This window comes from Nicotiana sylvestris, chromosome 6, assembly GCF_000393655.2.
Source record: "Nicotiana sylvestris chromosome 6, ASM39365v2, whole genome shotgun sequence".
Lineage (NCBI taxonomy): Eukaryota > Viridiplantae > Streptophyta > Magnoliopsida > Solanales > Solanaceae > Nicotiana > Nicotiana sylvestris.
Window position 1 is genome coordinate 10,966,894 of NC_091062.1, and position 72,089 is coordinate 11,038,982.

The 72,089-nt window shown below is 37.3% G+C and overlaps 4 protein-coding genes across 6 annotated transcripts; 2 read left to right on the forward strand and 2 right to left on the reverse strand.

Moving 5' to 3' along the window:
• Positions 1–7,119: 7,119 nt before the first annotated feature.
• Positions 7,120–20,441, forward strand: LOC104216239 (zinc protease PQQL-like). 3 transcript variants are annotated; one of them, XM_009766254.2, is made up of 21 exons: positions 7,120–7,384; positions 10,167–10,413; positions 10,489–10,614; positions 11,405–11,542; positions 11,987–12,121; positions 12,220–12,477; positions 12,543–12,680; positions 12,831–12,900; positions 13,056–13,269; positions 14,464–14,569; positions 15,098–15,331; positions 16,405–16,569; positions 16,660–16,809; positions 16,890–16,981; positions 17,455–17,536; positions 17,628–17,711; positions 17,791–17,907; positions 17,981–18,091; positions 18,294–18,374; positions 19,231–19,425; positions 19,955–20,441. In XM_009766254.2, the coding sequence occupies exons 1-21, from the start codon at positions 7,173–7,175 to the stop codon at positions 20,030–20,032; spliced, it is 3,033 nt and encodes a 1,010-aa protein (XP_009764556.1). In that variant the 5' UTR covers positions 7,120–7,172; the 3' UTR covers positions 20,033–20,441. The 3 variants fall into 3 exon arrangements, with proteins under 3 accessions (XP_009764556.1, XP_009764557.1, XP_070004071.1); XM_009766255.2 differs by lacking the exons at positions 18,294–18,374; positions 19,231–19,425; positions 19,955–20,441 and having other exon boundaries at positions 17,628–17,701; positions 17,981–18,090; XM_070147970.1 differs by lacking the exons at positions 17,981–18,091; positions 18,294–18,374; positions 19,231–19,425; positions 19,955–20,441 and having other exon boundaries at positions 17,761–17,829.
• A 763-nt stretch (positions 20,442–21,204) lies between these two features.
• LOC104216240 (uncharacterized) lies at positions 21,205–23,116 on the reverse strand. Its single transcript, XM_009766257.2, has 2 exons — positions 22,159–23,116; positions 21,205–22,060 (listed from the first exon to the last, which is right to left on the reverse strand). Exons 1-2 carry the CDS (start codon positions 22,363–22,365, stop codon positions 21,302–21,304), a joined length of 966 nt encoding a protein of 321 aa, XP_009764559.1. The 5' UTR covers positions 22,366–23,116; the 3' UTR covers positions 21,205–21,301.
• A 4,636-nt stretch (positions 23,117–27,752) lies between these two features.
• On the reverse strand, positions 27,753–30,810 carry LOC104216241 (uncharacterized). The gene is made up of 4 exons (XM_009766258.2): positions 29,577–30,810; positions 28,538–29,503; positions 28,293–28,468; positions 27,753–28,210 (listed from the first exon to the last, which is right to left on the reverse strand). The coding sequence occupies exons 2-4, from the start codon at positions 29,000–29,002 to the stop codon at positions 28,186–28,188; spliced, it is 666 nt and encodes a 221-aa protein (XP_009764560.1). The 5' UTR covers positions 29,003–29,503; positions 29,577–30,810; the 3' UTR covers positions 27,753–28,185.
• Positions 30,811–68,511: 37,701 nt separating this feature from the next.
• Positions 68,512–70,738, forward strand: LOC104210734 (large ribosomal subunit protein eL31-like). The gene is made up of 3 exons (XM_009759695.2): positions 68,512–68,610; positions 68,743–68,865; positions 70,248–70,738. The coding sequence occupies exons 2-3, from the start codon at positions 68,783–68,785 to the stop codon at positions 70,525–70,527; spliced, it is 363 nt and encodes a 120-aa protein (XP_009757997.1). The 5' UTR covers positions 68,512–68,610; positions 68,743–68,782; the 3' UTR covers positions 70,528–70,738.
• Positions 70,739–72,089: the final 1,351 nt, after the last annotated feature.

Below are 72,089 nucleotides of genomic sequence, written 5' to 3' on the forward strand. Positions count from 1 at the left end.
AACCCTAAACTGAATTTTCCTTTCAGCCAGCATTAGAGTTTTAAACTCTAAACTGAGCTTTTTCATGCAATCAGCATTAGGGTTTTAAACCCTAAACTGAATTTTCCTTTCAGCCAGCATTAGAGTTTTAAACTCTAAACTGAGCTTTTCCATGCAGTCAGCATTAGGGTTTTAAACCCTAAACTGAATTTTCCTTTCAGCCAGCATTAGAGTTTTATACTCTAAACTGAGCTTTTTCATGAAATCAGCATTAGGGTTTTAAACCCTAAACTGAATTTTCCTTTTAGTCAGCATTAGGGTTTTAAACCCTAAACTGAACTTTTCCTTTTAGTCAGCATTAGGGTTTTAAACCCTAAACTGAACTTTTTCTTCCAGCCAGCATTAGGGTTTTAAACCCTAAACTGAGTTCTTCCTTTGATCGGCGTTAGGGTTTTAAACCCCAAACCGAACCTCTCCCCAGCTAGCCGGTGTTAGGACTCCAGCCCTAAACTGAGCATGCATATCCTTTTTCATCAATTTTATGAACTTCCTGGTGAATAATTAACGAAATTTTCCTAGTGAAGCTGGGGCAGAAAATTTCGTTCGTTTGTTTGTTTTTTCCCGCAGGTCTAACCTCGAGCTACACGGATCGAAATGACCCACGAGATGAGTCTCAACTCAAAATCAAAAAAAAAAAAGAGAAGACATCCAGAGATATCAGAGTGAATGGAGAGCAGATCGACTCCAACGTTTGACTAAGGTCCTAAACCCTGCCAATCGTGTCTCACTCAGTATCCCAGAGGTTGAACGAGTCGCCGCAACTCGCAAGCATCAAGATTCAGATCGGAGTCTACAAGCAGGAGCAGCTAAGACCCAAGATCAAGTCGTAAGAGAATCATAGATAGGAATCTTGTAACTAGCAGTTGACATGCATATAAGTAGTTAGTTCAGTTTCCAATTTTCGTTTGGTTGTAGTAAGGCGGTCAGTGACGTAGCAGTGACAACAGCAACAGCAGTAGCAGCAAGCATTGCCATCCCATGGTAGTCCCAGCTACCAAAACTTCCCGAACTACATTGACCTGATTCCTGTTTAGCCCAGGATATGTAGGAAATCTTTGAAGCAAGATTCGGTCAGATCTTTCAAAAATGCTTCGTACGGAGTGGTCCATAGGCAAAAATCGCTCATACACGCTCACTTTATCTTTGCACGAAAACTCTTCGTGTTTCCGAACAAAGAGGGGCAGCTGTGAGCACGTGATTTTTGTTTTCGCGAGACAATCGCTCCAAAAGAAATAAAAAAATAACAACAACTGATCCCGTTGTACAATTTTGAGATTTTTACATGGCACTTCGTTAATTGTTTATGACTTTAGCCCATTTTTTACTTTATTAAAACAAAATACAAAAAATGTACGTGTCATGCATGATCTGAACTGTAACATGATTGTTAAATAGAAAGCATGAACGGGCATCTTTGCCTTTGATTTTGTTCTGTTTAATTTTTACCTGTTTTGAGTCATTTTAATGTGTGTGCAAATAATTGTGTTAGGTGTTTATTTTAATTTGATTTTACTTAGTTTTGTATTTTTTATAATAAAAGAAAAAAAAAGAAAGGAAAAGACCCCTTCCGGACTTGGGCCAATTTGTTAAATTGACCCAACAAACTCAGCCCAAAACCTAGGCCTGCCCGATCCAGTCCAGATGATGCCCAGAGAGAGTCCAAACGACGTCGTATGGATACAGTTTGATCTGGGCCGTTAATCTCAGATTGATCAACGGCCAAGATCACATTTCCTATACCCACGAACAGAACCCGACCCGTTTCCACCCGGACCAACCCAAACCCCTTCAGGTTAAAACGACACCGTTACCCATCAGCATAAAAATCCTGGCCCTTCATCGCAGCTCATCCAACGGCCAATAATCGACCCCTCACTAACTATATAAGCCTAAGCCTTTACCCTGCCCCCCTATCCTAACCCCCAGGCCTTAGTCGTCCCCTCCACAGACCTCAGTCCTCCAAACCCTAGCCGCCCCTGTATACTTTCGCCATTAAAGCCGGCGGCATGGATGCCGTTGACCTTCCCCTAAACACCATAGAACCCCCATGCCATCCTAAACCTAAATCTACCAACCACACACTTCGAATCACCCCCAGGTCCTCGAATCTTCATTTGAAGATTCGAGTCAAAACTCGATCTACACCAACCAACCTCAGCTTCATACCAGACACTCCCCAGACCCCTCGTGACCAAACCATACTTGGTTTGGTCCGAATCTGATTAGGGAAGCCTGAATCCCAGATCTAAGTTTGAAAGTTTTGTGTCCTTCATCACTGGCCCATGCCAGTCCGAGCCAAAGAGATTAAGGTCTAAAGGACCTTAATCGAAGTGTTTCTCATCTGAGAAACACTTCGATTAAAGTCCGTTCAGCCTTAAGAGAGGTCTGTCCAAATTCGAGTTCAAATTTTTAACTTTGCAAGCTTTAAGGTGAGTTTGTTTGCTTTCCTTTATTTGTTTTAGTCCGTGTGTTTTGTTTTAAAATATCTGGTCATGTTTTGTTTCAATTTGTGTCTTTAAATTTTACCACCTTCTGATTGACCAATTTGCCTGAACCACTGTGTTTTGTTTGAACCCCTCCTATTCTGATAAGACATGTGTATTGGTTGTATCCCAAATTTGTACTGACTTACTAATTCCTCAAAGTATAATCCTGCTTAATCAGTATAAGTCGAGTCATGTGTCCCATGCTTTTGAATGTCTGATTTGGCTACGTTTGTGTATGTTAATGCTAATATAGTCGAGTCGATATGTGTCGTCAATTAGTTTCAACGGTCTGAACAAAGTTAAATCGATTTGCTTCTATTGAACATTTGCCTGAATCAATTAAGAGCCAGTTTAGTTCACTTATAGCTGTTGGATTGTTTGTGCTTAGATTCTGAATTGGAAGGCATGTGCACTCGTGCACAGCATGTGCATTGGTGCATCTCATGTGCTTTGTGCACAGCCTGTGGCCTGCATAAAGGTCCTTTGTTTAATTTTAAAAATGGTTTGACAGCATATGCTGTCAGATACATTCTACTGCCCATGCTTGCTTTTAGTTAATAAATAGGAAAGGAAAGCCTGCCAGGGAATATTGATGGGGGTTAATACTTAATTAGCTAAGTGGAACTGAAAAGGGGCAGCACATGGGAGGGGTATTTGATTAATCCAACAGGCTGATAAAGGGCTGAGGTTTAGGCTTATAAAAGAGGGACAGAATGAGGAGAAAAAAAGAGAGGAAGAGATAGAAAAACATCTGATAGACTGGGGGAGAGAAGAGAAGAGAGGGGAAAGAAAATACACACTCTAGACCTTAAGAGCTGATAGAAAAGAAACATACACACACTGTGAAGATAGAAAGAAAAGAGAGAGTTGACAGGAATAGAAAGAGAGCAAGAAAGAGAGAAAACAAATTAAGAAATCAGAAACTTGGTCTTGTTTGTCTGAAGTTCATTTATTGTCAATACGTTAGGCAGTGTTCTTTCTTCTAAATTTCAATCGAGATTATTGTTAGTGTTCTGCTGCATTTGGTATATTCCGGAATTGGACTGTCTGGAGTATCACACTGTGTGCTGTTTCATCGGGTTGTTTCTCCTTCAACTCTAGTTCCATCTCGCAACAGAATCCTTTCTGTTGTGCTGTTCTGATTGCTGCTGCTATCTTGCTCACTATTGCTGCTGCATTTTTGTCCTGCTGCTACTGTTAATTCTGCCTTTTTGCTGCTGCTGATTCCCATCTTCTTCTTCTTCTCCTTTGCACTTTCAGCATTTTCAGGTACACATTTCAAGTCTCATATTGATGTAATTGAAACAGTTTGAAAGCATGAAATGAAAAAGGTTGAAGAAGTTCAAGCATTTGCTGTAATATTCATAGTACATTAACAGGCCTTGTGGAAATTGATTTAGCTTATGTTTCAATAGTTCAAAAGAGTATACTGATAGCCGACTGAGTTTCACCCCTTTGTATTTGAGCTCGACAATTGTCTGTTAGTATAAGTATGCATATTTCGACTTTACACAATACTGTTTTCTGTTTCATTTAGTTTTTTTAGTAAGACTAGTCCATATAAGTTTGGTTAAGTTCAATACAAGAAATGCTCAGACTAAACGTTGTATTTCGCTAACTCGTATATGATTCCTTGTCAAATTAAAGCATTTTACTTCGCCAGTTATCCTTTAACCTAGTTCAAATAAGTTCAGTTAAGTTCAAATTAAGGAATGTGCGGATTAAGTATTGCATTTCATCTATCTCATATGTAATCTTTTATTCGACCAAATCATTTTCGTAAAAGGCATGACGTCTTTTTACTTTAAAAGTAATCAATCAAAATTGACAGGAGTTTGGTTTAAGCTGAAGTATATACTTCAATTAGCACACACACTTTCCTTTCTTTTATCTCTGGAAATAAAAATAATAGAAATGTAGTCACTGTAGGATACCCTTCTAAAAATAATAAGACGAGCCTCGCCAAATAAAAAAAAACAATTGCGGGGCCCTCAACAACTAATGATAATTATTTAGAATTCAAGATAGGCCATTTAATAAATTTCATGGCCTTCTACAAAGATAATAACGCGTTAGACTCTGTTGGCGCGGCTTAATTAAATCACATTCTTAAATTCGGGTGCACATTGATGTGACCCAAATCCAAATCTCAACGAAGTCCAAATGTGTCGACAATCACGGGTGCATTGATTGTGACGTGGTTCGAGATGCATTTTCACGACGTTGCAATTCTGTAAAATAAATGATAATAATAAAAGCGGTTAAAACTTAATAAAAGCACATAAGTCACAACATGTATTTAAATCAGATATTTAGCCATTATAACAATTTAAGCGACCGTGCTAAAACCACGGGATTCGAGGGTGCCTAACACCTTCCCTCGGGTCAACAGAATTCCTTACTTAGAATTTCTGGTTCGCAGACTTCATTTGGAAAAGTCGAAAATTTCTTCGATTTGGGATTCAAGATAAATCGGTGACTTGGGACACCAAAAGCCAAACCTTTCCCAAGTGGCGACTCTGAATTAAATAAATAATCCCATTTCGAACATTGTCACTTAAATTGGAAAAAACTCCACCCGCGCATTTTAACCCTTCGGGGCTGGGCGCGCAAAAAGGAGGTGTGACATCGTCAACAATTCAACATCTAATATTAGATATCCCAACTACGTCAAAACAAACAAAAAAAGATTCAGAAATATCTATTTAGGCTTCACAATTTGGCAACAAACCTTCAACCATTCCAAATTATCCAATACGTCTACCAATTAGTCTATTCAATCTCATTATTATTATTATTATTAAATACTCATTTGAAGTTATTAATGATACTATATTATTTACTCGACATCAGCAAGTCACTATTCATTATCTTCTCCAATAAAACTCTAGGTTCATGAGCATCCAATTCATGAACTAGTATTACTTCTTAGCCAAATGACAATTCTCTATTCAATTCGTCCATCGATTAGGTTATTAAATTTGTTGGCATCATTAAAAATACAAAACAATTTCATTTATATCAACCCACTACTATTCACCTTCTTCTTTATTCAAAATATTATTTTCAAAACCCACTATTAGGTTTTATATAATACCCCATTATAACTTCAAGTAAACTTCATAAACATACTACCCACACTTCAGTAATCATATATGTGAAGCTCGAGTAAAGAAATTACTTCTTGATGGAAGAATCTCATTTTTTTCTCTCTTTTTGGTGTTCTTAAAGATTCAAACCATTTCCTATGAATTTTCATCATAATAATATTAGTGTATATTAAATGATGTTATATAATTATTCTTATACCAAATAAACTTAGCTTGAAGTATTCATAGCGGGAGAGTTCCTCCTTCTCTCTAGAACTCAAACACTTGTCCAAAATTTTATTTTGTTCTCTCTCCCCAAAATAGTCCTTTTATAATTTTGATGGCATGCGTAGCTGCGTGCATCTCCAGCATAGCTACGTTCCCTTCCTCTTCAACACCCCTTCATTTGACTACCTTGCTGAAATCAGCATAGCTACACACAACTCGCGTAACTATGTGTTTGATGTACTATCCTTTAGTAAAAATATCATAACTTCTTGTAGGAATATCCAAATGATGAATCGTTTGAAAAATTAAAAACTAAACTCATATATCTTTAATTTGATAGGTCGTAAACCACATAAATCTTCATATATTTGGATTTGTGTTCGTTTGAAATTAGGCCTTGTGCACACTCATTTTAAACTTTAGTGCATCATATAGTTTCCAACTTGACTTAGTCTTAGGGCTCTTCTTGGACCATAAACCATTATTAATACATTTTGTATACGTATTACCATGATCAATTGATATTCTTCATATCATTAGTCCTTGTTCACACCCAAATTAATATAATTAGCATACGTTAATCTTCTTAATAGCCTTAAAACATTTTAAAAAAAAATTTGGGTGTTAATCTACAAACTACAAATCCTCTCCACCCTCTCTTTCCTTTTGTTTTATGCTTACTTTAATTAGTAAAATTTCTAATGTCGTCTTTTTGTTATTTTAGTTTTGATTTATAAAATTATAGTTCTACCATTTTCTATTTAGTATTTAATATTGCGTAGTTTGATCTAAAATAATTGGTATACCATTGATCGACAAAAATTTTTTTATTGACTTATTTAAAATTTAAACACTCTTGACGGAATTCCTGATTACGCCACTAGCTATGATCTATTCATACAAAAGGTTGCCTAGAGACGTCAATGGTATATATTTTCTTGAAAATGTAACATTTATAAGACAATATTTATTTTTTAGAAGTAGCAAATATTGATTATTTTTTCACTTACACTTTTGAAATCTTGGCCAATCACAAAGTAATGCTACAATATTGATAAAAATGCTTTTCAAACTCATAAACAACAAAATCGCTTTTCAAAATAAACAAACAAAACCTAAAACATTGACCAAATAACCGGTATGAATCATCACGCTGGACTCAGTACACGTGTAATGCATATGTGGCAAACCACAGCATATTACCATAGATTCACTCCACGATACTTTTCCCCAAACAATAAAATATAAATGCCGGAAAAAGAAAAAGAATAAAACCCAGAACAGTTAATAGTAAACAGCTTCAATTGCAGAAAGAGACCGCAGACGAAAAATGGATTTGTTACCGGCGGAATCGTCACAGATTCTACCGAAGAAACACAGATTTCGTTCGTTGAAGCTTGTAAATGTGAATATGGACGAAGCTTTATCGGAAACGCCGCAAGGAGTGGAGTACGGGAAGCTCGAGAATGGGCTAACTTATTATGTCCGATCCAATTCTAAGCCCAAAATGAGAGCTGCACTTGCACTTGCTGTTAAAGCTGGGTATGTGCCCTATTTTTCAAATACCTTTATGTTGTTAATTAATTTGGTTAATCCTTCTTTTTTTTTTTTTTTGCAATAGCGGGATACTGTTAACGCGCTGTAACTGATTTGTGATTTGACTGGTTGTTTTACCAAATGTTGAATGTGGATGATGCATAGCCGCATGAAAATTGAACAATTGTCTTCACAAAATTAGAGCATCTTTCGGAAACAACCTCTCTACCTCCCATGAGTAGCGGTATCGTCTGCGCACACACTAGCCTCCCAAACCTCACTTGTGGGTTTGTTGTTGTTGTTGTCTAAATTACCGGAGCTAATGCCAACCCCTATGAACAATATTATATTGGATTAAGTTATGCAAACTGACACCGTAAATAATACACTATGGAGTCGTTTGGTTCACTTACTATACAGGGGGCTTATAATGCAGGCATTTTCCATGCTATGACTAATAATGCAGAGATTGTTATGATGATTAATAATGAAGGGATGGTTATATATGAAATACTTACTTTAAAAGGACGTTTTTGTCTTTAAATAATTTGACCCCGACATTGCTAATATACATATTCTTATTCAACATTCGCTCCTGCATAAAATGATACCTACATTCCTGCAAAACTTATTACGTATATTATTTAATACCATCAACCAAACTCTCCATTAGAGTTATACGGAGATTATTATTCTTTATGTGGCCAACCAAACACTATGTTATCTTATGCATAAGTTTATGGCGGGATCGATGATTCCAATACATCAACCAAACTACTTCTATCAGTGTATCAGTATAGTGTAACTAACATGTTATAGCATGTTAATTACTGCATTTTATAAATCTAGTAACATAATAATGGTAAAATCATTTGCACATTCAGTGTACAGAAAGTAAACCCTGTTAAGTCTTGCTATTTCAGGAGAGCATAAAGCTAACTGCTTTTATTGCTTTGAGACTTTTTCAACCAAGATAAAATCGGAAGGAGCTTTCGATCTATATATCTCACAAGTAAGGGGTAGTGCAACTAATCCGTAGTGGCATATGAGAAGTTATAGTTCTTGGTAAATTAGCTATAGATAATGGTTAAAAAGGAATGCTAGTACGTTGCAGCTTGCTTGATTGTTACTCAACCATTTTGTATCACTCTGGCACGGGAGACCTCTCTGGTTGTTAAATCGCCCGCATATCATGCTACATAAAGAAAAACTCGACCTAGTATCACCAAGAAGTTGCATAGTCAAAATTGACCCCAAAATTCTTTGTGCAGTCTTGCAAATATTAACTCCAATCTGACCCTCGGGGATTTCTCGGTTATCAAAATATAAAAGTTAAATCCAGTCTGGTGTTTCTGTATACTGTATTGGCTGCCACCACTAGGCTGTGGGCTTTTTCTAATTTCAAACAGCAATGTGCAAGCATAGAGTGATTCGGCTGAAAATTAGGGTAGAAAATTGTGTTATCACGTTCAATTATTTGAAAGTTAACTTGTGTGCTGTTAAATTTTGAAGTGCTATTTGTGATATACTCTATGACTAGGATACACCTAGATGTGTTGACTTGCTTAATGAATAATTTGTCCTTTAATATTGTCTTTGAGGTATCGTGTTCGTCACTGATGAGAAAGAAATCATATAGATTAAAAAAAAAACATAATAAGGCAGCTGAACTGCATATCTTTTCATTCTTGTCACTTACTTTTTCCTTAACTACTTGCACAAGTCCTTTTTCCCCTTTCTATGGTAACTACTCCCTCTGTTTCAATATACGTGATGTAGTTTGACTCGGCATCGAGTTTAAGAAAAATAATTAGACTTTTGAAACTTGTGGTCTTAAATGCTTAAAGGTAAAAGCTTTGTGGGGGTGGGCCATAACATTTGTATAGTTATAAGAGCTTCTCATTAGGGTAAAATTGGTAAAATGAAAAGTTTAAAGTTAAATTGTTTCCAAATATAGAAATATGTCATTCTTTTTGAAATGGATTAATAAAGAAAGTGTGTCTTATAAATTGAAATGGAGGGATACTACTTTAACAAGTTTGTCCGTTTCTGCTGATTCAAGCCTCATAGAGCACTTGATGGAACTGATATCCCGACACCCCGGGAAAAAAAACGAGAAAGAAATGCACATCATGGGACATCAAAATTAGGTCCCATAATTTATTAAAAGAAAAGCAACAGAACTTCTATTGGGAAGAAAATTGCTCGACTCTAGAACAATTTCGAGACGGCAATATTGTAGAATCACATTCGTTTGCTAGTAAATGAAGAGGAGGACCTGTGATTTTCTCAAAAGGAGGAATACCTGTTATTGGTTGGTGTTGCAAATACTTCTTCACTTAACTGATAAAGGGACCAGGATATTCAAAATGAATTGCGTAAGCATGAACGGTATCCTATAAGATTTTGAAGGGAAATAATTTTCTGGGGACACGATGCGAGGGAACTCTACAAGCATGATTATGTATGTGTTGAGAGAAAAAGTGTGGGAGGAAAATTAGGAATGAAATTGAAGTTACTGACATTCTCAACTGAGCTATCAAAAACTTGCCTTTAAGTGTTTACTCTTATTTTTGATAAGTAGCACTTGCCTCTGTAAGTGTGAACTTCCATGCCCTTGAGTATTTCCTTAGCTTGTTTGATTTTCTCTTCGGCAGTGGTTTGACATTGACTTTGCTTCATTGTTGCCTATTTAAGCAGTGCCTTCTTCCTTTACGATAGCTGACGTGCTAACTCCTTAAGGGATAGTTGACGTGCTAATTAAGTTCAAGGTCTTAATTCATGGCAGCTCAGTTTTAGAAGAAGAGGAGGAACGTGGAGTTGCTCACATAGTTGAGCATCTTGCTTTTAGTGCCACAGAGAAATACACAAATCATGATATTGTCAAGTTTCTAGAGAGTATTGGGGCAGAATTTGGTGCTTGCCAGAATGCAATGACTTCTGCTGATGAAACTGTTTATGAGCTATTTGTCCCTGTAGACAAACCTGAACTATTGTCTCAAGCGATCTCGGTGTTGGCTGAGTTCAGTTCAGAGGTGCTTCTAGTGCCTTTCTAATTGTACTATCATTTAGATCATATCATGTTTTCTTATTTACTTTGCCACGTATAGGTCAGAGTGTCACCTGATGACTTGGAAAAGGAAAGAGGAGCAGTAATGGAAGAGTATAGAGGAACCAGGAATGCCAATGGAAGGATGCAGGATGCCCACTGGGTTCTCATGATGGAAGGTTCAAAGGTAACTTTCCTAGTTCTTCTTTGTCCTTTTGTCCGCTGATCCACAGTGATTTTTCTGTGAATGCACTGTACTAAGGAGAAACATAAGGCACAATAAGATGGCTATTTATATTACATTGGCTTTTAACAAGATAGAAATGAATTCATATAAAGGTATGTGCTGTTTTCATTTTTCTATATTTTATTTTATTGTTGTTTGTAATAAGAAAATAGTACTATGAGTTTTTTTTTATTTGGTTTCGGGTCAAGCATTGTTCATGAATTGAAGAACTCATGAATACATGATAAAATAATTGAAAGAGCTCATATCTTGACATTGAAGCTGCTAATTTGTGTTAGCCCAGGCGTGGACCTACCCCCTGTTGTTTTGGTTGCACATCGACGAAAAAGTTGAATTTCATAAAAACCAGCGAACATCAAGGCTGAATAGACCCACTTTTAAACTGCCAAACTCATCTTTACACTTCCTAAAACTTAATCATTCCAATATAGCTCCCTTTTTGGTCCTGTGTGATAAAACTGTGCATATTTGGTAAATTTTCTTCTCTCTCCATTTATACATTTAATGCTAGACTAGTAAAGACAAAATGTCACAACTTTTTTGTGATTTAATAAGAAATATTGGTTATTAAGCGGTAGTAATTGGTTTCCTTTATGTTCAAAAGTATAATAGAATCCTGAGCTTCAGTGTGAAGTTTCTTAAACGCCAATTGCTTTAGTTGCTGATTTTAAACCATGTTGGAGTTATTTCCTCAACTGAATGCCCTCCTCCTGTTCTCCTTCTTAATTAGTATGCTGAGCGGCTGCCTATTGGACTCGAGAGGGTGATCCGAACAGTTTCTCCTCAGACGGTGAAGCAATTTTACAGGAAGTGGTACCATTTGCAGAATATGGCTGTGATTGCTGTTGGGGACTTTCCTGACACGCAGGTTCGAAGACTGTTATTGTCCCCTTCCTGAAATACTGCATGTTTTCTAATTGTATGTCCCAATTAATCTGATATATTTCCATCAATGGCAATATCAATCATGCAACTCATTGTTGCGATATATGTTTATATATAACTTTAGGATTATCACATCATTACACACCCAAATTGTGTTGGATCTATTTCTCAATTTCTCGACATCATAGAATTTCTCTAATCGTTAATCATCATAATAAACAATTCAAAATCATTTCTCAGTTTCTGACGTAGTCAAAGGGGATAAACAATACATGCTATCTTTGTGATCTGATCTTACACTGCTGCCCAAGACTTTAGTGGATCGACTCACAAATGAGATGGAGTCAAACTAAATCTTATTTTTACATAAAGTTTTGGAGTTAAGACTCTATCGACTATATTAGCCGCTTGTCTTTATCTGTGACAGAGTGTTGTTGAGTTGATAAAAGCCCACTTTGGACATAAGATTTCAGCAGTTGATCCTCCTCTTTTACCATACTATTCGGTTCCATCACACAATGAACCACGATTTTCATGCTTTGTGGAATCCGAGGCAGCTGGGGTTAGTATTCTGCAGATCTTTCATCAATCTCAGCAGTACATTGTGCCTTTTGCTCTGGATTTCCTTTAAGACATTTCTTTTGAAATGGGTTGTAACAGTCAGCGGTGATGATTAGCTGCAAAATGCCTGTGGAAGAGCTTAAGACTGTGAAAGATTACCGGGAATTGCTCACTGAATCCATGTTTTTCCATGCTCTAAACCAGAGATTTTTTAAAATATCTCGTAAGAAAGATCCTCCTTATTATTCTTGTTCGGCTGCAGCAGATATCCTAGTTCGTCCGGTTAAGGCCTACATTATGACATCATCCTGTAAAGAGAAGGGGACTGTCGAGGCCTTAGAATCCATGCTTACTGAGGTGTGCATCCACATCCGTATGAATTATATTCTGCTTTCTAGCTGTTTCTGATACCTTGGTTCCAGGTTGCTAGAGTAAGAATTCATGGCTTTTCTGAACGTGAAATATCTGTTGTTCGGGCTTTGCTGATGTCAGAGATTGAATCTGCATATTTGGAGCGAGATCAAATGCAATCAACCAGCTTACGTGATGAATATTTGCAGGTACATAAAAATTACTTTCCTCCCTTTCCCTCAAGTTGCTTTACACCAAAGCTCAAGTTCAGTTGGGTGAAACAAAGCGTATATAAAATTTTGTAAAAGCTGAATATACCTGTTACACAATGAGGCTCAAGTGATGTTTTTGCTTTGTAGCATTTTCTTCGAAATGAACCCGTTGTTGGGATTGAGTATGAGGCACAGCTCCAGAAAACTCTGCTACCCCGTGAGTGTCCGCTAGTGTTTCTTTTTCATTTATGAGTTTTTATATTTCTGAACAGTGTTATATGCTGGAGGGGAAAAGAAACGAAAGAGACTTTTGTTATCATTTCACCAGGTGAAGGGAATCTTAATATTGCTAAATCTTTTTTGATTGAATAGATATTTCAGCATCTGAGGTGTCCAAATACTGTGAGAAGTTTCAGACTTCAAGTAGCTGCGTTATAAAAACAATTGAGCCCCGAGCAACTGCTGCAGTGGATGATTTGAAAGCTGTCGTAGTGAGGATCAATTCTCTTGAAAGAGAAAAAAGCCTTCCTCCTTGGGATGACGAAAACATCCCTGAAGAAATTGTCTGTGCGAAACCAAATCCAGGGTAACATATGTCACATTTAACGTTCATAATCTCTTACATACCTACTGCATGTGTGATGGAAAACGTGTGGCAACTCAATATATTGTTTAAACATGTGGATACTATAAAATTTGAAATGCAGTTCATTGGTGTTTATGCCTTTGTTTTGCTTTTGATACTTGTAATGTGATCTGCAAGGCAATGCGTCATTCTTAGCAGATGTCCGTTGATAACTTTTTCTCTGGCGCTATTTGCTACTATGCTCTTTAAATAAAATAAGCATGTGTATTTTGGAGAAACTATCATTTCTTCTTCCCAAATAGAGATCAAATGCTGGACGGTTAAGCATGACCAATGAGTTGTGACATAATGTTCACATTGTATGCTTATATATTTTACTAAGGCATATGGTGAGGCCCGTGTCTTAATCTTGTGTTTTCCAGGCACACATTGACTTCTATTAAATATTTTTAGCTCACAGAAACATCTTAACTGAACTTTGTCCCTAATATTTTTGGCTATTTTTTAATAAATAAGTTAAAATTGTGTCTTAATTATGTAAAAGAAGTGTCTTTTTCATGCAATTATTCTAACTGGCTATGACTTTCTCGCAAACTAGGTTTTTGAGTAATATTTATGACTAGGATGTCAAAGAGAACTATTGAGCCTGACCTATTCCCAAAAAAGAGCAAGAAGAATAAAGTAATAGAAGAACTATTGTGCAATGAGCTACTGTAGTGATCCATTGTATGTTCAAGGCAAAAAAGAGTATGTTCGTATCATCGGTTGTTACTTCATTTATCTGCATCCTTTGCACTCTCAGATTTTTTACTAAGTGGGATTAATTCACTTTCCTGAATTAGTCTTTGAGACTGTAAGTATTCTTAAAGGTAAAAGACCAAATAGGAAATATCTGTTGTTCCACCTACATCTAAAGTAAATACTCTATGATGATAGTTACCTGCAAAGAGAGCAACACTACCTTTGTACCTATAATACTATTACCAGAAGCCCGGATGATTTTCTCTAAGCAGACAATTTGCTCTCACTGACTTAGAATAGGCAGTTGTTTAAGCACCTTCTATCACTCCAACATTTTCCTTAGACTTGGTCATCAGGTTTACGGATGTGCTCACTGAAAGCAATCATGTGGCAGTTTCTGTCTCATTTTTGTAATGATGTATGCTGAAACTGATCCCAAATTTCTTGTTTCAGGCATATAGTACAGCAGCTTGAATATTCCACTATTGGAGCTACTGAGTTGATTTTATCAAATGGAATGCGAGTGTGCTATAAATCTACTGACTTCCTTGATGACCAGGTAAAAATTTCCTATGCATGGAGGTTAAGCTGGAGAGTTTTTTGTGAATTTCCTATGCAGCGGTCTCTCTGTCTTATTTCTGTTTGGAGATACAGTTCCTCATCATCTTTCCTTTGGGCTTCTGTCATAGACTAGTGAACAAATGCTGCAGATAATCATTCTTGTTGTTGAAGATGGTACTTTGGTAATAAAATACCTTGTGGATACTCATGAAACATAAGAAATACTGTTTTGGCTGCTGCCTTTAAAGAGGGAATAATAACGTGCCACAGCAGACGTTTTTGTTTTCTTTCTAGTTACTAGGATGATCTTCTGCTTTCTTTACCAATCCAAACTTTCTATCCAAGATTCCTATGAGTTATGAAAACTAGCTTTTATTGCTCACTAAAGAGATTCCTCTTTTTTATTTTAAAGATATTCATTTAAAAAAACCCACCTCTTGGAATAGTAATTCTGAGAAAACACATTGTTTTTTGGGTCTAAGTTGATGCGGTACTTGTTATTCGTATTAACATCTTGTTTAAATAGGTTTTATTCACAGGGTTCTCATATGGTGGTTTGTCTGAACTCCCGGAAAGTGAATACTTTTCATGTTCAATGGGTTCAACCATTGCTGGAGAAATTGGTATATTTGGTTACAGACCAACAATACTCATGGATATGCTTGCTGGAAAAAGAGCAGAAGTTGGTACAAAACTTGGAGCTTATATGAGAACTTTTTCTGGTGATTGTTCACCTACGGACCTAGAAACTGCATTGCAGGTTAGATTTTTCTAGAAGTGCATGGGCATCTGATTTTGTTATCTATTACAGCTCTCTCTACATACATGTCTGTCTATGGTTATGTATATCATATAAGAAAACAAAAATCATTGCAACACTAAACGATAGATCCTCCATATGGGCTATGTCTCAAGGATAGATACTGCCAAATTGGGACGAGTTGGTTGGATTCTATAAAGAATTGAGCGAGCTTTAAGATTATGAAGATTCTTAGAATCCTTTGCAAATGATTCATGAAGATTCCTATTCAAAGAGCAGTTAGAAAATTATCTTGATTGAGTATTCTCTACGTCCATGAAGTAACAATATTACATGGTATTGTGCGGGGTTGTCCTATAAGAGTATGAATCTTGTCATCACCTAAATATTGGAGTTCGGATATACTAATAGATTACGAGTATGGGTGTTGCTAGAGCTAAACTTTTCGTAAAACTCCTAAAACATAGAGCTTATGAAATGTAGCTATAAAATAAATATCATGTGATGGTTGATCTCACTCCAAATCTTCCCGGAGTGAACCCATATGTTTCTTTAACTTTGTTTCAAGTGAGCGCTATTAATGAAATTTCAACAACATTGAAGCAGAAACAAGCAACAATGGCAGACAGCACGTCTGCCATCTGCCCATGGTGGTTTACTTCCAGTAAGAGTGGCTATTCCTAAGTCAGAATATTTTTAGAGAACTACCTATCAGAATTGTGGTCCTCTCAGATTTTCAAAATAAGTGCGCTCAGCTATTGAGTAGCTGTGAACGTCAATGGTCGGAATTTCAAATTGAAGCTACTTCTAACATTTACTGTTTTGTAAATTTTAGTTGAAAACCAGTTTCTTTTGGTGACTTTTCATGGAAAGTTCTTTCCCATCTATTGCAAAATATTATTTTTACATAATAGTAGAAAAATTCTTTAAATATAAATAGTGAAAAATAATAGTATTAAAAAAGAACATTACTTTAATTAAGAAATTGTGAAGTGGCTGTTTGGTCCTTAACCTTAATTTCGTTTGTGCTACTTGTATGTGATGTTTACCTCTTGCCTTCTGCGACTTCTCAGCTTGTATATCAACTTTTCACAACAACCGTTGAGCCAGGGGAAGAAGATGTCAAAATAGTGATGCAAATGGCAGAAGAAGCCATACGTGCTCAGGAGAGAGATCCTTACACTGCATTCGCGAACCGAGTGAGAGAGCTCAATTATGGGAACTCCTACTTCTTCAGGGTAAGATGACTTTCGATCTGCATAGTCAACTTTGTAGTGCCGGACTGCCGGGTGTATTCATGAGTTACATAGTTGCGTATTGTCTTGCAGCCGATCAAATTTGGTGACCTTCGAAAAGTCAACCCATATAAAGCTTGTGAATATTTCAATAGTTGCTTCAAGGACCCCTCAACTTTTACAGTGGTGATTGTTGGGAATATTGACCCTTCTATAGCATGTCCGTTGATGTTACAGTACTTGGTAGGTACTACACTTTCTAATGGTGTTGGGCCCTAGCACTATTTAGCGTTTCTGTCATTAGTTTCTTCTTCACTATGCAGGGTGGAATTCCAAGACCTCCTGAACCAGTTCTACATTTCAGCCGTGATGACCTCAAAGGCTTGCCTTTCCAATTTCCTACGACAATAACTAGGTAATCTCAGTGCTATTTTCTCTCCAATTAATAATTTACTAAGCTATTCTCTTTCTCTTAATGAAGCTGAAGAAGCTGATTGATTGCAGGATCCCTTAGCTTCAATGATTTTTCCGTTACACCTTGTCCCTTTTCATTGTTCATTTTTTACCCCTGATGCCTTGGATTTTTGAGTTGGGGGTTTGGTGAGGGAGTCCTAATGATATGATTTCTATTATATTGGTTTTCAGAAACTAGCAAATTATACACACACAGAGGCACATACACACTCTCATGCACATACACAAAGTTGGTTGCACTTTGTCATAACTCATTACCATCACCCCAAAAAAAACAAGAAGGAAAGATTCCAACTTGACTAGGGCCCCCAGTGTTACTGTTCATTTCCTTCTATGTGATAAACTATTGAAGTTCTATGATGTCCTTGATGTGCTAAGACTCATCCCCATTTAACGCGTTGCATGTGATTGTAGAGAAGTTGTTCGGAGCCCAATGGTGGAAGCACAATGTTCGGTGCAGTTATGTTTCCCTGTTGAGTTAAAGAATGAAAAAATGGTGTGTATTTTAGATACTTAAGAAAACTATTTCTTAAGCTTTTTACTTTTACACATACATTGACTTATACACTATCTCACCTTATTTACAGATGGAAGATGTTCATTTTGTTGGATTCTTGAGCAAGCTTCTGGAAACAAAGATAGTACAGGTTCTCCGCTTCAAGTATGGACAGGTGTGTTCTTGAGTAGTCTGTCAGATTTTCTTTAATGCATTTTGATAAGTTGTTATTCTTGGAACTCTTTGTGCCTTAGATTTATTCTGCTGGAGTTTCCGTCTTTCTTGGTGGCAATAAGCCTTCCAGACTTGGCAATATCCGTGGAGATATTAGTATAAATTTCTCCTGTGATCCAGACATTTCATCGACACTGGTATGTTTGCAAATTTTGATCCGCATGTTACAGGAAAAGGTTACAAAGCCTAACATCACAAATTTTTGACAAGGTTGATCTTGCTTTGGACGAAATATTACATCTTCAAGAGGAAGGACCTTCAAATGACGATGTTATGGCCGTACTAGAAATCGAGCAAAGGGCACATGAAAATGGGTTACAGGTGATGTTTACTGGAATCTTCCTCTCAGAGGCTCAAAGTTTCATTTGATTGCTAACATTATGAGAAGACAGCTATGAAATGTTGCATATTCTAATTCATAGTACTAAAGTTCTAAATTTCTGCTTATTGAATATCTTCTATTACCTAAACCTTAAGTTGAATATCCATTTGATCCGCTGCTGATTCCTGTTTGCTCTTTCAGGAGAATTACTATTGGTTAGATAGAATATTGCGTAGCTACCAGTCACGGATCTATTCTGGCGACGTTGGTAATTCCTTTGAGGTTAGTTTTTAGTTCAGTGCTTGTACAATTCTTTAAAAGCAGTCTGCTCCTCTTACTTAAAAACAAATGCAGTCTGTTCCTTGTTCCTCATGCATGTCGAACTTATTCCATTATATGTCATCTAACGCCTATCTGAAATTAAAAAAAACGCTAGTCATTTTGGGATTGTAGACTAGTGCGCCGGATATGCACAAACAATTGTAAATCGGGGTTTCCTCAAAAAATTTGGTTCCACTTGGTGGTATATGTGTTATACGCATCTAAAGAGTTTGAACCAACATGCTCATGAATATTCTCTAGTTTGACTCCTTTTTATTTTTGTGCTCCTGGTTTTTCCTTCTGTGAAAAAAGGGGAAGAGCGAATATGCCAAAGTACCTTTATTATATCACCGTGGTGTCCAGGCCAGCGTGTGGCGCACCTCGACTTATTCCATGGGGTACCTGATACCTCTCACCAGCACAGGTACCGGGTAACTTTGTCCGCCAAGAATTGGACAGATAAGAAGAAATCACCTAGTGTTTTGCTTCCGCTAGGATGAGATTTGAACCTGAAACCTCATGGTTCTCAACCCACTTCATTGATCACTAGGCCACACCCTTGTGTGCAATATGCCAAAGTACCTTGTCCAAAAAAAAAAAAAAAAAGAATATGTCAAAGTCAAAGATAAGGAGCTGTTTGGAAATTTTACATCCAACAAAGTAAATGTTATACTCTCATTCTGTAAAAGCTCCCTCTACTTCTCTGCCACAGTCAGACTGCATTTGCTATATAGTTCTTCCATGGAACTGTAATTTCAATTAAGTATAGAGATCCTATGAGATGACGTCTTTCTAATTGCTTAAAGCTCTTATGCAGGTCCAAGATGCTGCACGGTCCAAAGTGAGAAGCATCTTGACACCATTAACTGCCCAACTAGCCTTGCAAAGAATAATGCCTTTTCCTTGTAAAAAGCAGTATACTGTAGTAATTTTGATGCCTCAGGCATCACGTATAAAAAAATTGAAGTCATTGATGCAGTCAGTATCCAAGAGTTATTCAAGAGATGCAAAGGTTAGTCTCATGTAGTTCTCATCTTTCCTCTTCCGGCATCATGATCTAGTGGATGTGAATCTTTATACTTGCTTCCCTCTTCAAATGACCCTTGCCACGAAAAGAAAGAAGTCAAGAATCTAATCCCATCCCCCCCCGCGGCCCGCGAAAAGCTACATATACGTTAATCTTTTGTGCCTATTCCTGTGTAACACTGACAGTCCACTTACGTTGTTTCAGTGTCCGAGGCATTGTACTCTATGCTTGCACAATATTCCAGTAATATGGATTAATAAACATAAACTGATAAACATGTTGTAGTGTCTTTGTCTAATATATTCAAGTTACGTGCAATCTAAATCTATGTCTAGTAGCACTGAGATTGTTAAGCATGCATGAATATAAAATTGACTCCTAGATTTCTTGCCTTGTATAGCCTGACAGTCTTCTCAATGTGTGCTCTATACATCCATTAGCGTTCATCCTTGTAACTTCATTGTTCACTCTCCTTTTTATATACTGTTACTTTATATCTTTCCTACTATTTCAGATATTGGCTGGAATTGCTGGTGTAACAGTTTTGTCCCTCAGTTTATGGAAATATTCCCGAAGTACACTGAAATCGTAGTAGAGATCTTTGCTGAAATAGAACTTGGAGGAAACTGTTGCTCAAGGGCGCTGTGTTCGTCCACTTATCCAACCCAACAATAGTACAGTCAAATGGATTGCATGAGAGATATCATTGAATTCTTTGCCAAAAGATCTGATCGTACTCAGCTCTGGCCTCCTTGTACCATAGATAGATGCGCCATTATTATCAGCAAGTGTTACAAATGTTAGGTTGTGCCAAGACTAAGAAGCTTAGAAAGTTGATAATTCGTTGTGCTTGTACTAATGTATTAACATTAGGTTGTGCCAAGATTAATAAGCTTAAAAAATTGATGATTCATTGTGCTTGTACTAATATATGAACAAAGTATCTTCTATGGTTTGATCCTTACCTTATTATTGAGAAAGTATAAGGTTTATTTTTCCTCCTTGGGCTACGTGCTATTTTTCGGCTCTTTGGTTTGGAGATTCCCATTTTCATTCTTCTTTCAGTCGTTGCTTTGGTAGCAATGGAATTTGAATGTGTAGGATCCCGCAGGAGGACAACCTGCAGCGAAGCAACGTTCGAACGTAGTATTCTGCTACTATACGGGGGTTGCGTAAAAATTGTGTGATTATTTTTACACTACTACATCAACTAAAAGATAACTATATGAAACCATTAGCGAAATTTGTTACCTAGAAAAACAAAGAGGGTAACTTGCTGCAACCTTGTTAGTTGTTACAATATTCAATAGTACAAAAGTTCTTACAATGTTTGTGCATGTATATAAAAGTCATAATTCTTTGGAATGGTTACTGATGATTCAAATAACATATTCTAACTAATCTGAGATTGAGCTATAGTTGTTATTGTTGTTGAAAGAATAATCCAAAGACTGAACGGGTGATGTTAAGGAAAGTGTGGGTCTGGCTTAGAGACATCCAAGCTAAATGTTAAGGGAAATATGGTTTGGTCAGACATTAATTTGCAACTTTAGTCCATCAGTTATTGATAAATTTTGTTTTTGGTTCTCATTATATTTATCTAAATTTATTTCACCTTCATATTTTGAAGGTGACACTTTTGTGGCACTGTTAATTTTTTTTTTATCCCAGTAATAGAAGATTTAAAATAAAGCTTGGTAATAGAATTTTAAAGCACAATCCTAACGATCGCCCGAATTTCTAGTCAAATTCGGGTTATCACTATATGGGTCAAAATTTCGAGGCGACGACGAGGAAGGCATTTCGAAGTTAAGCATGAGCAGGTGAGAATACAAGTTAGCAAGTTCATTGCTCGACCTCACTATGTGCGTGCCTTGTCACGAGCACCCTCGAACTCAACCTCAGTAACTCTCCCTGCCGCCATCAAGTCCCTAAATATGTCTAGCTGGGCCTTGACATCGATCCACTTCTCATACGAATCCCCCGCAACGTCAGGATAAGTGGAAGTGTGAGAGAAAGATGGTCGAGCCAATAGCTGCGTCTTTTCAGCCTCAAGAGCGGCGACCTGATCATTTAAATTCGAAACCTCTCCCTCAAGCTCGCCAACCCGCTCCTCAAGACTTGCCTCCCTAAGCACAGCCGCCTCCGCTTCACTTGCCCGTTCAAATTTGAGGACGCGGATGACCTCCTCTGATGTCGCCACCCTTGCCAAAGCCGTCATCCTGGCCTCCTCGTCTTTCCCCAACTCTGCCGTCTTTCCAATCAACTCATCACTCAAATCATCGGCCCTGGTCGAGCTCTGCTCAAGCTCGGCCCGCTGAGATGCCACTTGAGACTGAAGATCGTCACACTCAGCCCTGACCCCCCTGCTTACCTCAAGCTCATCCTCCTTGGCTCTAAGCGCTCCCTCGAGCTCGCTACATTTGCCTATGACCCTCACGAGTTCATCGTCCTTCTGCCTCAACTCATCTCTAAGAGACTGGAAATTATCGTACGTGCAGAATCGGATGCATATCTCACGGTACTTGGCACGGTACTCGCGAAACTTCAAAACCATTTTCTTAGAAACCACCTTCCGCTTCTCCTCTCGGCGGGCGTTCTTGATCTCCAAAATGAGAGTCTAGTGAAAAAGGAAGAGCCAAAAAGAGTTATTAAAAACAAAAAGGAGAAATGACATAAGGTACAAGAACAAAAAAACAAAAAAAAATACAAACTTACCCTCAAAGCCATTCCGGATATGCCTAACGACAAATTGGCATCCTTAAACGTCCGTAAAGTCATGTTCTCGGTGCTAGAGCAGAGAGGAACCAAAGAAGGAACTACGCTCTCTGTATTTACCAACAAGTCGAAGTCCAAGGGAATGACTATGGTACGAGTAGATCTCTCTGTCCTCACTTCTACCCGAGTAAACCCCTCATCGAACATCCGCACCTCTTCGGGATCGATGTCGGAATGGACTCATAGCCATCTATGACCACACCTTTCCCCTTCTTCTCGACAGAGGAAGGAACGTCGGCCTGCCCCGACGGCGACGGATCACTCCTCGGAATGACCTTGGCAGCCTCGGGTAAGGGAGCAATTTCTACATCTAAAGGGGGCGAAGTCTCAGTGTTCGAAGCCACGCCGCCCTCGGATGCGGTCGTGGACAGCTCGGGATCACCCCTTGTTAACCCTTCACTTCCTCCTGTCTCACCGCCAACTTCTATTCTCTGACTTTTTAACGGAACTGCTTCCTCCTCGCTCGGAAACAGCTCATCCACTAAGTGCAATATAAGAGAAGCCAGAGTCTCCACCGAAGTGCCTGCCGGGGTCTGAGAAGAAGCAACAATCAATACGGATTTGCTTGCAGTCGCAACGAGTAGAGACCCGGTCGATGCACCCGACTGACGAAAAGCGGGGATAGAAACCTTTACTCTTCTCGCAGCCCTCCGACTTGACAACAAAAACAGAAGTTAAAACTGACCCTACTACATGAAGGGGAGAAGTAAAGAAAAAAAAGGCCATGAAAGTCGAAGCAACAGAAGATCGAAATGAATAACTTATCGGTCGAAATGTTTACGTCCAAACTTCTTATTGAATGACGACCATTCGCGAATCCCCAGAGTGTGGTAAAATTTGACTCACCCAGTCGCGAATGTCGGCGACCAACGTAGGAGGCCTCTTCTTGGCTGCACAAAAGAGGAAGAAGAATGATTAAGTCACCAAAGAGAGACAACAAGCAATCAGTTAGCAATAACACTTACGGGCGAAGTTCCACGCCTCAGGGAATCCACTGGGGTTTGCTACCACGTGCTCGGTCTTAATGTAGAAGAAGTTAAACCAGACCCGACGATTTGCCTTATCGTTCATATTTACCACTAATCCCTTGGTCCTACAGTGGCGGAGGTGTATCATCGTACCTCGATGAAAGCTTGACGCGAAAAGGTGTAGCAGATGGCGGATGGAAATTCCATGGTTGGCCAGCTCCACGTACTTTATCAACATAAGGAAGAGTTTATAAATATAGGGGGAGAGCTGAGCCGGATAGATGTCGTAGTAGCGGCAGAATTCCTCCGCAAACGGGGGAAGAGGAAGAGAATAGCTCACTTGGAACGGGTACGCGTAAAATGCGCAATACCCAGGATGATGAATATGGATCACGTTGTTCCCAGCTGGGACCATATCGATGTGAGCAGGGATGTTGTACTTGGCCCAAAGCTCGGTAAGATGGGCTACATCCATCTCGCACTTCATAGGCTCAGGCTCGTCCGCAGGTGACTTCGACAGTGATAACAACCTCATCATCGTGAGGGGGCATTCTCACTGCTAGTGGAGTTGGTTTAGGAATCCTATCAGAAACAAGAGGGGTTAACCATTTTTATTAGTTGCAAATGCAGAAGATACAAACAGAAAGAGGTAGAAGTAGCAGAAATCGCTTAAATCAGAAAGGAGAACAAAGCTGAGAAAATGGAAGCAACGGGAGCGAGAATACAGGAAGAATAAGGGAGGAAAATATGCAAATTCAAATGCTAGAAAACATAAATGATCATACAAGGGGTTCCCAATCCCTATTTATAGAGAACACAGACACCCCAATCGATAAAATCAACCACCGATACACAAAGATCGAAACGATAGGGGAACGGGAGTCTATGCACCGTATCGAGAAGATGCATAATAATGACGGATGATGATGTGACGTCAGTCTAAACCAATGTCACGATAAGCTATGTCCTGCAAAGCGCCACATTACCATCTCGACCGTGATCTTTACTACTTGACCTGCCCATCTTAATTTCTCGACTGCGACTAATGAAGTCCGCTCACCGAGGTCGATCAAAAGACAACCTCGATAAACGGAAGGACTAACTGTATAGGTCAAAATCTGACTAAGGGAATCTGGCACGAGGAGAAATTACTAAGATGTGATTAGGCCGAGGTCGAATGAAAGGTTAATGGAATTTACTGCCAAGCTGTTGGTTATGGCCGATGTCAAAGTTTACGTCAGCAGTAACAATTAGTTTTGTAATAGGATATTTAGGAGAATATTCCATTGAATATTCCCTGTACTTGTATTTTAGGTCAGATTAGGAGCATGTCCCATATAAATAGAAAGGTAGAACGAAGATAAGGGGCATGTATTATTCCGTATGATAAGAACTCTCTTGAAAAGTTGACTCTCTAGATAAATACAAATACTGCTTTTCCAAAGAGATTCGATTCATTGTTTATTCTATACTTTCCACATCAGATCCGAGAAAGCCTCCAATATTCCCATAGTTGTTTGTCTTACATCATTGTGATCATAGGCTAAAAACTCGTATTTTAGTCGTTGTAACAACACTTTAATTATTGCATTTTACAAAAGTTTGAGCGTAAATGATAATGAATTGTACTAAGATCATATTTTATGCCTTGCAGGAAGCTAATCCGACTTAAGAAATAAATTTGGGATGAATTTGACTGATTTGGGGCTTTGAAGTTTGAGTGAAAGCTAAATAAATCAAGTCGAGATCGTGTTCGGGGGTCGCAAAGCAAGCCCGGATAGCAAAACAAATGAAAAATACAACAACACAAAAAAGTGCACTGCCGCGCCGCGGTAGTGTAAATATTTTCACTGCATTATTTTGCTCCATTAAAATGCATTCTGCCTCTGTCCAATCTATGTACGCGCATCGCACGGGACACGCCGCGGGTGTGTAAAAATCACAAAATTATTCTATTTCCGACTAAAAAGGGCATACTTGTCAAAACCCCTTTCTACACGATTAGAAAGGCAAAAGCAGTGCCATTATTGGGGAGACTTGTTTTTGGAGAGAAAAAGGAGAAGGAGATTCATCTTGAAGAAGAGAATCAAGGAGGAACATCAACTTGGAGCAAGGATTAAAAGAGTTTTTCTAAACTTTCTCCTAGTATTTACTCATATTATGTTTAAAATTTTTATTGTTGATGTTTGTATTATTATGAGTGGCTAAAATCTCAAATATTCTGGGGTTATGGGTGTTAGATGATTATGTTGTTTGAAACTTAGATTGATGATCTTGAAATTATCGTTAAGGGTTGTTTATTTGATTCTGCTGTTAATTATTTTACTGCGTAGCTAACAGTGAAATACTATTCACGAATCTTGAGTTAAACTTGAAAAAGAAAATTCCTGATTGTATATAGAATCAAATAGAGCAAGATCTGGATCCTGGGCATCGGGTGAAAGATTCGCGATTAAGATAGAACTATACTTAATTGCCTTGTTTGTTTGAGAAATAGGATTTGTAAATGCATTTGAGTTAATATTAATACCATAGAAATATAGGTATTAATTTAACTTGAATAGGCGCATAAGAAATCGACAGATTCTTATGGGTATTATTAACCCTATAATCAATAACCCATATAATTCAATAAATCATTTTTAAGCTAAAAATATAGCATGATCTCTAGCAAGCCCATAACCCCGGGATCTAGCAAGTCCATAACCCCGGGATATCTCTTTTATTAATTGTTAAAAGAAAAATTCATAAGTGGCGTAGTAACTTTGCGTTGTATTATTGTTTGTCTGCTAGTTAAATTGTAAATTGGTTATTTATGTATTTTGTGATGAATTAGCTTGAATCGATAATTGTTTGAGTTTGCATCAGTCGTTAAGTTCATCACAAGTCCTCGTAGGAACGATACTCTACTTATTACTATATTACTTGAAGATCGCGTACACTTGCGTGAGTGTTTTGGTCGCAACACATTGTCAGAAAGAGGAAGCATCCACCTCATTCAATATTGGGTGAATCATCCTCTCTATTTACATTTAATGCCATTTATTATTATTTATTGCTTATCATTATTCTCATTTCATTAATAACAGTAATATTTAATGTGTATTGCATTGAATCCACTTCGGCGTGGTTCCACGTTACCCGCATGAACCGATTTTAGATCTAAGGTCATTATCTTTAACTAGGATTAATCCCTTATCCTTTTATTTAATTAGTTTAACCAAAGATTTATATTTTTTGGTCAAACAATCACCATAACACACAAAATCCTGATGGCTGACCAGATATTTTTCAGTATTATGGCTGAAAATTCCGATGATAATTAGATTTTTTGGTGCTTCAAAATGCTGACCCCGACCTTTCAAAGTTCTGGCACTGGACTATTTCTCCACAAAAAATAATAATGGCAAAATGCCTTGGTACCCCCCTAAACTTGTCTGGAATTATTAGTTTCCTCCCTAAACTATCTCTAGTTCGAATTACCCCCTACACTAGGATAAGTAAATTTAACCCCCCCCCCCGCGGCTGCCACATGGCACGAGAAGTGGTCTCATCAACGGCTATTATTTCACTTTTCCTCTTTATAAACTCCTCCATTGAAGCATAACTATTGCTCTTTCTTTTTGTAATATTCTTGATTTTCTTCTTTAATTGTTAAAGTTCTTAGTGATATTCTTGATTTTCATCCTAGTTTTCTCCAAGACATTGAAGATGAACCTACATTGTAAATGTGGGTATCCATCACATTTAAAAATTTCATGGTCAAATGACAATCCGGGAAGAAGATTTTTTGGTTGTAAAAACTATAAGGTATGATAAAGTAATGTTTAGAAGGTTTAAGTTGATTATAATTTATGTTGGGTTTGTTCTAGGTTTTTTTATTAAAAAAATTGATAGTTGTGTTTTTTGTGCATGTTAAAGATCGTAAGGCTTGTAATTTTTTTGAGTGGTATGAACCGAAATTTTCAAATCAAGCTAATATTGTTATTTTGGGTTTGTTGAAGAAGAGAAATAAATAAGAGCAAGAGCTGAAGTAGGGAAGAGCATTGAAGATTAGTCTATGTATTAGTGCAGTATGCAATGTGATATTGTATTTTCGTTGGTGTCCAATTTAATCTAATTTTAATTGGTGTCTATATATTTGATAAATAGTAGAATGAATTGTAATATTTAAAGCATAAGATATTATATGAGATGAATATTCCTATTTTTCATAATAATCACAATACTACTGTGTGGCCAAATGCTTTCTTTCCTTAGTTTATGGTTGTTACATAGACTGTCTTGATCGACCTTCCTTTAAAAATTCTTTCAGTAACAATTGCGCCAACTGCACCTCGATAATATGCACTAGTCACTGCAGATAATTGGAAGATATGTTCTGGTAATTCACAGCCTAAAGTACACTTAGCACCAAACTCATATAATGCTTTTCTTTCTAAGATGTCCCAGAATGTTGTCACCTCTCCTAAAAACATACAAAGCCTTTTACTTTTCTTACATCTTACAAGAAAGAAATGTAAGATAGATACACGTTGTTTACAAAACTGGATAGCAACAAAAATCTGGACAATATCACAAAGAGCTGTTTACCAAAAAATTCGGACAGTTGCACAAAATACTACCGATATCGAACAACTACACAAAATACTACCAGTATCACAAAAGAGCTGTTTACCAAAAAAATCGGACAACTACACAAAATACTACCATAAAGAAAGTTGTAATTATCTGATTACATACCAAACATACACCAAAAAAACTAACTTAATCATAGAACAAATCTATGTTGGTTCTTTGGATGGAGATTTTCCAGTTTGAGATGTTGTTTGAATCTTAATAGCTTTTGCCTTTTTTTTTTGAAGTCTATGCATAGTACTTTTCATTTGGAGTTGTCTTTGGCTAATAGCTGGCTTTCCTTTCCACTTCAAAGACTTGTTAGGCTTATACCCAGTATCACCTGTAACTTCTGCGGAATTTATCATTGTAGGTGTGGTAACTAATTTGCTGCATTGCAAACCTTGCTGTAATTATGAGAAAAATTTAAATATAACTCCAAAAGACAATGGAAGTAAAAAAGTGATAGTAAACTAGCAAAACACTTACATTAACACAACTATAACCAGTCTTAGATACAAATACACCATGCCCCACACAACTCTTGGACTCTTATACTTACTTCTGCTCGCTCTAGATTCACCTCCCTTGCTTGTAGATTCTTGTTGATTGTCAACACTTCTCTTTCTTGTACTTCCAGTAGATGACTGCTGGGTAGCATTATACTGACATATAACAAGTTAAAATACTAATATGTCAATAATTTAAATGTAAGTGGGGTATATAAAATTTACCTCTATTGTAACACCTGTGTTTCCTGTGGATGCTGTTGTTCTTGTGGCTGATGTTGCTTCAGGCCTTGAAGGACAACTTCTTTTATTGTTTTTAATGGACTTGCAAATCGAGCATGTCATAGCTATTCCTCTTTTTGATAACTTTTCAACTCTTTTAATTTTTCCTTCCTCTTTTCTTCTATTCTTCTTTGGCCTGCCATGCATTTTTCTAACTGTAAGTGGATCAATCTTTGGATTTGATGTAGCTGGCCACATTATTATATTAGGAACAGGTTGTATGAAATTGGAATAAGCTCGCAAATATGTCTCCTTTCTGTACCATAATGCAATTGACTCAGATGCATCAATCATCCTAAACTGCATTGCTGTTATGACATGTGCACAAGGAATACCTTTCAATTGCCATGACCTGCAACTACAATATCCTCTTTCTAGGTGAACGATAAACTTAATTCTACCTTCCATAATTTCAAAGTCGTGCTCTCTATTCTAATGAATCTTACATTTCATTGACTTCTCCATATTAGTGTTGAAGTTCTTCAGTACCATTGGAGATATCTCATCTACCCAAGTTTCAACAAAGGCCCTTATCTTAGCTATCCTTATCATGACCTTGACTCTAATTTCTTCTGGCATTGACACAATTGTCTTGTGTCTAGCTCCCAATATTTAGGCATTAAAGCTTTCCGACATATTATTGTCCACACTGTCACATTTGGAGAATTTTTTGAAGTAGACTTTGCACCATCTTTCTTTGTTGTATGAAATAATATCTTCAACAATATTGTAACCCAATGTATTTAATTCATCTAGCCTCTTTTTCATTTCGGCCTCATATGTTGCTCTAGCACAACTCCAAAACTTCTTCCTTCTCTCAATTCCCCTCCATTTTTTGACAAGTTTGACAGAATATACACATTTTGTGCTCACAAGCTGGAAATACTTCTTCAGCAGCACTAACCAAACCTTGAAAAATAAAAAGAAATAATAAATAGCAATACAAACACTAAAGGCAATAAATAACAGTATAGTATCATACCTTTTGCATGTCACTGATTATAGTGATCTCATTTCCATCTCTAAGCTGTAAGTCCTCTTGCAATATCCTCATAAACCATGTCCATGTTTCCTTTTTTTTTCCAGTCCCAATAACGGCCCATGCTATGGAAAACATTTGGTTGTTTCCATCTTTAGTAACCGCAACTAATAATTGTCCTTTGCATATCCCCTTCAAAAAACAACCATCCAGTCCTATACATTTTCTACATCCCTCCATGAATCCCCTCTTCATAGCAGTAAAGCATATATAGAAGCTTATAAACTCTTTCTTACCATCTTCTAAATTAGATACCTTAACTATACATGTGCTACCAGAATTTGTTTGTAGAAGCACATCTCAATAGTCAAAAAATCTACCAAACTCAACAATATGATCTCTCATGACTTCTTTCAAAATAATTTTTCTTGTCTTTAAACAAATAGCCTTACCCACATACACACCAAAGTCTTCCCTGACAAGATCTTGTATTCCCCACCCTTTAATGGTAGGTTGTGAAATAATCCTCTCCTTATAATGATTAGCTAGATATTTTGAATCGCAAAGAAAGTTGATGTTGGTCTTATGGCATTTATGTCTAGGATTATATGTCTTGATTGTGAAATTTGAACTCCTACCTTCCTTGCTAGCATATATCATCCAAGGACAACCATCTTTGCACTTCACCCTAATACTACTTGGTTCGTTCTTATATTTATCTAGTTGAACCCCTTTCTTTATTGCATACTTGGTTGAACCCCTTTCTTTACAACATACTTGGTCAAAGCCTCTCAGAACTCTTTCACATTTTCAAATACTTGACCAATCTCCCAAATAACTTTCTCACAAGAAGGATCATATACTACCATGTTACTCTTTCTCCTTAGCCTCAAGTGTTCTTCTACTACTTCATCATCACTAACAGTTTCACCTTCAGATTCACTAGCAAAGTTGTCAGCCTCTGATGAGTCATAATATGGCTCATCATCATCACCTCCCAATTTATCCTTTAGATTTTTTATTTCTTTATCAATATCATCATAACCTTCATCCAGTCCAGCCTCACTTAGAAACCCATCAGGTCTTTCTTTCCTATTTTTTTCTTTCCTTTTTTACTTTCTTAAGTTCTTCATGAACATCTTCCATAATCATCAGAAAGTTCAAATTCTTCCTTAGTGCCTGCATCTTCTTCAGAGGGTGTAATGGAATTGTTTAGATCTCCACTAGCAGAACCTTCTCTTTGGACATCACCATTGGAAACATATACTTCCTCTCTCATATATTTTCCAGCCCTTTTAGAAGTATTTATAGAAGAAGGAAACTCTAGATCTAGATCTATAGTTAGAGTTGGTGCAATTATTGGTGGGTGTGGAATAAATAAATGTCACGACCCAAACAGATGGGCCGTGACGGGTGCCTGAGTACTAACTGTCAAACACCCCTAAGCATGCATCTAAGACATGAACCTAAATAACATCTGTTGCATTACGAAAATAACATACGTGAAGGAAACCTGCCATCAAGGCATATATACGTATACATGCAGAATGCAGTGGGCGAGCCGGCAAGGCTGCTATAGACAACTATACATCCAAAACTGAAAGCCGACAAGGCCACATATAACCCAACTAGACATACTGTCTACAGACTTCTAATAGAAACATAGTTGTACAAAGACAGGACTGAGCCACGTCATATATATATAAACGTATCGTACCAAAAACCAAAGCAGCTCCGGATCAAGTGGAGCACGCCAATTCTCGCTGATCAGGGATCCTAAGGAGGGGGTCCGTCAGCTTGCCTACCTACACCTACAGGTATGGAATGCAGGCCCCGTGAAATAGGGCGTCAGTACAAAAAATGTACTAAGTATGTAAGACGTAAAAATTAGTACGTAAAAGACATAGATGAAACATGGAATAAGGAAACACATCTTTAAATCTGAATAACTTTGTAAATTCTGTAACATTTATAATGTCATGCACGTGCGTATAAATGTCGTGCCATGCATAGGTATAAGTGTACATAATATCATCAAGCCACTGAGGGCATCTCATCATATCGTCTCGGTCACTGTGGGCAACATCATCAACATATACCAGCTGATCAGGTGGTGGTGCATATATAACGCTGTAACCTTTTGCCATATCCCATATACATATATACGCTTGTGAGAACGTGATTTTTGCCTTACGAAAAACTACTCCAAAATAAATCAAAAAATAAATTAAATTTCTTTTACTGTGCAATTTTTGAATTTGCGTGATGTTTGTTAAATATTTGTCTTATATCCGTAAATGTTTACTTTGTCATAACAAAATGAAAATAAAAATAAAAATATATGTTGCATGCATATCTAGGATTTGATTATGCATTTAATAATTGATTCAAAAAATAAAATCACAAAAATATGTGTCTGTTCTAGTTTTAATATTTCAATGTGTGATTAATGTGTTGTCTATGTATTAATAGGTAATTTATCTTTGTAAGGGTAATTTTATTTTTATAATTTTTAGGAATTTAATTAGAAAATAAAAGAATGGGAAATGATAAAAAAACGGACATGGGCCAAAGATTTTTTTTAAAACAAAAATCAGGCCCAATCACGCAAAGGACCCGGTCCATGTCAACCAGTCCCATACGGGACTCAAACGACGTCGCTTCTAGATTTTTAATCTGGGCCATTGATTCATTGCAATCAAACGGTCCAGTTCAGCCCCTGCATAAATGAAACGACGACGTTTAGGGCAACTAGATCTGAACCGTTCGTTTATTTTGATCCCACGGTCTTAAAAACTCACCCACACCCGATCCGTTTCAACCCCGGGTTGACCCCTTTCCTGAACTTAGACCAAACGACAACGTTTGGTTAAGTGGATTGATCTCAACCGTGCATCTTAATTGATCCAACGGATGAGATCAATCCACCCCACCCCTATATAAGGACCAAACCCCTACCCCGGCCCCTAACTTAACACCCCCTCCTCTCACTGTTCATCATCGTTCCCAAACCAAACCCCTAACCCTAGTCGCCCTAGAATCCCACCGCCTGAAACCCGGCGGCATCAACACCGCCGGTCACCAAACTAACACCCTAGAACCCCCTGAACATCCTCTACACAAATCTGACCTTAGTTTCCTTCGAATCAGACCCCAACTCTTGGAATACTAAATCGAAGGTGGGTCTGAAAACTCAAACCTTTCCAATGGCTTCCAAAATAACACCATAGTATCCCCTAGCATGCCTCGTTATGGATCTGAAATTTGTTTGGTTCGAATCCCCTCAGAACTCTTCGAATCTTCTTTTGAAGGTTCGAATCAAAAATGAACTCACTCAGATTCCGTTCAAATTAACACCAAATGAACCTTAGGCTTCCCTCACCCTTGTGTCATCTTTGGTTCCCTTCGAATCTGCCCAGAAATGTTCGGATTTAAGATCCAAGAACCTGAAACCCTAAAAATTTTCCAATCTTGGAATTTTTCCGATTCGAGTGAAGGATTGAGGTCCAAGATACTTTAATCGAGGTATTCTCAACTGAGAATACTTCGAATAAAGTCTGTTCAGCCTCAAAAATGTCCGAATTCAAGTTGAGTCTGTGTCTGAATAAAGTTGAAGATTCAGAGGTATTTTTTCTATTTCTTTTATGTATTCTACGTATATTTTATTTTTGTTTCATTAGTCTGTGTAATTTTCCCATATTTTATTGTTATACTGTCTCATACTCGTCTATATGATCAAAATATGAAACTGTTTCTGTTGGTTGTGATTATTTACAATGTGAGTAATCGACTCGATTAAGTTCGTCGATTAGTTATATTATGAATTCTCATTTATGATAATACTGATTGAAACAATCTGTTTCTGTTTTTATGGACTGTTTGTTGACAGATGTTATAGATAATCATTTTTAATTAATACTCGTCAGTTAAATCATCCTGGTTTATATGAATCTGTCAAAATAAGTGTTGTATATATGTTATTGTCTGAACATTAAGTTTCAGGGCATTGTCAATTGTGTTTGTTTGATTTTAGTTCAAAGTTGAAGTTCAGTATAATTTGTTATGTTGAAATTCAGTATAATGTTGTTGAGATGTTAGGTAAATTCAATTTCACAATTGTTGGGTAGATACAACTGTGTTAGGAACTTAAGAGAATTGGTATTAGCTGTTTTAAATCAGGTTGATAATTAGGTTTGAACAGATTTTTAAATCTGTTTCATAATAGATTCTGATCTTGTATTAATGGGCAGTAATAACAGTAGGATTTCAGGGTATTTCTGGGAATGAAACAGTAAAAAAATAGTGTTAGTGCTAGTGTGCTGGAAGTGGAGTGTTAGTGGCTGTTAATCTAATAGGATAATAGGAAACCAAAGGAAGTGGAGGGGCTGAAAATAAAGTAAAGGTATCCTTAGTGCTGTTTGAATAAGAAAAAGCAGTTCAGTGGCAGATTTTAAGGGAAAATCTGCCTTAGATAACAAAAAGGGGGTCCAGGCAGCACTTAAAAAGAAAGGGACAGACATGTATAAATACAGGAAGCAAACAGATTTTTAGGAGGGAGAGTTTGAAAAGAAAGACAAGTTGAGATCTAATTTTTGAAGGCATTAGAGAGAAATCTGAAAATAGAGAGAGATACATTGAGAAAAATCAGAAATAGAAATCTGAAAAAAAGAGGAAGAGAACAGAAAAGAAACAGAAAAAATGAGAATACACACCTATACGCACAATCTGAAACAGATATAGAAACAAAAAAGAAAACCAGAAACATACTTTTCTTTGGATCTGTCCGGGTCTGTTTGTTTGATATTACTTGGATTAAATCTGAAAGTTTTCCCAAAAATCCTGTTACTGTGCATCTGGGCTCCTCGGATCCTATTATTGTTCAAATCTGCTGAACGCTGATATATTCGGCTGACTTTGTTGTTGCTATTACTACTGAAAGTTACTCCTTCTACCTCCATTTCCAGGTACATACCTTTTAAACTCATGTTGTGAAAAGCTTCAACACGACAAATAAATGAAGTTTTGGAGTTATAATTCTGCTTTCTACTCATCTAAGTCCTGTAGTTTAAATTTCAGTTTTATTTCGTGTTGGTTAACTAGTAGTGAATTCAATACGATGGCTATAAGTTAATTGTCTTGTTTTGAAATTCGTATAAAAGTTTGTAATAATGTTGTCCATTTCGAAATCTCATTAGTATAGTTATATTTGAATTGTCAAAATAGAGAACATGGCAGAAAGTTAGCCATTATTTAAACTTTATGGTATTGTTAGTTAGGTATAGCATAATATGGAAATATCAAGGAAAAATACGTTATCAGTTTATTTTATTAGTTAAGTTAGTTGTTGTTTAAAGCTAGATGATATTGGTTGCAATTTACTCTATATTTTGGCATAACAATGGTTATGTTTATAATCAATAGTTGAAAGATGCATTAGTAAAATCCGCTATGTTCACAATGTCAAAATATGGCAAATAATGTTGTATGCAATATCATTTTATTAAGTTAACAGGTAGACTTGTTCTCTTTCTCAATAACAAATGGCTTAGGAATTTATACAATGCGAAAGTTGGTGTTTAGCAATAATCCACATAGATTGAGAACAAAAAAATTGGTTTGATTAAGTATATCTTGAATTCAATCAATAGCAATCAATCAAAATAATTAGGCCTATTAGATTTGGAACAAGCAATGTGGAAAGAGATTAGATTTATAATGTGTAACAAGTTTAAGACTGTAAAAATAACATTTGTTGCAAATAAAATAACGAGAATTCTTCGAAAATATCATTTCCTTTCAAGAATTGAATTTTTTAAGATTCATGAGCTATTCACCTTTTGAGTATACATATGTTGTATTTTAAAAAATAGTGTTAATCATATGTTTATTCCTTTCTTTGGATTTGAATAGCTTGGAGGAATATAATTCATACGAAAAAAATAAATATAATTCGCAATAAACTTTTAATAAATTGTGAATTCCGTTCAAGAATTTAAGGGTACCTTAAATGGAGATTTATCATGATTTTACATAAAATGTATAGATATAATAAACAATTTGTGGAAAATCCATAATACCATTACAAATATTTTGCGCGATTAGGGATGCGTTCGCGTAACCTGATTATATTTTTAAAAGCAAATTCGGATTATGCGTTCGCGCAATTTCGATCAAATATTTAATAAAAGGGATTTATCCAAGGATGTTAAAATAATTTCATATGACCCGAAATGTGCAGATCACTGTTTAATCATACAAGGGCGACGGTGTTTTTAATGTTATTTCTAACTTTGAACATATGATTTTTTTTAATAAAAATATAAAAAATATTATCAACTTTTTGTGTACACGTATGCGTGATACGATTCTCTGCAATTATAAAAGGTATATAATACGAATATACGTACGCGTAATTCGTTTATATAATTGTAAACAATAAATAAAATCGGTAACAAAATCATGCAATAAAAATGTATTTAGTAAAATCAAGATAATTAAGCCAAGAATAAAAACAGTTGAGCGACCGTGCTAGAACCACGAAATTCGGAAATGCCTAACACCTTCTTCCGGATTAACAGAATTCCTTACTCAGGATTTCTGGTTCGTAGAATAATAAACAGAGTCATATTCTCCTCGATTCAGGGATTAAAACTGGTGACTTGGGACGCCTTAAAATTCCCAGGTGGCGACTCTGAAACAAATAAACAAATCCCGTTTCGACTGTCCTTCAATTGGAGAAAAACTCCCCACGCGCCCCGAGGGCGCGGTAAAATGGAGGTGCGACAGCTCTGGCGACTCTGCTGGGGAGAAAAGTGAAACCCAGAACCACTGGTTCAGGGTTTAAGAATTCAAGCTTAAAATAACTGTTATAATTGGCTTTATTTATTATCTGATTTTTACATGATATATGCTCAATATGCTAAATGAAATTTTTACTGCTTTAATATTATTTGAATTATGCATATACAATTGCTACGAAACCTCCCTCTTTTTGAGTCTTCTAAATTTATGGTGCACACGTGCGCGTGGCCCACCTTTCTGTTAAAGTCATACCAAATAAGACGAAGTTGGGACAAATAACTAGGCCGGGTAGACTTTCGTCCCGCTTCGGCTCAAACTGTCCGTTTGGGTAAGCCAGGTTTAGAACAATCAACCTCAGGTTTTTCACTTAGAATAACTCAGCCATGTACCGGATCCCTAGTAGGAACGTATATTTGCATCATGTACATTTGGCCTTGGAGACTCAACACAGGGGTTGGGTCTGTCTAGGACAGGTGAACCCGAAATAAAAAGACCATCATGATGCATCCTACTTGCTACTTGTGCATTCATTTGCCTCGAACATGCTTGTTGACCAGCTTAAATGAAATCATGGTGAGAAGAGAGGAATAAAATGGGTTGTTTTAAAAATTTCAAAAAAAGAAAAATAGTTTTAAATCTTGAAATAAAGGTATTTAATAAATAAAAAAAATTTGAAAATGATTTTTTTAGTATAAATTTTCAAAATGAATTTTGACTTTATTAAAATTAAATTTCAGATACAAAATGAGCACCACACAAAGCCCCTCATCCACGAGTACAGAAGAATTTCTATTTCAGCTTCAAATGTGGTGGTATGATTTAGGCGAAGATGGTCAAAAATGGGTCGTCAAGCATTTGGGAAATCTCACGGACATTATGAAAGTTAAACCCCGTGATGATCTGATTGCGGCGTTAGTAACTTTTTGGGACCCTGTTCACAATGTCTTTCGTTTCTCTGACTTCGAGCTTACTCCTACATTAGAGGAGATAGCTGGATATGCTGGTTTTGACGGAAGTCTAAGAAATCAAAGCTTGATATTCACAAAGGCTCTTTCGGTACATCGATTCTTCGGTCTTCTGAACATCAGCAGTCAAATCAGGAAAAACAATGTCATCAATGGATGTTGTTCCTTCAACTTTTTGTATTCAAGGTTTGGAAAGTCAGATGGGTTCGAAATTCATGAGAAAGGCCTTACTAACAAGCAAAACAAAGACACTTGGCAGATTCACCGTCGCTTTGCCTTCATGGTGGCTTTTCTAGGAGTCATGGTCTTCCCAAACAAAGAGCGAACAATTGATATTCGCACCGCGAAAGTTGTGCAAATCCTCACCACCAAAGAAAATCACACCCTTATCCCCATCATTCTATCAGATATTTATCGGGCTTTGACTTTATGTAAATCAGGAGCAAAAGTCTTCGAAGGATGCAAAATTTTGTTGCAAATGTGGGTGATGGAACATCTCCAACAACAGCCCAAGATCATACAGTATGGGTCAAACAATGATAATTGCATCGAGAGCTATGAGGAAAGAACAAAAAATTATCAGGCTCCAGAAGGGATAGAAGCATGGGTATCTCATCTAAAGGCTTTAACGGCAAATCAGATTGAATGGACTTTGGGATGGCTCCCGATGAGGGAAGTAATACACATGTCAACCTCAAATAGTTATCTACTACTATTGGGATTGAGAAGCATTCAGCCGTATGCGCCACTAAGAGTCCTAAGGCAATTAGGGAGATATCAAGTAGTTCCTGATGATGAAGATTTGAGTATGCAAGTAATCGAATTACACCCAGAAGCCACTATTCCCGAGGCTCTACTTCAGCAGATGTGGAATGGATGTCGATACTTGAAAAGTGATACTCAAGTCCCAGACACTACAAAGGGTGAGATAAATCCTGGATATGCAAGGTGGTTTGAAAAACGGTCTCGCGTGGATGATGTACCAGAGCCTGAGCTAAGAAGGCCAACAAAAAGACCCCATGTTCAAAACTTCAATGATAAAATCCAAGAGCGGTTGATCTGGGGAGAAAAGGAAAAAGGGTACAAAGCAACTATCCATGCCCTAAAAGAAAATCTGAGAAGCCTCAGTTTGGAGAAAGATTTGCAAGCACAAGAAGCCGAAGGCGAGAAGAAGAGTCTAGCTTGTGAGAATGAAAATCTTCATGCTCGATTCCAAAGAATGAAAAGAGTTTCTGAGACACCAAAGAGGAGCTGGAAGGATCAAAAAACCATCGCCAATCTTTTTGAAAGAATGCAAGATTATGATTCTATTCTTGCAGAAAACGAAAGGGCATTGAGCAAAGCAAAAGAAAGGATCCAGCAATTAAACGAAGAAGCCAGATCTAATAAGGAACGCCAAGATAGGCAATCCGAAAAAGACAGGGCACAAATCCACGACCTGGCAGTCTACACTTCTCAAAGTTACGTCAACTGCCAAGGAATGGATTATGAAAGGTTTACAGAGCATGCACCCACTTTTGCTCGTTATCTAGCAATGGAGTTGGAAAGGATGTATCGTACGCTGGGAGTCCATCCAGGTCAAGCCCCACATTGAGCAGATAATCCAATAATTGACGACAAAAGTGGAAAGTGGGGAATGTTGTGAGATGTTAAGAGTTGTATCTTGTATTTTTATTTAAGTATGTGTGTTTCAAATCATTTTCTTAAAGTTTTCAAATGTAATTCCATCTTTGTATAATGAATAAAAGTGATTGCCTTTAGTCCGAACTACGCAAGGTCTGATTCATGCGGGGGCATGATACGTAGGCAATCTCTATAGGATTCGACCACCACAATAAAAGATATATATAATAAATAAAAGTGAATAACAATAAAAATTTCAATAAAGCTGGGACGACACAAGCAGCCGAGCAAATGCATAATAGAAAGGGATTATTTGTCTAGGAGCATTGCATCTCAACGTGTGATTATATATGTGTTAAACTCTCAAAACTAACAAGTTTGTTCATTTCCAGAATTCAAGCAGTTAGTTTCTCTAAAGAGTATACTGGCATATTATCACTATCACACAAGATCAAAAGGACCAATACCCGAAAGTATGTCTATCCCAGATGTTGACACAGGTATGGAGCTAGAGGAGATGGATGTCGGGAAAATGAAAGAAGAGATGTTTAAACTCAAGCAGCAAATGGCTGAGATGTACCAAGCCTGGTCTACAGGACAGTTACCCCCATCTTACCCAAATAACCCTGCTCCATCAATGACCCAAACTCAGGATAATATTACCACTGAATTATCCCCAAACTTCCCCATTTACCAGCATTACCGAGGCACCACCTCTCAGACACCACAGTCTCCACCTCCGAAACCAGTTCCATACTTTCCTCCACCTATGACTCCTGTTTTTGTAGCACCTCCCCCTGCTACATTTCACAAATCTCCTAGTGAGCCTACATTCCAAGCCCAGGACAACCAATATTACCCCCGGAGCCTACCCTCAAAGCCTCCGAAATTAATTCAACTGCTCCTCGTTTTGATCTCCCAACCGAAATTGACAAGCCAGCCAAAAATGTTGAGCAAGAAGAGATGTTCAGGAAGGTCAAGAGTTTGGAACAATCGTTCAGAGACATGCGAGGATTAGGTGGGCAAGTCAGTGTAGCATACAAAGATTTGTGCTTATTCCCCAATGTAAAATTACCAGTTGGCTTCAAGATGCCCAAATTTGACCTATACAATGGGCACGGCGACCCAGTAGCCCACTTAAGGGGTTTCTGTAGCAAGATGCGAGGAGCTGGGGGAAAGTATGAATTATTGATGGCTTACTTCAGTCAAAGTTTAAGCGGATCAGCTTTGGAGTGGTATACACGCCAGGACCATGGGAGATGGTACACCTGGGATGACTTGGCACAGGCATTCGCAAACCATTTCCAATACAATCTGGAAATCATCCCAGATCGATTATCTTTGACAAAATTTGAGAAGAAACACAATGAAAGTTTCAGAGAGTATGGTTTTCGGTGGAGAGAACAGGCAACACGAGTGGATCCTCCTATGAAGGAGAGTGAAATGGTAGACTACTTCCTCCAAGCCTTGGAACCAACTTACTATGCCCATCTAGTTTCAGCGGTTGGGAAATCATTCAACGAAGTGGTGAAGATGGGAGGTATGGTGGAAGAAGGCCTCAAGACAAATAAAATCATGAGCTATTCAGCGATTAAGGCGACTACTCAAGCCATTCAAGGCGGGGTAGGAGGAATCGGAAGAAAGAAGAGGGAGGAAGCAGCGGTAGTAGATTCAGGAATTTGGTCGAGACCCAGAGGTTCACCACTTTACTATAATCAACAACGACCTCGCCAATCAGCTTACCACCACGATCCATCCCAACACTACTATCACCCTTCAGAGCCTCATTTTTCCATTAACCATGCTCAAGCATACAATCAGCCACCTGTTCACACCAATTGGCGTGCTCCTGTCACACCAAATACTTACCCACGAGCCTATCCCGGACCAGGTTTCAGGCCTAGGCCAGCATTCAGGGGAGAAAGGGAACAGAAAAAGAAAACTTACACTCCATTGGGAGAGTCTTACACTAGTCTGTTCCACAGGCTGAGACAGCTAGACATGCTGAGACCAATACAATCCAAGCTACCCAATCCTCCTCCAAAGAATCTGGATTACACCATTAGCTGTGAATATTGCTCCGGTGCACCAGGCCATGATACGGAGAAATGCTGGCATTTGAAAAATGCAATACAAGAGCTGATTGATACTAATAAAATCGAGGTTCAAACCCCCGAAGCTCCCAATATCAATAGAAATCCAATGCCAGCCCATCAAGAGGCCAATATGATAGAAATCATACAAGCTGATGGGGAGACAAAGAAGCCGTCACAAACTGTCATGATGATCAAGTCTCATGAAGCCAAGCCAGATAAGCAGTTAACAGAGGAGAAGCCGGTACCTAAGCAGAACAGAAATGGTGATGAACCATCTATGATAGTCGAGGAGGGATCATCGAGCAAAGTTGCCACAAAACAAGAAAGGCCGAAAGTGATAGTACCAGGGGTTGCTGACAAACCCATTGTATTCGTGGAAGGAGCCCGTACAGATCGGGTTATTATCGCACCTGTAATCCAGCTGTCGGTCATCAACAACAAAGCCATCCCATGGAACTACGAACGGGTGACTGTAATGTACAAAGGAAAAGAAGTCAAGGAAGAAGTGTGTGAGGTGCAAGGCTTGACTCGTTCAGGAAGATGTTTTACGCCAGAAGTGTTAAGAAAAACTAAAAACAATCCAACACCAATAAAGAGAGCTGTGACGGAAGAAGAGGCGGAAGAGTTTTTAAGAAAAATGAAACTCCATGATTATTCTGTTGTGGATCAATTAAAGAAGACGCCCGCTCAAATTTCATTGTTGTCATTACTGATTCATTCAGAGGAGCACCGTCTGGCTTTGATGAAAATCCTGAATGAGGCTCATGTTCCTGAAAAGATCTCCGTAAATCATTTAGGAAGAATAGCCAACAGAATCTTTGAGACAAACAGAATTACATTTGCTGATGATGAATTACCTGTGGAAGGTACTGAGCACAACAGAGCTCTTTACCTCACCGTGAAATGTGAAAACTCCGTAGTAACCCGGGTATTGGTTGACAATGGGTCAAGTGCAAATATCTGCCCTCTCTCCACTTTAAGCAAATTAAAAATTAAAGAGGAGAGGATCCAGAAGAATGACCAGGGACCATGGGTATACCAAATATCCGACACAGTGTCGGTAGAGAAAATTCCAGAGGGGAAATACCTTCCGAATCCAAAGATATCCTCTACATCAGTCATGATAGCTTATGAAATGTTAAAGAATGGTTTTATAACCGGCAAAGGCCTGGGCTTATCTTTGCAAGGAATTATACAACCAGTATCTCTCCCCGAGAACTGGGGAACATTCGGTTTGGGGTTCATACCCACCGTAAATGACGTGATAAAGTCCAGAAAGCTGAAACATAAGGCATGGGATCTTCCAAACCAGTCCCACCTCTATCAAAGTCTTTTGTCAAGATCGGTGCTAAAAATCGCCCGATAACAACAATTCCTAAATCCCGGGTCAATCCTGAGGAGGAATTAATTGAAAGATTCGAGAAATTGTTTAATGATGTGAATATGTTGGAAAGCGGAGAAGGGTGTAGCAACGCAGAAGTTCAATTCGTTGGGCCAGAAACAAAGCTTAATAATTGGAAAGCCACTCCTCTCCCCATTCGAAAGGAGTCTTGGTAGTTTATTTTGATTTTCTTTCAAGTTTGTTTGGGTTACTTCAGGGTTGTAATCCCAAAGCTTATCTTACAGTTTGTTTGAAGTGTGCAAAACCTTGTTATCTTTCATCATCTAATAAAAAGCAGTTTCCTTTTTATTATCATTCCTGATAGTTTTCTTTTCTTCTTTCCTGTACAGTTCTTTTTACGCTGGCTCTAGTGATATGGCATGCATGAGGAATCCTCAGCCCAGTCTTAAAAATCAATCTGGTTCCGAAATATTAATTCAAGAAATATATTGTGATTATGAATCAGAATATGATGAAGATGAGGTTTTTGAAGAGATTAGTAAAGAGTTAATTCACTTTGAGGAAAAAATCAAACCTAACTTGAGTGATACCGAGGACATCAATATAGGGGACACGAGTAATATCCGAGAAACTAAAATAAGTGTCCATCTGGAACCAAAGATCCGAGAGGAGTTAATTAAAGCACTCATAGAATTCAAAGATGTTTTTGCATGGTCGTATGACGACATGCCGGGCCTGAGCACTGATTTAGTGGTTCACAAATTGCCCACCGATCCAACGGTGCCTCCTGTCAAGCAGAGGCTGAGAAAATTCAAGCCTGATATGAGTGTGAGAATTAAAGAAGAAATCACCAAACAATTGGAAGCAAAGGTCATTCGAGTCACTCGATATCCTGTTTGGTTAGCTAATATCGTTCCTGTGCCAAAGAAAGACGGCAAAATTAGAGTATGCGTCGACTATCGCAATCTCAACAAAGCAAGTCCAAAGGATAATTTCCCATTACCCAATATCCATATTTTGATCGACAATTGTGCCAAGCATGATATAGGGTCTTTCGTGGATTGTTATGCCGGGTATCATCAAATTCTAATGGATGAAGAAGATGCAGAAAAGACGACATTCATCACACCATGGGGAACTTATTGCTACCGGGTAATGCCATTCGGTTTGAAGAACGCCGGAGCAACCTACATGAGAGCGATGACCACAGTGTTTCATGATATGATACACAAGGAGATTGAGGTATACGTGGACGATGTGATCATAAAATCAAAGCATCAGGCCGACCACGTTGGGGATTTGAGGAAGTTCTTCTTAAGACTTCGCAGGTACAACCTCAAGCTTAACCCTGCCAAATGCGCATTTGGAGTTCCATCTGGAAAGTTGCTGGGATTCATAGTCAGTCGGCGAGGCATCGAGCTAGACCCATCAAAAATCAAAGCCATCCAAGAATTGCCACCTCCAAAGAACAAAACTGAAGTAATGAGTTTGTTGGGAAGGTTAAATTACATCAGCAGGTTTATTGCTCAGCTCACAACAACCTGTGAACCAATTTTCAAATTGTTGAAAAAGGATGCTGCGGTCAAATGGACCGATGAGTGTCAAGAAGCATTCGATAAGATAAAAGGGTACTTGTCAAACCCACCCGTGTTGGTCCCGCCAGAGCTAGGAAGACCTTTGATTCTTTACTTGACAGTCTTGGAAAATTCATTTGGTTGTGTATTGGGGCAACATGACCTCACTGGCAGAAAAGAACAGGCCATCTATTACCTTAGCAAGAAATTCACAGCCTATGAGGTTAAGTATACTCATCTGGAAAAGACATGTTGCGCCCTGACTTGGGTAGCTCAAAAGTTGAAACACTATTTGTCGTCCTATACTACTTACCTCATTTCTCGTCTGGATCCATTGAAATATATTTTTCAAAAGCCTATGCCAACGGGAAGACTTGCAAAGTGGCAGATATTGCTCACAGAATTTGACATCATCTATGTGACTCGGACTGCAATGAAAGCCCAAGCACTGGCTGATCATTTAGCCGAAAACCCGGTCGATGAGGAATACGAGCCGTTGAAAACCTATTTTCCTGATGAAGAAACAATGCATATCGATGAGGTGGAGCGAATTGAAAAACCTGGCTGGAAACTTTTCTTTGATGGAGCCGCTAACATGAAAGGAGTCGGGATAGGAGCTGTAATCATTTCTGAAACAGGGCATCACTATCCTGTTACGGCTCAATTGCGATTTTATTGCACCAATAATATGGCTGAATATGAAGCTTGCATTTTGGGGTTAAGGCTAGCCGCAGACATGGGTATCCGAGAAATCTTAGTCATGGGAGATTCGGATCTTTTGGTACATCAAATTCAAGGAGAATGGGAAACCCGAGACTTGAAGCTCATACCATACCGACAATGTCTACATGATCTTTGTCAGCGGTTTCAATCAGTGGAATTCCGGCATATTCCGAGGATCCGTAATGAGGTTGCCGATGCATTGGCTACTTTGGCATCAATGTTGCACCATCCAGACAAAGCTTATGTGGATCCACTACATATTCGAGTCCACGACCAGCACGCTTATTGCAATATGGTCGAAGAAGAATTTGATGGTGAACCATGGTTCCACGACATCAAGGAGTATATCAGGATGGGGATATATCCCGCACAAGCCACAGGAGATCAAAAGAGGACCATTAGGCGATTGGCAAATGGATTCTTCTTAAGCGGAGGAGTTTTGTATAAAAGAACACCAGATCTTGGATTATTAAGATGCATAGATGCCAGACAAGCTACAGCTGTCATGTCTGAAGTACATTCGGGAGTTTGCGGACCCCACATGAGTGGATATGTGTTGGCAAAGAAAATCCTCCGAGCTGGTTACTATTGGCTTACCATGGAGCGAGATTGTATCAGTTTTGTGCGCAAGTGTCATCAATGCCAAATACACGGAGATTTGATTCATTCTCCACCATCCGAGTTGCACACAATGTCGGCACCATGGCCCTTCGTTGCCTGGGGCATGGATGTGATTGGACCAATTGAGCCGGCAGCATCCAATGGGCACAGGTTCATTCTGGTAGCTATTGATTATTTTACCAAATGGGTTGAGGCCAAGACATTCAAATCAGTGACCAAGAAAGCTGTGGTCGATTTTGTCCACTCAAATATCATATGTCGATTCGGAATCCCAAAGGTGATCATCACAGATAACGGTGCTAATCTTAACAGCAACTTAATGAAGGAAGTATGTCAACAGTTTAAGATTACACATCGCAACTCTACCCCATATCGGCCCAAGGCGAATGGAGCAGTCGAGGCAGCCAACAAAAACATAAAGAAGATACTTCGGAAAATGGTAGAAGGTTCAAGACAATGGCATGAAAAATTACCATTTGCATTATTGGGATACCGCACTACTGTTCGCACTTCAGTAGGAGCAACTCCTTATTTGTTGGTATATGGCACTGAAGCAGTAATTCCTGCAGAAGTTGAGATTCCTTCCCTTCGGATCATCGCCGAAGCAAAGATTGATGATGATGAATGGGTCAAAACCCGTCTGGAACAGTTAAACTTGATTGATGAAAAACGATTGGCCGCAGTATGTCATGGTCAATTATATCAAAGAAGAATAGAAAGAGCATACAACAAAAAGGTGCGTCCACGGAAGTTTGAAGTGGGTCAGCATGTGCTGAAACGTATTCTTCCACATCAGGTTGAGGCGAAAGGCAAATTTGCCCCGAATTGGCAAGGACCATTCATTGTGACCAGAGTATTGTTGAATGGTGCACTATGCTTAACAGATATTGAAGGCAAATGCATAGACATGGCGATCAATTCTGACGCGGTAAAGAGATATTACGCATAACTTTTTGAATGTTTGTATTTAGCATTATTTCGAAGATTGGAATGACAAAGGCAATTTATTCTGCTATCCAAACACTATACCCTTTGTTTCCCTTTTGAGCCATACTTGTTTCTTTCCTACCCTCTCTTGGAATCAATAAAAAAAAATCATCACTATTATCTAGTGAACTACGTTTGACCCGATTCCTCAAAAACGGATACGTAGGCGCCTCACGGCTCGGTCATAGGGCGCACAATACACATAATGTGCACAAAAAGAAGCATCAAGCGACCCCAATCAAAAAACTGGGGCAAAGAATTGTATTGGAAATAAGAAAAGATTCCAAGAGTTGTAATTTTAAACCCATACCAAAGCTATTTAGCTTTTAATACCTTTTCCATTTTTTAACCCCATACCAGAAAGACCTTTCGATCAATCTTAGAAAAATGCTGAGACAAGCAAATGAAGATGATTCATAACACTCTGGTACAAACAAGAAAAGAAAGTAAAAATAAGAGAGTCTTATAGGTGAAAACCCACACGGGCACCATAAGGCGACGGAAGTTGAGAGAAAAGTAAAAATGAGAGAGTCTTATTGGTGAAAACCTTCGTAGACACCATAAGGCGAAAAGGAAGTGAGAAATGAACAAATGAGGAAGGTTTATCGGCGAATACTCTGCGAGATATTGCAAGTCCAACAGGTCTGTGAAATGAAAAATGAAGTTGGATTATGGAAATTTTGGGGAAAACGAAAATGAGACAATTGAAAGGAGATTGATTAAAATACTAGGTTGATTAATCCGAAATGCATACCCTGATCATTGGTGCCAGTAACTCCAATCAGATAAGTTTTTATTCTTTCTCCAACAGTCATCCAAACTTGGATTTTTCTTTTCATTCTATAATTGTCGAAATCAGCGTGTTTCGTCACTAATAATCTTACTTTTCTAAAGCTTTGAGATAAGTTTTATTCCAAACAAATAAGAAGGAATGTCAAGGTATACTACCAAGATTCAAGGTTACATGATGCAAAATACGGCCATGAAAGGCGGGAGATAAAAAGATATGGGTGTAAGAAAAGTGAAATCAAAAGTGGATCAGCAAAGTCAGAAGGGACATATAATTACAGTTACATACAGAGGGGAATCCTATAGTCAAGGATCAATTACAAGGACAAAACAGTCTTTTTCAACCATTCCAAGGCAATAAAAAGAGACGAAGAGAAGCCTCACCATCGGCAAGAATACCCCAATTAACCACCCTACTTTAAACTAACGAAGTTTTCTTTGATTTAAAACAGGGGCAAAGACAATATTTGTGTCAGGAAATACCTGGTAGAGAATTAAAGAAGTCAGGCGTCCACCTGGAGAATGAGGATGGAGAATTAAAGAAGTCAGGAGTCCACCTGGAGAATGAGGATGAGAATTAAAGAAGTCAGGCGTCCACCTGGAGAATGAGGATAAGAAATTAAGAAGAATTCAGGTGTCCACCTGGAGAATGAGGACAAAGAATTGAAGAATTCAGGCGTCCACCTGGAGAATGAGGACAAAGATTTGAAGAAATCAGGCGTCCACCTGGAGAATGAGGATAAGAAATTAAAAAGAAATAAGGCGTCCACCTGGAGAATGAGGATGAGAAAAGAAGAAGTCAGACGTCCACCTGGAGAATGAGGATGAAGAATTAAAGAAGTCAGGCGTCCACCTGGAGAATGAGGATGGAGAATTAAAGAAGCCAGGCGTCCACCTGGAGAATGAGGATGAGAATTAAAGAAGTCAGGCGTCCACCTGGAGAATGAGGATAAGAAATTAAGAAGAATTCAGGCGTCCACCTGGAGAATGAGGACAAAGATTTGAAGAAATCAGGCGTCCACCTGGAGAATGAGGACAAAGATTTGAAGAAATCAGGCGTCCACTTGGAGAATGAGGATAAGAAATTAAAAAGAAATCAGGCGTCCACCTGGAGAATGAGGATGAGAAAAGAAGAAGTCAGGCGTCCACCTGGAGAATGAGGATGAAGAATTAAAGAAGTCAGGCGTCCACCTGGAGAATGAGGATGGAGAATTAAAGAAGTCAGGCGTCCACCTGGAGAATGAGGATGAGAATTAAAGAAGTCAGGCGTCCACCTGGAGAATGAGGATGAAGAATTGAAGAAGTCAGGCGTCCACCTGGAGAATGAGGACAAAGAATTGAAGAATTCAGGCGTCTACCTGGAGAATGAGGACAAAGATTTGAAGAAATCAGGCGTCCACCTGGAGAATGAGGATATGAAATTAAAAAGAAATCAGGCGTCCACCTGGAGAATGAGGATGAGAAAAGAAGAAGTCAGGATTCCACCTGGAGAATGAGGATGAGAAAAGAAGAAGTCAGGCGTCCACCTGGAGAATGAGGATGAAGAATTAGAAGAAGTCAGGCGTCCACCTGGAGAATGAGGATGAGAAAAATAAAAAGTCAGGCGTCCACCTGGAGAATGAGGATGGAGAATTAAAGAAGTCAGGCGTCCACCTGGAGAATGAGGATGAGAATTAAAGAAGTCAGGCGTCCACCTGGAGAATGAGGATGAAGAATTGAAGAAGTCAGACGTCCACCTGGAGAATGAGGACAAAGAATTGAAGAATTCAGGCGTCCACCTGGAGAATAAGGACAAAGATTTGAAGAAATCAGGCGTCCACCTGGAGAATGAGGATATGAAATTAAAAAGAAATCAGGCGTCCACCTAGAGAATGAGGATGAGAAAAGAAGAAGTCAGGCGTCCACCTGGAGAATGAGGATGAAGAATTAAAGAAGTCAGGCGTCCACCTGGAGAATGAGGATGAAGAATTAAAGAAGTCAGGCGTCCACCTGGAGAATGAGGATGAGAAAAGAAGAAGTCAGGCGTCCACCTGGAGAATGAGGATGAGAATTAAAGAAGTCAGGCGTCCACCTGGAGAATGAGGATGAAGAATTAAAGAAGTCAGGCGTCCACCTGGAGAATGAGGATGAAGAATTGAAGAAGTCAGGCGTCCACCTGGAGAATGAGGATGAAGAATTGAAGAAGTCAGGCGTCCACCTGGAGAATGAGGATGAGAATTAAAGAAGTCAGGCGTCCACCTGGAGAATGAGGATAAAGAATTGAAGAAATCAGGCGTCCACCTGGAGAATGAGGATAAGAAATTAAAAAGAAATCAGGTGTCCACCTGGAGAATGAGGATAAGAATTGAAGAAGTCAGGCGTCCACCTGGAGAATGAGGATAAGAATTGAAGAAGTCAGGCGTCCACCTGGAGAATGAGGATGAGAATTGAAGAAGTCAGGCGTCCACCTGGAGAATGAGGATGAGAATTGAAGAAGTCAGGCGTCCACCTGGAGAATGAGGATAAGAATTGAAGAAGTCAGGCGTCCACCTGGAGAATGAGGATGAAGAATTAAAGAAGTCAGGCGTCCACCTGGAGAACGAGGATGAGAATTGAAAAGTCAGGCATCCACCTGGAGAATGAGGATGAAGAAGTTAAAAAGAAGTCAGGCGTCCACCTGGAGAACGAGGATGAAGAAAGAAAAGAAGCAGTCAGGCACCCACCTGGAGAACAAGGAAATACAATTGAAGTATTGAAGTCAAAAGCCTGCTTATATGAGAAAGGAGCACACTTAGAATCAATAAAGCAGAGGAGTCCAATAAAAGTCCCCAGCAGGAAACGACAAGAGTCCCAAACAGATGAAGAAAATACGGGACACAATGAAAAGGAATACGGAATAAGCCAAATGCCCAAGAGTCACCAAGATATCAAGACAACAAGAAACGCAAGGGCATGATCTAGATAAGATTTTATAATTCATGTACCATAGTCTAGTTTAGCTTTTTGTATTACCTTTGAAGTAAGGTGTAATAAGGAGGTCAGCAAGCAGTAAAAACAGCACGAAGCAGCAGTAACATCACAGTCCCACGGTAGTCCCAGCTACCCAAAACTTCCCGAACTACATTGACCTGATTCCTTTATAGCCAAGGATATGTAGGAAACCTTTGAAGCAGAGGTTCGGTCAAATCTTTCAAAAATGCTTCCCACGGAGTATTTGAACGGGCAAAAATCGCTCGTATCCGCTCACTTTATCTTTGCACGAAAACTCTTCGAGTTTCCGCACAAAGAGGGGCAGCTGTGAGCACGTGATTTTTGCCTTACGAAAAACTACTCCAAAATAAATCAAAAAATAAATTAAATTTCTTTTACTGTGCAATTTTTGAATTTGCGTGATGTTTGTTAAATATTTGTCTTATATCCGTAAATGTTTACTTTGTCATAACAAAATGAAAATAAAAATAAAAATATATGTTGCATGCATATCTAGGATTTGATTATGCATTTAATAATTGATTCAAAAAATAAAATCACAAAAATATGTGTCTGTTCTAGTTTTAATATTTCAATGTGTGATTAATGTGTTGTCTATGTATTAATAGGTAATTTATCTTTGTAAGAGTAATTTTATTTTTATAATTTTTAGGAATTTAACAATTAGGAATTTAATTAGAAAATAAAAGAATGGGAAATGATAAAAAAACGGACCTGGGCCAAAGATTTTTTTAAAACAAAAATCAGGCCCAATCACGCAAAGGACCCGGTCCATGTCAACCAGTCCCATACGGGACTCAAACGACGTCGCTTCTGGATTTTTAATCTGGGCCGTTGATTCATTGCAATCAAACGGTCCAGTTCAGCCCCTGCATAAATGAAACGACGACGTTTAGGGCAACTAGATCTGAACCGTTCGTTTATCTTGATCCCACGGTCTTAAAAACTCACCCAGACCCGATCCGTTTCAACCCCGGGTTGACCCCTTTCCTGAACTTAGACCAAACGACAACGTTTGCTTAAGTGGATTGATCTCAACCGTGCATCTTAATTGATCCAACGGATGAGATCAATCCACCCCATCCCTATATAAGGACCAAACCCCTACCCCGACCCCTAACTTAACACCCCCCCTCTCCTCTCACTGTTCATCATCGTTCCCAAACCAAACCCCTAACCCTAGCTGCCCTAGAATCCCACCGCCTGAAACCCGGAGGCATCAACACCGCCGGTCACCAAACTAACACCCTAGAACCCCCTGAACATCCTCTACACAAATCTGACCTTAGTTTCCTTCGAATCAGACCCCAACTCTTCGAATACTAAATCGAAGGTGGGTCTGAAAACTCAAACCTTTCCAATGGCTTCCAAAATAACACCATAGTATCCCCTAGCATGCCTCGTTATGGATCTGAAGTTTGTTTGGTTCGAATCCCCTCAGAACTCTTCGAATCTTCTTTTGAAGGTTCGAATCAAAAATGAACTCACTCAGATTACTTTCAAATTAACACCAAATGACCCTTAGGCTTTCCTCACCCTTGTGTCATCTTTGGTTCCCTTCGAATCTGCCCAGAAATGTTCGGATTTAAGATCCAAGAACCTGAAACCCTAAAAATTTTCCAATCTTGGAATTTTTCCGATTCGAGTGAAGGATTGAGGTCCAAGAGACTTTAATCGAGGTATTCTCAACTGAGAATACTTCGAATAAAGTCTGTTCAGCCTCAAAAATGTCCGAATTCAAGTTGAGTCTGTGTCTGAATAAATTTGAAGATTCAGAGGTATTTTTTCTATTTCTTTTGTGTATTCTACGTGTATTTTATGTTTGTTTCATTAGTCTGTGTAATTTTCCCATCTTTTATTGTTATACTGTCTCATACTCGTCTATATGATCAAAATATGAAACTGTTTCTGTTGGTTGTGATTATTTACAATGTGAGTAATCGACTCGATTAAGTTCGTCGATTAGTTATATTATGAATTCTCAATTATGATAATACTGATTGAAACAATCTGTTTCTGTTTTTATGGACTGTTTGTTGACAGATGTTATAGATAATCATTTTTAATTAATACTCGTCAGTTAAATCATCCTGGTTTATATGAATCTGTCAAAATAAGTGCTGTATATATGTTATTGTCTGAACATTAAGTTTCAGGGCATTGTCAATATATTGACAATGCTCCTGTGTTTGTTTGATTTTAGTTCAAAGTTGAAGTTCAGTATAATTTGTTATGTTGAAATTCAGTATAATGTTGTTGAGATGTTAGGTAAATTCAATTTCACAATTGTTGGGTAGATACAACTGTGTTAGGAACTTAAGAGAATTGGTATTAGCTGTTTTAAATCAGGTTGATAATTAGGTTTGAACAGATTTTTAAATCTGTTTCATAATAGATTCTGATCTTGTATTAATGGGCAGTAATAACAGTAGGATTTCAGGGCATTTCTGGGAATGAAACAGTAAAAAATAGTGTTAGTGCTAGTGTGCTGGAAGTGGAGTGTTAGTGGCTGTTAATCTAATAGGATAATAGGAAACCAAAGGAAGTGGAGGGGCTGAAAATAAAGTAAAGGTATCCTTAGTGCTGTTTGAATAAGAAAAAGCAGTTCAGTGGCAGATTTTAAGGGAAAATCTGCCTTAGATAACAAAAAGGGGGTCCAGGCAGCACTTAAAAAGAAAGGGACAGACCTGTATAAATACAGGAAGCAGGACACAGATTTTTAGGAGGATTTTAGAGAGAGAGTTTGAAAAGAAAGACAAGTTGAGATCTAATTTTTGAAGGCATTAGAGAGAAATCTGAAAATAGAGAGAGATACATTGAGAAAAATCAGAAATAGAAATCTGAAAAAAGAGGAAGAGAACAGAAAAGAAACAGAAAAAATGAGAATACACACCTATACGCACAATCTGAAACAGATATAGAAACAGAAAAGAAAATCAGAAACATACTTTTCTTTGGATCTGTCCGGGTCTGTTTGTTTGATATTACTTGGATTAAATCTTAAAGTTTTCCCAAAAATCCTGTTACTGTGCATCTGGGCTCCTCGGATCCTATTATTGTTCAAATCTGCTGAACGCTGATATATTCTGCTGACTTTGTTGTTGCTATTACTGCTGAAATTTACTCCTTCTACCTCCATTTCCAGGTACATACCTTTTAAACTCATGTTGTGAAAAGCTTCAACACGGCAAATAAATGAAGTTTTGGAGTTATAATTCTGCTTTCTACTCATCTAAGTCCTGTAGTTTAAATTTCAGTTTTATTTCGTGTTGGTTAACTAGTAGTGAATTCAATACGATGGCTATAAGTTAATATTGTCTTGTTTTGAAATTCGTATAAAAGTTTGTAATAATGTTGTCCATTTCGAAATCTCATTAGTATAGTTATATTTGAATTGTCAAAATAGAGAACATGGCAGAAAGTTAGCCATTATTTAAACTTTATGGTATTGTTAGTTAGGTATAGCATAATATGGAAAATATCAAGGAAAAATACGTTATCAGTTTATTTTATTAGTTAAGTTAGTTGTTGTTTAAAGCTAGATGATATTGGTTGCAATTTACTCTATATTTTGGCATAACAATGGTTATGTTTATAATCAATAGTTGAAAGATGCATTAGTAAAATCCGCTATGTTCACAATGTCAAAATATGGCAAATAATGTTGTATGCAATATCATTTTATTAAGTTAACAGGTAGACTTGTTCTCTTTCTTAATAACAAATGGCTTAGGAATTTATATAATGCGAAAGTTGGTGTTTAGCAATAATCCACATAGATTGAGAACAAAAAAATTGGTTTGATTAAGTATATCTTGAATTCAATCAATAGCAATCAATCAAAATAATTAGGCCTATTAGATTTGGAACAAGCAATGTGGAAAGAGATTAGATTTATAATGTGTAACAAGTTTAAGACTGTAAAAATAACATTTCTTGCAAATAAAATAACGAGAATTCTTCGAAAATATCATTTCCTTTCAAGAATTGAATTTTTTAAGATTCATGAGCTATTCACCTTTTGAGTATACATATGTTGTATTTTAAAAAATAGTGTTAATCATATGTTTATTCCTTTCTTTGGATTTGAATAGCTTGGAGGAATATAATTCATACGAAAAAAAAATAATTCGCAATAAACTTTTAATAAATTGTGAATTCTTTTCAAGAATTTAAGGGTACCTTAAATGGAGATTTATCATGATTTTACATAAAATGTATAGATATAATAAACAATTTATGAAAAATCCATAATACCATTACAAATATTTTGCGCGATTAGGGATGCGTTCGTGTAACCTGATTATATTTTTAAAAGCAAATTCGAATTATGCGTTCGCGCAATTTCGATCAAATATTTAATAAAAGGGATTTATCCAAGGATGTTAAAATAATTTCATATGACCCGAAATGTGCAGATCATTGTTTAATCATACAAGGACGACGGTGTTTTTAATGTTATTTCTAACTTCGAACATATGATTTTTTTTAATAAAAATATAAAAAATATTATCAACTTTTTGTGTACACGTATGCGTGACACGATTCTCTGCAATTATAAAAGGTATATAATACGAATATACGTACGCGTAATTCGTTTATATAATTGTAAACAATAAATAAAATCGGTAACAAAATCATGCAATAAAAATGTATTTAGTAAAATCAAGATAATTAAGCCAAGAATAAAAACAGTTGAGCGACCGTGCTAGAACCACGGAATTCGGAAATGCCTAACACCTTCTTCCGGATTAACAGAATTCCTTACTCAGGATTTCTGGTTCGTAGAATAATAAACAGAGTCATATTCTCCTCCATTCAGGGATTAAAACTGGTGACTTGGGACGCCTTAAAATTCCCAGGTGGCGACTCTGAAACAAATAAACAAATACTGTTTCGACTGTCCTTCAATTGGAGAAAAACTCCCCACGCCCCCCGAGGGCGCGGTAAAATGGAGGTGCGACAACGCTTATATAACGCCATCTGGTCATGGGTCAATGCACATGTATAAATGAGTGAAATGCATGAAAAATTCGTAAAAATCTCAATATTCCTTCCGGATAAACTTTTCCAACTGCGTATTATTCTGAGACCCATAAACAGAAGATAATAATAATTCTCATGGAAAATCAAGAATACAGATACCCCTACTATTTCTATGAATAGAGTACTTTATAGAAATTGTGTATTTGCTCGTTTCTTCAGTATAATTTGGATCATGCCAAAAGAAAGAAGGGAAAGCCTTAACATACTTGTTTCTTGAATTATTTGAACGAAATTTGCCTCTGCTCCTTAGAAATTCATGGACGAAAACTTGTTTTTGGTTCTTAAAAATTTTGGAACGAAGTATAACAATTTTGGTTCCTTGAGAATTTGAGAGAAAACGTATCTGTTTCTTGCTTTTTGAACTTATACATTCTTGGTTTCAAGTCTTATTCAAGACTTATGGATAAGACTTTATAAGTCTTACTTAAGACTTACCTTTAACTTTACACATTCTTATCTTTGTGGATAAGACTTTACAAGTCTTATTTAAGACTTATCTTCAAGATACCTATACATGTATTAACGAATCATCCTTCCTAATTATTGGCCTTGTGCCACGTGGGAGGGTCGTATAATTTATAATTTTTATCCACATATTAGTTAACTAGGTAATGTCATGTTACCCGATAATTAATCAATTACCCGTATAATTTAAAAATTATCCCAAATTACTTAAAATTCTATTTATTTCTAAAATACTTCATATATACTTTATATATATACTACCATGTTCATATGGTACCTTGCATGGTACTAGTTCATAATTATCGGGTATTATGCTCGACCCGTATTTTATTTCAAATTGGCCACTTTCAACGAAACTCATTTTCTTTAATCCGTGTACCCCTTTATTATTCATAACACTTATTTATTGCTTGTTATAAATAGCGTAAGTACGTTAATGTCAAGATGATCTCATCCCCGAGTCTACGTCGGTTAACTGAAAACGAAATTTTAATGTACGAAAATCGCGAGATGTAACATCCTTCCCCTCTTAGAAACATTCGTCCTCGAATATTCAACTCCCCGTGTTCTGTATAACTTTGGCAGGGTCGCCTTTGTAACAACACCACTACCAATTCTCCTCGTAGAAGCTTAATAACCCAACGCCATATCGGACCACAATTATGAATAACGACGCCTCACACGACCAATGATAATAGCCAATAAAAGAATTTGTACATGTACCTTATGATTATGACATTTCAGTTGGACCCTTCTTTGGAGGAGGAAATAAGTAGGGATATCTAGACTTTATGTCTTCCTCGGCCTCCCATGTCATTTCTTCCACATTGTTGTTCCTCCAAAGTACTTTTACGGAGGCTACCTCCTTATTCTGTAGCTTGTGGATTTGTCGGTCTAGAATGGCAACCGGAATTTCCTCATATGATAAGTCCTTTGTAATCTGTACATCATTCGTGGGCACCACTTGGGTAGGATCGCCAATGCACTTTCGTAACATAGATACGTGAAAAATCAGATGGAAAGACTCCAATTCTGAGGGCAATTCTAACTCATAAGCTACTTGGCCCACTATCTGAATGATCCTATAAGGCCCAATATACCGTGGGATAAGTTTTCCTTTCTTGCCAAACCTCATCACACCCTTCATAGGTGACACCTTTAAGAATACCCAGTCATCAACCCCGAACTCTAAATCTTGATGCCGCACGTCAGAATATGACTTCTGATGATTCTGAGCTGTTAACAGTCGATCCCGGATAAGCTTTACTTTTTCTAGGGCTTGCTGAACCAGGTCTGGCACGTGTAATCCAGATTCTCCAACATCAAACCACCCTATAAGCAACCTACACTTCCATCGTAAAGAGCTTCGTATGGAGTCATCTGAATACTGGAATGGTAACTATTATTATATGCAAACTTAATAAGCGGCATATGATCATCCCAGCTACCTTTGAAGTCTATTACACAAGCTCGTAACATATCCTCCAGTATTTGAATAGTACGTTCAGCCTGTCCGTCTGTCTAGAGATGAAATATTGTACTAAGACTTACTTGAGTCCCCAATCCTTTTTGGAAGGACCTCCAGAAGTTAGCTGTAAATTGAGCTCCTCTATATGAGATAATAGATACAGGGACACCATACAGTCATACTATCTCCTTGATATAAAGCCTCGCATAATCCTCTGAGGAATATGTAGTTCTAACGGGCAGAAAATGGGCTGACTTTGTAAGCCTATCAACAATCACCCATATCGAATCGAACTTACGCTGGGTACGAGGTAAGACTACGATGAAGTCTATATTGATTACTTCCCATTTCCAAGTCGGAATCTCCATAGCTTGCAATAACCCACCGGGTTTCTGATGCTCGATTTTAACCTGCTGACAGTTAGGACACTGAGCAACAAACTTTGCTATATCCTTTTTCATTTCATCCCACAAATACACTTCCCTGATATTATGATACATCTTTGTTGCCCCTGGATGGATAGAATTACGAGAATAGTGAGTTTCTCCCATAACCTGCCGATGAAACCCTACAATATTAGGCACACATAATCACCCTTGATATCTGAGGATCCCATCTTCAGTAATTTCAAATGGTGTTTTCTCCTTCTGAAGAGTGATATCCTTATAATGAATTAGCACATGATCCTCGTTCTAGCGTTCCTTTACTTCAGTTGTTAAAGAGGATGTTGCCGTATCCTAAAGAGTAATTCCAACGTCACCTGAGTCCAGTATCCGAACTCCAAGACTAGCTAGCTAATGAAACTCATGGGCTATTCCCCTCTTTTCTAGCTGTAAATACGACATGCTACCCATAGACCTACGGCTAAGGGCGTCGACTACTACATTCGCCTTCCCCGGGTGGTATAAAATATCAACCATCTCCTTTGATGTAGATTCAATTCCTTTTGCTTGAAGATGTACTGGAGGCTCTTATGATCTGTATAGATATCAACATGAATGCCATACAAGTAGTGCCTTTACATCTTTAGTGCATGAATCACCGCGACTAACTCTTAACCATGGGTCGGGTAGTTCTTCTCGTGCTTTCTTAGTTGTCTAGAAGCATAAGGCACAACCTTACTATGCTGCATCAGCACACAACCTAATCCAATGCCTGAAGTGTCACAATAGATCACATAACCATCGGTCCCTTCTAGAAGCGTTAGAACTGGTGCTGACGTTAATCTGTCCTTTAATGCCTGGAAACTCCGTTCACAAGTATCATTCAATTGAAACTTTGCTCCCTTCTGAGTCAACTTTGTCAAAGGTGCCGAAAGGGAAGAAAATCCTTCCACAAATCTTTTGTAATAACCTGCCAAACCGAGAAAGCTACGAACCTTCATCTGTGTTGTGGGTCTAGGCCAAGTCTTTACTGCCTCAATCTTTTGTGTGTCCACCCAGATACCTTCACCCGAAATAACATGCCCAAGGAAAGCTACAAAGTTCAACCAGAATTCACATTTAGAAAATTTTGCATACAATTTTCCTTCTTGTAGAACTCTGAGCACAGTACGCAAATGATCAACATGCTCATCCTCTGAACGAGAATACACCAATATATCGTCAATAAATACAATTACGAACAGATCTAAAAAAGGTCTGAACACAAGGTTCATCAAATCCATGAATACTGCTAGGGCATTAGTCAGACCGAATGACATAACTCAAAACTCAAAGTGCCCATATCTAGTCCTGAATGTTGTCTTCGGAATATTTTCATCCTTAACCTTTACCTGATGGTACCCAGACCTCAAGTCTATCTTTAAAAAATACTTAGCACCTTACAACTGATCAAATAAATCATCAATTCTCGGGGGCGGGTATTTATTCTTGATCGTCACCTTATTCAGCTGCCTATAATCAATAAACATTCGTAAGGAACCATCTTTCTTTCTCACAAACAAAATAGGTGCTCCCCACGGTGACGTACTAGGTTTGATAAAGCCCTTTTCAAGTAAGTCCGTTAGTTGTTCTTTTAATTTTTTCAGCTCTGTGGGGGCCATTCTATAGGGAGGAATAGATATTAGGTGAGTATCTGGTAGTAGGTCAATAGAAAACTCAATTTCTCGCTCTGGCGGGAGACTCGGAAGCTCATCGGGAAAAACATCAGGAAACTCATTCACCACAGAGATGGACTGAATGGTTGGTGACTCCACTTCCACATCCTGAACCCGAACTAAGTGATAAATACAACCCCTTTTTATCAACTTCCTTGCCTTGAGGTAGGAAATAAATTTTCCTCTCGACGACGCCGTATTACCTTTCCATTCCAAAATAGGCTCCCCTGGAAATTGAAAATGGACTATCTTTGCTCTACAATCAACGTTGGCATGACAAGAAGCCAACCAATCCATACCCATTATAACATCAAATTCTACAATATCTAACTCGATTAAGTCTGCTACGATAGATCGACCATGAACTACTATTATACAACCCCTATATACTTGCTTAGCTATCACCGAGTCCCCAATAGGTGTAGATACCTCAAAAGGTTTAACCAATTTAGGTTTTATTCCAAACTTACCAGCAACTAGCAGAGTAACTATGATAAGGTGGAACTTGGGTCAATCAGTGCATGTACACCGTATGAGGAAACTGATAATATACCTGCAACAACATCAGACAATGACTTCTGGTCCTGTCGTCCTGCCAATACATAAATGCGGTTCTAAGGGCTGCTCGAGCTAGATGCTCCGCCTCTGCCTCTACCATGACTCATTGGTGCTTGGGGACCTTGCCCAAGGGGAAGTATTGATGATAACGAACCAGCTACAGATCTCGCTAGTTGAGCTATGCTTGCATTACCTCTCATCGGACAATCCCTCATAACGTGGCCCGGATAACCACAAGTATAACAAATACCTAATCCCATACGGCATAATCTGGTATGCTGCTTACCACATTGAGTACATCGTGGCAAGGGCGGCCTCATCTGATTTGACTCACCCCTATACTGAGAATTTGAGGCCCTAAAATTCTGGCCAAACCCTGAATATGTAGAACAATCAAATCTCTTACCGCCCAATTGAGGGGGCACGCTAGTCGAGGGTTGGGATAGATACCTCGAGTACTGCTGCCTCTGACCACCTAGAAACTCACCAGAAGGACCCGAAGACCTCACTCTCTTATCTGGGCCCTATCATGCTCACGATCGGCCTTCTGCTTCTGTTTACGCTCCTCTACACCCTGAGCGTATGCCTGAATACGAGAAATATCCATGTCTGGCTGAAGTGAGACCGATATACAATCGTTAAGCAAGTAAGGCTCTAATCTCATCACGAACCGGTGAACCCGATCCTCCATCTTAGATACAATAGTGGGAGCATACCTAGCCAACGAATCAAATTGAAGACCGTACTCCCGAACACTCATGTTACCCTATCGAAGGGTCAAGAACCGATCAACTCTGGCTCGCCTAAGCTCTGGTGGATGATAATGACGAAGAAAAGCTTCTGTAAACTTCTGCCATACTGTTAGAGGGGAATCCTCACCTCTGGACAATTCTCAAGACTCGTACCAATTAACTGTAACATCTCGGAGTCTATAGGAAGCTAGCTCAACTAACTCAGTCGCAGTGGCCTTCATTACCCGTAACGTCCTCTACACTTTATCAATAAATACCTGAGGGTCCTCATTTGGATTTGCTCCAGTGAATACCGGAGGGTCTAAATTAATAAAGTCACGAACCTTCGCACTCACGGACCTATCTGCGTGACCAATACCTATTTCCTGATGCCGAGCCTGTGCAGCTACTAATCGGGTCAATAACTGAATAACATCTATCATCTCCTGAATCGGCGCATCCAGCTGAGGTGCTGAATGTACAAGGGCCGGCGTTGGAGCTGGTGCTCCTCAGAGCTCTTCTGGAAAGGGCGGGGTATGTGAAGTTTGAGATGGAACCTCACCATAAGACTCTCCCCGAGCCCTAGTAACTCATGGCGCTCGACTAGTAGTTTCACCAGCCACGAGCTTTCCCTTCTGGGCGGTCGTACTCTTTGGAGGCATCGCTAAAAATATAACATATCGTTAGGAACATGAATTCTTGTATCGCACGATCTAAGATAAAAAGAGAGGATAACATCTTATATGTCCTGTAGCCTCTTGTTTATAAGTATGGTGCACGACACACCCATAAACAAGACTCTACTAGACACAGTCTGTAGACAACCCTAGGACAAAACTGCTCTGATACCATTTTTGTCACGACCCAAATCGATAGGCCGCGACGGGTGCCTGAGTACTACCTGTCAAACACCCCTAAACATGCGTCTAAGATATGAACCTGAATAATATCTGTTGCATTACGAAAATAACATACGTGAAGGAAACCTTCTATCAAGGCATATATATATATATACGTATACATGCAGAATATAGTGGAAGAGCCGACAAGGCTGCTATAGACAACTATACATCCAAAACTGAAAGCCGACAAGGCCACACACAACCTAACTAGACATATTGTCTACAGACCTCTAATAGAACCATAGTTGTACAAAGACGGGACTGAGCCACATCATACCCATATATATATATATAAACATATCGTACCAAAATCCAAAGCAGCTCCGGATCAAGTGGAGCACGCCAATTCTCGCTGATCAGGGATCCTAAGGAGAGGGACCGTCAGCTTGTGTACCTGCACTTGCGGGCATGGAACGCAGGTCCCGTGAAATAGGGCATCAGTATGAAAAATCTATTGAGATGTAAGACGTGAAAATTAGCACATAAAGGACATAAATGAAACATGGAATAAGGAAACACATCTTTAAATCTGAATAACTTTGTAAATTATGTAACGTTTATAATGTCATGCATGTGCGTATAAATGTCGTGTCATGCATATGTATAAGTGTACATAATATCATCAAGCCACTGAGGGCATCCCATCATATTGTCTCGGCCACTGTGGGCAACATCATCAACATATACCAGCTGATCAGGTGGTGGTGCGTATATAACGCTGTAACCTTTTCCCATATCCCATATACATATATACGCGTATATAACGACATCTGGTCGTGGGTCAATGCACATGTATAAATGACTGAAATGCATGAAAAATACATAAAATCTCAATATTCCTTCCGAATAAACTTTTCCAACTACGTATTATTCTGAGACCCATGAACAGAAGATAATAATAATTCTCATGGGGAATCAAGAATACAGACACCCCTACTATTTCTATGAATAGAGTAATTTATAGAAATTGTGTATTTGCTCGTTTCTTCAGTATAATTTTGACCATGCCAAAAGAAAGAAGGGAGGGCCTTAACATACCCGTTTCTTGAATTATTTGAACGAAATTTGCCTTTGCTCCTTAGAAATTCATGGATGAAAACTTGTTTCTGGTTCTTAAAAATTTTGGAACGAAATAGAACAATTTTGGTTCCTTGAGAATTTGAGAGAAAATGTTTCTGTTTCTTGCCTTTTGAACTTATACATTCATGGTTTCAAGTCTTATTCAAGACTTATGGATAAGACTTTATAAGTCTTGCTTAAGACTTACCTTTAACTTTACACGTTCTTGTCTTTGTGGATAAGATTTTACAAGTATTATTTAAGACTTATCTTCAAGATACCTATACACGTATTAATGAATCATCCTTCCTAATTAGTGGCCTTGTGCCACGTGGGAGGGTGGTATAATTTATAATTTTTATCCACTTATTAGTTAACTGGGTAATGTCTTGTTATCCGGTAATTAATCAATTACCCGCATAATTTAAAAATTGTCCCAAAACACTTAAAATTCTATTTATTTCTAAAATACTTCATATATACTTTATATATATACTACCATGGTCATATGGTACCTTGAATGGTACTAGTTCATAATTATCGGGTATTATCGCTCGACCCGTATTTTATTCCAAATTGGCCACTTCCAACGAAACTCTTTTTCTTTAATCCGTGTACTCCTTTATTCTTCATAACACTTATTTATCGCTTGTTATAAATAGAGTAAGTACGTTAACGTCAAGATGATCTCATCCCCGAGTCTACGTCGGTTAACTGGAAATGAAATTTTAACGTACGAAAATCGCGAGATGTAACAATAAAGGCTCAAATTCCCTGTTGCCCCCATTTATATTAGTTAATTCACTACCACCTCCTTTTTCCCCATTCACATGATGACCAACATGCCCCACATCCTCAAAATTAGAGTCATTGCAGATAAATATATCTATGTATCCCCATCATTAAACAATACTCCAAGGTCTAATAAATCCTTGTCTTTCTCTAGTTTTATCAATTTGCCACCCTTAGAAGGTGCAATATAAGTGGTTTTCAATTTAGTAACCCCAAATTTTTTTGCAATATCTACTAATTCAGGGATAGATAAGTGATCAAAATCAACATTGAAGGAATTCTCAGTCCTACCTCCAACAAAAACTGGCCCTACTTCACTTACCAACGTTACATCAATTTTCCATCTAAAATTAAAGTACTTAGAAGCCATGGGACAACCTACAACCATACACATAATTAATCAATATTTAACTTCTAAAATTAATAGTACCATGTTGTAACATCTTAAAAAAATGCTGGATACAATAAAATACAGAAAAAGATTCACTTTTACATAAAATAATCCACCAACAATGAGATAAACTAAAATAGCAGAAGAATCTTGCAATACCTTCAAAATAACTAAAATAATCCGAATAACATTTAATGAGACAATTCCAAAATATAAAAAATAAAAACTCCTAAATTTTTGTAAGTTATTACAGAAAACCCTACACTCTATGCATGCAAAAAATCACTGATTTTACACCTAAAAAGTTCAATTTTGAAAGCCTTAATTCAACAAAATAGAATATAGAAAGCAAACCGATATTCATCTCTGTTATATATCACAAAACCCTAATCGAAAAGTAAAACTTGAAATCACTAACCTTTTGGTTTTGTCTGTTTGAAATAGTTGGAGAAGATCACTGAAAAAGCTTGATTACTGGAAAAGAAACCACAAATGATGAGAAATACACCACAATATAAGTCTTATTTTACGCTATTAGAGAGGCTTTGGGTGAGGCTTTTGAGACTTTTTTTTTTTTAGAGAGAAGGGTTTAGAGAAAATGTTTTAATGTGTCAAGGCAAAATGTTTTAACGTATTGCTGCCTTTTACCTTATCTTCATTTTTTCCCTTTTTTTTTTCTTTAGTTATTAGTATAAAATTTTAATATCATTTTATTTTCCTACGTGGAGTACAAATTGTCCAGATGTAATGTCCGTGCATACACTTAACAAGGTGTATGAAACCCGGGGGGGGGGGGGGGGGGTTAAAATTCACTTATCCTAGTGTAGGGGGTAATTCGAACTAGGGAGGAAACTAATAGCATCGGATAAGACTACGTCACCTAAATCAACAAAAAAATTTCCCACAAGTTTAGGGGGGTACTAAGGCATTTTGCCAATAATAATTAATGGAGTTAAAATATGCACGATGGTGTTAGAAAAGATCCATCCAGCGTAATTTTCAGTATTTTGAGAAATTTACAAACATGGATCATCCATTAGCATATGAGAAAATGACCCTCTATAGCCCTTGAAAATTTAATTAGCCCATATTTTCTCTCACGGACCCGAAATAGCCTTTAGGCCTAATCTATTGACAAATTATAGCCATTATTTCCAATGCACTTCTTCCCTTCCCAATGTACTTTTCAATCGCCTCCTCCTCCTCCCCCCCCCTCTTTCTTTCTCTTCTCATCTCTTCCTTCTTGAATATACCAGTGACTTCCATCCTATTTTTTATCTTTTCCCTTCTTCACTCTCTCCTTTTTTTCTTTTTTATTTTCTTCTTCCATAGCGACACCAACATACATCTTTTTCAAACTTCTCTTTTTTTCTTTAAGATCTCCTCCTCCTTTATTTAGATGCAAAAATATCTACCTTCTTGAGTAATTTCCCACAAAAGTCTGACGGTGGTTGCCGCTTTCTTTGCTTTCTGTCCACTTTCAGATATAATATTACATGATTTTTTTGGATGATTTTGCAACAAGATCAAAAATGGAGAAAATAAAATAGCCACGGTCGGAGAAAAGATTTTTTCCGACCAAGTTCACTGTCCTCCATTACCATCAATGCTCCTTTATTTATACATTGTGTAATCAGTGTATAATAATGATATAATATGGTGTATAATCAATGTGTATACATTGTACACTAATGATACATTTATTATGCAAAATTGGGCGTAAAAAATTACAGTGGCTAAATTGAGTGTTGAGAATATTATATATAATATATATATATATATATATATTATGTATGCATATTTATATAAAAGGTGTATCTACACTAATATAATACATATATTTTTTTTATACAAATTCAATGTTAATATAATTTTGTATATATTTTCTATATAAAGTATATAATAGTATATATACATTTATTATACACGTATTATATAAAACTGGCCGTGTAAGATTACAATGGGTACATTGAGTGTTATGAATATTGTATATAATGTGTATATATTATGTATGCACATTTATATGAAAGGTGTATCTACACTTATATAATACATATACACTTTTTATACAAATTCAATATTCATATAATTTTGTATATAAAGCATATAATAGTAAATAATGTATATATGCAGTGCACATAGAATTTACAATTGTAGATAAAGTAAATAATTAATATATTTTCCTTATATAAAATGTATAATTTTTCTCTCATAAATACTCTCAATCTTTCTTTCTTTTTCTCTTTAGATATTATTTCTTTCTATTCAATTTGTCTGTTTATACTGCCTTTTGTGTTTTTTTCTTTTCAATCTTTTCCCCCCTCTTTTAGTTCTTAATTCTTTAGGTTTGATAATGGAATTGGGGTGGATGAGGCTGGTCCAGGGGTGCGTGAGTCTGCTTTTTGATGATCTATTATTTTTGGGATGTGGGTAGATGGTGTGGTGGCAGCAGTGCATGGATGTGGTAGCTGTGCCATGGCGGTAGCGACATCTGTGCAATAGTGGCAGGGCAATGGTGAAGCTTTTTTGTGTGGATGTCTGATAGATGGTGGAAAAGAAAAATATATGCGGTGTGGTTGGTGGAATTTGGACTGACCATTCTAATATCTTTTAGGCTACTAGATGTATTTGAAATTGGAAAATTTTCGTTCCTATACCATATAGGAAACTATATTACCAAATATGTTCATAGTTTGCATATTACCCTTCATGCTAATAATAGTTCTACATAATATAGACAATGCATTAAATAAGGAATCATTTTAGTTGTAGGCTTCCTTATTTAGGCGCGCTAAAATTGGGGGATTAAATATTCTTCCAGATCTTCCACAACGCAAATCATGCACATTAATCTTCTTCGTCAGTTTCGTTTCAAATTTAGCGTCTCTACTTTTTCGATACATTGTGTTTCAAACATTTTTCTGATTTCACAAATCAAAAACGACTAAATCTTCTATAATTCTTCTACATCAAATGCAGTTATGTCCAAATTTCAGTAATACAAAGCAAAGAAAAGAACAACAATTCCACCATTGACAACCATTAAAAAGCTTTGAATTCAAATTTGCGTTTTTAAAAATCATTATTTGTTTCGATTGGATGTTGTTGCAAATAATTGAGAATATGGTTTGGAGTTTATATCTCAATTTTGAGGGGTTTTGGTGAACATTAGACTTGGTTTTGGCTGAATTTCGGATTGAAACTCGAAGAAGAAGAAGAAGAAGAAGAAGACATGACATACATTATGTTGCAGAAATTGTAGAAAAATTGTATTCTGTTGTTTATTTTTTTTTCTTTTTTTTTCATTTAATTATTGTATGAAAGTTGAACAATATTGTATAAAAATTATATTTAAGTGGTATTATATTATAGTTGTATATAACTTAGTAGAAATAATTTATGAAAATTGTACATAATTTGTAGATAAGTTGTATAATATATAATTAGTTGTTTGAAAATTATTTTTACTATATATAAATCAGATACAAAATATACAAAAGATATATTGTATAAATTTTGTATAAAATTTGTATGTAAATTTTATGTTATTGTAGTTATATTTTACTGGGTGAAAATAATGTGTGAAAGTTGTAGAAAATTGTAGATAAGTTGTATTCCTCTATAATGGGAGATGTTGGCATATCAAGTAACTTTAGTGTTGCAGATGAACATGCATGAAAATAAAGTTAAATTCTGTTATGAACAGTTTGTAGAAATTTTGTAGATAATTTATAGAAACATTGAAATTCTGTATTTTCATATTAATTTTTCAAATGATATGCAGTTTTATTGTAGAATAAATGTAGAAAACAAGCCATTGTGAGTCTTATTTGACTCATTCCTCACATTCAACCTATTCTACAAATTCACGCCTCTTTAAATACAATACAACCATACTTTCTTGAATTAAAGTTACCAATATATAAAACTTAAAAAACATCTTCTCCTCTGCACAAGTTAGCTCCAAAATAGACGAAGTGAAATAACAAGCTCCCTTCAAACCTTTTAACACAAAAATATAGAAGCTCAAAAATAAATAAACAACAGTCTACAATTTTTCTACAATTGCTGCAATATAATGTATGTCATGTCTTCTTCTTCTTCTTCTTCTTCTTCTTCTTCTTCTTCTTCTTCTTCTTCTTCTTCTTCTTCGAGTTTCAATTCAGCCAAAACCAAGTTTAATCTTCACCAAAACCCCTCAAAATTGAGATATAAACTCCAAACCATATTCCCAATTATTTACAACAACACCCATTCCAAACAAATAATGATTCTTGAAAACCCAAATATGAATTCAAAGCTTCAAAGCTTTTTAATGGCTGTCAATGGTGGAATTGCTGCTCTCTTTTTCTTTTCTCTTATTTTACTGAAGGAACCCAAAATCATAACCATCAAATCGACCAGGCTTGTGCTCATCTTCCCCGGGCACAAAAACATTGGGACAAGATTGTAGAGGTGCCTATAGTGCGTTGGCTATGGAAGAAATAATGGGATTTTGATACAGAAATTATGGGTGTGGGAGGGAAATGTGGGTGAAGGTGTGAGAATTGGAGAGAGAAACGTGGGGGGAGTGGTATTAGAAGGAATATACGGTACCATTAAATTAAGAGGGTAATTAATACCCTTAAAAACCACTAATGGTATATAAATGATAATTAGGTATACTAAATGTAATTATATCAAACTTTAAACATTGATGGTAATATAGTTTCCTATATGACATAGAAATGTAAAAATTCCTTTGAAATTTTGTGGCTACAAGATGATATAAGTTTGCAGCGAGTGGCTACAAATGTATTTTGCTCTTAGCATATTAGGCTGCAGTTTAGATTTTAAGCCCAGAGCAACATGGGCTTGAAGAACTACATTAGCCTTTAGGCCCAGCCCAATGTATTCATTAGCGAATTATAAGACAGCCCCTTAGATAGCCCAAAATTACGACTATACCACTCTAGGGTTTTAATTAGCTCCCCACATATTATTACTTCCATCTTCTCTGCTTTTCGGCACCTCGCGCCTCCTGCCTTCAAACCCTAGTAATCTCTCTCTCTCTCTCGTTCTATTTTTCTCTATATTTAACGAAGAAATGTAAATGTAGAAGAACTCATTGATGATATTTCATTACAGATCTGAAATTGATTAAAAGGATTTTGTTTGTTTAATTGCAGGAACGGTTAGTTTGTAGAAGTAAAAAAAAGGGGAAAGAAAATGGTGGAAAAAACAAAAGGAAGAAAAGAAGAAGTGGTTACCAGAGAGTACACCATTAATCTCCACAAGCGCTTGCATAGCTGGTAAAATCTTCTTTACCTTGTATCGATTGATTTGTTTATTTTGTTTGTATAATTGTATTGCAAGTATTGGTTTGTATAATTGAATCAGTAGCTGGTTTTTTGTTAAATGTTGTTCTTTTTATACCAGTGTGGGACTTAGACATATTAACCGTGAGTTGCTAAACTTTATGATATGTATCTTAATTAATGACCTCTAAGTCTAGGTGATGAGTGTATATGGTTTCAGCTATTAACCGTGAGTTGCTACACTTTCAGATATGTATCTTAATTAATGACCTCTAAGTCTAGGTGATGAGTGTATATGGTTTCAGCTATCAATCAAGTTTTTGTTCAATGCGTACTAAACGAACTACTACTCCCTCTATCTCATTTTAACTGTCGCTTAGCTCTTTTTACGTCCATTAAGAAAATAATAAATACAAGTTTTAATTTACTAATTTACCCCTATTAAATGCTATTTGAGAATTGAGCATTGTTAAAAAGAATTAGTTTTCATTAATATTGAGGGTATAGTTTGAAACAATTAACAAATTTTGTTGAAGTCCTAAAGTTAAAATTACTTTGGGGCAATTCTTTTGAGCTAAAGTGATAGTTAAATGGGATGGAGGGAGTATTGTTCTACTCGCCTAGAAATGCACAGGGAATCTGCAAGGTAGTAGATGGAGTGAGATACAGGAATAGGGTGGAAGCTGCCTAAGGCTTAATTAAGTAGATTTTTCTAGGACTAGGGGCTAAAAAAATGTTATTATGTTGTAGTTGTGGGTATTTAGTAGTATTTGATGTTCACTTGGTATTGTCATAGTGAAACTCTTCATCTTCTATTGAGTGACCTATCGAGTTGTGCCCTAAATTGTTTCATCATGGAGTTAGAATACAGCATGGTTTCCGTTTCTTTAAGTTTTTTATTTATATTTATGGCATATGACACTAGGTTATTTATTTATTTGATTACGGTAGAAACATGGTTGGCTGAATAATATAACAAATTTGAGACCAATCACTTCCTTATTGGTTCCTATCCGACATTCTTTCATTATTTTCTGCCGTTACAGAATTGCTTTATAGAACTCCTTCTATTTGCTAATGGAATTGATAATAAATTTGGGGTCAAATCACTTCCTTCTATCGGCCTCATGGTCAGATCATTACTTAATGTGTTCCTTTTTGGCCTTTATCCACTTGGGTTCCCTTTCAGATACATGAGTTAATATTTTGGTGTTGCTCCCGTCGTCGTAACTTGTTTGAGGGGATTTGGACATGAAGTGTAACCAAAGTCTTGTATTACTGAGACCTTCTTGCCTTGTTGGCAGATTTATTGATTACCGTTTCATATAGGTTTTATTGATGTTGTCTAACTTTTGGCTGTTATATTTGTTTAATAGCACATTCAAGAAGAAGGCCCCTACAGCCATCAAGGAGATCCGGAAGTTCGCCCAGAAAGCTATGGGCACAAAGGATGTCAGAGTGGATGTGAAGCTGAACAAGCAGATCTGGAGCAGGGGCATCCGAAGTGTCCCAAGGCGTGTCAGAGTCCGTATTGCTCGCAAGAGGAATGATGATGAGGACGCAAAGGAGGAGCTCTACTCTCTGGTTACTGTTGCAGAAATCCCAGCGGAGGGATTGAAGGGTCTTGGCACCAAGATCATTGAGGATGAAGATTAAACTGTCATTTTCAGTTAAGAATGACACTTTCATGTTTTTTGTGATCCTTTTTAGTGTTAAAAAACAGCGCAGTTTTGTGACGATACTGTCTTTTCGTGCATCCAAGTTCTCACATGACATTATGCTATTCATATCTTCTGTTTCTCAGGATTTCTCATGGATTAACTCTCTTTAATCATATTACATAGCACGCTGCGCTTGTTGTTTGCCACTTGGTTTGTAGTTTATGTTTTCTTTGGTCTAGAACAGACTCTAAAGTAGAGTCTAAATTAATGTTTCCTCTGTTTCAACATAGATGAGGTAGTTTGACTCGTCACGGAGTTTAAAAAAAGTAGATTTAAAACTTGTAATCTTAAAAGCTTAAGGGGTAAAAGTTTTGTGGCCCATGACATTTGTGTGGTTATAAAAGTTTCTCATTAAGGGTAAAATGGGTAAAATGAAGAGTTTAAAGTTAAATTATTTTTAAATTTAGAAATATGTCATTTATTTTGGAACATATTAAAAAGTACTCGTCTAATTTGAAAAGGAAAGTACCTCGTCTAATTTGAAAGAACAGAGAGAGTAGCAATTAAAAGAAGAAATGAGGTAAACAAGACATCTTAAAAGCCTCAAGTTTCCTAAATTTCAAAATGAAAGACATCTCCGCTGATGAATGCTGGACTTTGTTCTTAGCTAAGAGATTATATTTTAAGACATTTTCTCTCTATGTCACATTAGGTCTACAACATTCCTTTATACTCTCTTCATTTTATTATATGTGTACCTATTATTTTTTAGTCCATATTAGAAAGGATGATTGTTTTTCATATTTGAAAATAATTTACTTTTATCCAATGATTTATAGTCACATAAAATGTATATGCCTTATTTATACCACAAGTTCAAAAGTTTTTTTTTCCCCTTATATTCCGTGCTAAGTTAAATAGGTTCACGTAGTTGAAATGGAGCAAGTATCATTTTTGAATCCTCATTTTATGCATGAATTGTTCACGGAAATTTATTTATGCAATATCAGCATCAACATTGTCGAAAACTAAGCTTAGCACAAAGCTGATGTAAGCAAATTACTGGAAAGCTCGCAAAAGTTGCACGGAAAATTAAACGCTATTCCATTGTAAAAGTTACAACACAATTTTTACCTCATTTTTGGTCTTTAGGGACAACTTACTCCAACTATTCTTCCATTTTTTTCCTCAAACTTTTTTATATTCTTTTCTCTCTTCTATATTATATTATTATCTTTCATTTCAATTTTATTTTGTGAGATAATTATATATTTTTTGTACAATTATAACTTATAATAAATTAACTTAGAATGTTACATAAAAATAATAAAAGCACAAAAATTAATTTATCAAAATTATACACCAAAGTTAAGATGTAAAATTAATATTATAAAGACATTACATAAACATAATTAGGTATATATAAAGAGATAAATTAAAAGATTAAATAATAAAATAATAATAAAAAAAGTGATGAATAGTAATGGGGGAGATGAGTAGTGTACCCCATATTTGAGAGAACACTATTCATCCTCCATTTAATGGGGGAGGGCCCTA

Excerpts from the sequence above, each read along its gene's own strand:
- LOC104216240 (XM_009766257.2), bottom strand. The coding sequence starts at position 22,365 with ATGTTCGATGAGGGGTTTACTCGGGTAGAAGTGAGGACAGAGAGATCT. Across the intron at positions 22,061-22,158 it reads TATCCGGAATGGCTTTGAGG|ACTCTCATTTTGGAGATCAA; the intron begins GTAAGTTTGTAT and ends CTTTTTCACTAG.
- LOC104216241 (XM_009766258.2), bottom strand. The coding sequence starts at position 29,002 with ATGGAAGGTAGAATTAAGTTTATCGTTCACCTAGAAAGAGGATATTGT. Across the intron at positions 28,469-28,537 it reads ACACAGGTGTTACAATAGAG|TATAATGCTACCCAGCAGTC; the intron begins GTAAATTTTATA and ends GTTATATGTCAG. Across the intron at positions 28,211-28,292 it reads CTGGTTATAGTTGTGTTAAT|CAAGGTTTGCAATGCAGCAA; the intron begins GTAAGTGTTTTG and ends TCATAATTACAG.
- LOC104216239 (XM_009766254.2), top strand. The coding sequence starts at position 7,173 with ATGGATTTGTTACCGGCGGAATCGTCACAGATTCTACCGAAGAAACAC. Across the intron at positions 13,270-14,463 it reads TGTGCGAAACCAAATCCAGG|GCATATAGTACAGCAGCTTG; the intron begins GTAACATATGTC and ends TTCTTGTTTCAG. Across the intron at positions 16,982-17,454 it reads TTTCCTACGACAATAACTAG|AGAAGTTGTTCGGAGCCCAA; the intron begins GTAATCTCAGTG and ends ATGTGATTGTAG.
- LOC104210734 (XM_009759695.2), top strand. The coding sequence starts at position 68,783 with ATGGTGGAAAAAACAAAAGGAAGAAAAGAAGAAGTGGTTACCAGAGAG. Across the intron at positions 68,866-70,247 it reads CACAAGCGCTTGCATAGCTG|CACATTCAAGAAGAAGGCCC; the intron begins GTAAAATCTTCT and ends TTTGTTTAATAG.